This window comes from Strigops habroptila, chromosome 18 (genome assembly GCF_004027225.2).
Source record: "Strigops habroptila isolate Jane chromosome 18, bStrHab1.2.pri, whole genome shotgun sequence".
NCBI lineage: Eukaryota > Metazoa > Chordata > Aves > Psittaciformes > Psittacidae > Strigops > Strigops habroptila.
Window position 1 is genome coordinate 2,880,226 of NC_044294.2, and position 68,770 is coordinate 2,948,995.

At 48.0% G+C, this 68,770-nt stretch overlaps 6 protein-coding genes across 29 annotated transcripts in view; 3 read left to right on the plus strand and 3 right to left on the minus strand.

Moving 5' to 3' along the window:
- Nucleotides 1-1,394, plus strand: part of LOC115602244 — a 6,631-nt gene extending 5,237 nt beyond the window's left edge. The window contains exon 8 of the mRNA XM_030473153.1: nt 1-1,394. This exon is cut by the window's left edge and continues 52 nt beyond it. Within this exon, the coding sequence (XP_030329013.1) occupies nt 1-155 (155 nt within the window). The 3' untranslated portion in view covers nt 156-1,394.
- A 522-nt stretch (nt 1,395-1,916) lies between these two features.
- Nucleotides 1,917-6,397, plus strand: LOC115602463 (triggering receptor expressed on myeloid cells 2-like). The gene is made up of 4 exons (XM_030473636.1): nt 1,917-1,996; nt 3,651-4,180; nt 4,503-4,557; nt 4,973-6,397. The coding sequence occupies exons 1-4, from the start codon at nt 1,917-1,919 to the stop codon at nt 5,175-5,177; spliced, it is 870 nt and encodes a 289-aa protein (XP_030329496.1). The 3' UTR covers nt 5,178-6,397.
- A 6,556-nt stretch (nt 6,398-12,953) lies between these two features.
- On the minus strand, nt 12,954-28,503 carry NFYA (nuclear transcription factor Y subunit alpha). 20 transcript variants are annotated; one of them, XM_030473162.1, is made up of 10 exons: nt 28,342-28,503; nt 25,619-25,740; nt 23,883-23,966; nt 21,459-21,605; nt 20,060-20,191; nt 19,310-19,415; nt 18,714-18,880; nt 17,751-17,924; nt 17,291-17,392; nt 12,954-16,508 (listed from the first exon to the last, which is right to left on the minus strand). In XM_030473162.1, exons 2-10 carry the CDS (start codon nt 25,691-25,693, stop codon nt 16,455-16,457), a joined length of 1,041 nt encoding a protein of 346 aa, XP_030329022.1. In that variant the 5' UTR covers nt 25,694-25,740; nt 28,342-28,503; the 3' UTR covers nt 12,954-16,454. The 20 variants fall into 20 exon arrangements, with proteins under 20 accessions (XP_030329022.1, XP_030329020.1, XP_030329025.1 ...); XM_030473160.1 differs by having other exon boundaries at nt 12,954-13,826; nt 18,714-18,862; nt 23,880-23,966; nt 28,342-28,474; XM_030473165.1 differs by having other exon boundaries at nt 18,714-18,862; nt 23,880-23,966; nt 28,342-28,474.
- A 93-nt stretch (nt 28,504-28,596) lies between these two features.
- Nucleotides 28,597-32,005, plus strand: OARD1 (O-acyl-ADP-ribose deacylase 1). 4 transcript variants are annotated; one of them, XM_030473177.1, is made up of 6 exons: nt 28,597-28,653; nt 29,013-29,080; nt 29,568-29,712; nt 30,312-30,370; nt 30,719-30,831; nt 31,380-32,005. In XM_030473177.1, exons 1-6 carry the CDS (start codon nt 28,626-28,628, stop codon nt 31,480-31,482), a joined length of 516 nt encoding a protein of 171 aa, XP_030329037.1. In that variant the 5' UTR covers nt 28,597-28,625; the 3' UTR covers nt 31,483-32,005. The 4 variants fall into 4 exon arrangements, with proteins under 4 accessions (XP_030329037.1, XP_030329036.1, XP_030329038.1 ...); XM_030473176.1 differs by lacking the exon at nt 28,597-28,653 and adding an exon at nt 28,675-28,808; XM_030473178.1 differs by lacking the exon at nt 28,597-28,653 and adding an exon at nt 28,683-28,837.
- A 1,755-nt stretch (nt 32,006-33,760) lies between these two features.
- APOBEC2 (apolipoprotein B mRNA editing enzyme catalytic subunit 2) lies at nt 33,761-52,653 on the minus strand. The gene is given in 6 exon segments (XM_030473181.1): nt 33,761-33,891; nt 34,422-34,969; nt 40,876-41,036; nt 50,182-50,320; nt 50,735-50,941; nt 52,492-52,653. Coding segments are annotated over 4 exon segments (1,014 nt in total). The 5' UTR covers nt 50,908-50,941; nt 52,492-52,653; the 3' UTR covers nt 33,761-33,891; nt 34,422-34,428.
- A 10,741-nt stretch (nt 52,654-63,394) lies between these two features.
- The window catches only part of BAK1 (BCL2 antagonist/killer 1), a 12,972-nt gene continuing 7,596 nt past the window's right edge, over nt 63,395-68,770 (minus strand). For both annotated transcript variants that reach the window (XM_030473529.1, XM_030473530.1), the window contains exons 3-6: nt 67,256-67,391; nt 66,994-67,137; nt 64,777-64,957; nt 63,395-64,661 (exon numbers count right to left, since the gene is read on the minus strand). In XM_030473529.1, the coding sequence (XP_030329389.1) occupies nt 64,557-64,661; nt 64,777-64,957; nt 66,994-67,137; nt 67,256-67,391 (566 nt within the window). In that variant the 3' untranslated portion in view covers nt 63,395-64,556. The remainder of the gene's footprint in view (nt 64,662-64,776; nt 64,958-66,993; nt 67,138-67,255; nt 67,392-68,770) is intronic.

Genomic DNA, 68,770 nt, shown 5'->3' on the forward strand with positions numbered 1-68,770 from the left:
AATATGTTACCCTGAACTTTAAACCCCGGCTCAGCCCTGAGGATCCTCTCTACTGTAATGTTGAACTAAGTGAGGCTCACAGGAAGCCCAAGGATGAAAACGTGGAATATGCAATCATTGCATTCAAGCAGTTACCAACGAATGACAAGGGATGAAGCACAGAATCCCGAAACGATCCAGAAATGGGAGAAAAGAACTGGAATACAAAGTGGGAATGGGGAGTAGAAGGTGTGTGGATGGACACTGGGGGAAGATGTCAGGTTTTGCTGCCACGTGTATGTTGCCTCTGTGTTTTAAGACCTCCCTCCTATTAGGGAGAAGAGACTGACCCCCCTTTGCTACAACCTCCTCTCAGGGAGTTGTGGAGAGCGAGAAGGTCTCCCCTGAGCCTCCTTTCTGCAGCTGGACGCCCCCGGTTCCCTCAGCTGCTCCTCACAGGCCGGCTTCTGCAGAGCTTTCACCACAGCAAACAAGCTCTCGGGGCTTTTGTGCAGCTTCATGGGCCTTGGAAAGTGATGCTGTTACTTCCCTCTCTCTGCTGGAAATACTCCAAATGACACATTTGCTGCCTTGACTGAGCAGTCATGTGGCGAGCAATGTGCAATGAGTTTGCTGGGGCTCAGCTCCATTGCTCCAAAAGACCACAAACTCTGGCACTTGATTTAGCTGCACCCAGCTCTGCAGGAGCCTGAACCCACTCCTCTTCACAAGCCACTCACATCCAAAAGGCTTCTCTTGCTATGGCTGCAGCAGGGAAGCTGAGGTGTTTCTTGAGATTTTCAGAGTTGAAATGTTTAAAACTTGGAATGACAGCAAGAAAAAGAAAATGGTTCTGGAAACAGTTCCTTCAGCCCAAGATTCCTTCAACTATTTGCTATTCACGCAGTCAGTTACACCGGGTTGAACAGTGGAAGAGTAAGAGTAGAAAACAACTGAGTGGAAGAGAGACATTTTCAGGCAGACAGTTGCTTCTGATCAAAGAGAACCCAAATTTGTGCTCACTGGAGCAAGAACGAACAAAACCTGCAAGCAGCCAGCCTCAGAGAGACTGTCCGGACACTGTGAGGTACCATTTCCTTAAACTGTAATTAGAGGAAAGAAAAAGAAGGCACTTGTGAATGGAGAGGCCTGTGGGTTTATCTGCCTGTGAAGCAGATAACCACACACGTTACCAAGGGTCTACTTGTACTTTCATTTACTCCAAGTAAGTAGGTTCAGAACAGAAAAACCAGCACCACCCACAGCCTACCAGGGTGCTGCCATCACAGGAGGCTCCAGCTGCCATCCTGAGCACTGAGTCAGTGCCCCCATGCCATGATCCTCTGTGCTTTCTGTTCCATACAAAATAAAGATGTCTGTTTTGCTCATGTGAAGCACCTCACAGCTTCACCCAACACCGTCTTCTTGTCTTCTTGCCTTTGGTTAGATGTCAAACAGGAATGCTTCATGTGCAGGCTCTTCTAAACCACCTTTCTCCCCAAAATAACCCAGCAGGTGATGTCCTTGCCTCCTCTCAGCCTCCTGATGCTGACTGAGCTACCTGCAGGGCCTCCCTGAGAGTCACCCCTTTCCCTTGTGGCTTTGCAGGGATTCACTCCATGCAAAGCCTGCTCTGGTGGACAGGCTCCAGGGCTGGGCTGGGAGGAGCTCCCAGCACCATGTTTTCAGGCCATCACATGATGCTCTCTTTCAGGCTGTCTAGACTACACTGTGGGTGTGCATGAGCAGTGCTGATGCCTGAATTTGCAGCCCACGAGTGACATGTCCATCCCTGCTGAATTGCTCAATATGCAGGACAAAAAAGATGCCAAGTTCCTGTGCTCATTCCTTCCGGCAGAGCAAAGCAAGCTGCTCTTGGGCAAGCACCCTTTTCACTTTTCTCCAGATTCCTCTCTTGTCTCCTCTCCTCAGCTGACATGGACAAGCTCATGCACCTCATCTTCCTGGTCTTCTTGTCAGGTAAGAAAGCTACATGGCCTTGGGTTTCAGTTAACAGGTAGGGTGAGGGACTGGTGCAGAGCTTGGTCTAGGGTGCCTTTAGTAGGGTGAAGACTCTTCCTGCCTGCCTGAGCACTGCAAGGGCCAGGGCAATGCAAGCAGAGGGAGCCTGGAGCACTGCAGTGTGTTCTACACCCTATTCCTCCTCCCCACTTACAGTGCAGGGATATCAGACTCCTTCCTCAGAGTTTGTGCTTTTCCCTTCATTTGCCAAAGGGTGCTCCAAGAGCTCAGCTTTTCTCACAGGGATCCTTTTGAGTCAGACAGGAAGCAGTGCTGACAGAGGTCCTGGGTGAAACTGCAAAATCCTGTTCCTTCGTAGGGCTTGGGATGTAACTTGCAGCAGGCAGGGTTTGAGAGGAGGCAGAGAAAGCTCAATGAAGGGCACTTGGGCACTTGACTATGTGCAGCTTGGGAAGCAATGTTCATCTGAAAGAGAAACAAGGCACAGGACCCTTGTTTCTGGGTCCTCTCCCTCCAGCCCCACTTTGGAGATCCCAGGTACTTGCAGCAGTGCACAGAAAGGCATTGGTGAAAGGTTGAGGCTTTGGGAGCCCAGAAACCTGCCTCGAAAATCTGAATGAGTTTGGGAAAGAAGTGCCCTATCCTTTTTTCAGTAGCGCACCACAAGGGAAACGGAACACAAATAGAAAACGATGTCTCAGCAATATTGGTTGAAAAGATGATGACACAGAGAGTTCCACGGGGGCATCAGCAAGTTCGTAAATGCCATGATTTGGATCAAGAGATTTTTTGCAGTGCTGTTTCTATTTAAAACAAAACCAAAGCTCCCAAGTCCTGGTGCCACTCCTGGAACTGGAGGGGCAGAACTGAAGGCGAGGAGGGGGTCACAAGAGGTGTAGGAGAGGGAGTTAAAGTGCTCTGAGGGATTGCACAGGACAGGAGTGGACATGAGAGGGGTAGACCTCAGCTGGCAGAACTGAGGGGGGCAACAGATGAGGATAAAGACTTGTGTGTGTTGGAGAGCACGAATTCATATTTTTGCCTTCTAGTCAAGTTGAAGGATCTTCAACTTGATTTGGTTAGCTTACAATTCACTTAGAATGGTTAAAATGATTTTAAGAAGTGTTATTAAAAGGCTCAGCCAGCACAAAGTCCTGTTTTTTCATTTCCTTCCGTGTTATCATCACTTCTGTTTCACGGAAAGCACCAACATCTGGATTTCTTTACTCAAAATGCAGAGGTTTCCACAAATACCACACTGCACTTCTCTCTGCAAGTATGAATAGCTCAGGCTGCCCCCTCTGCCTTTGCTTACCAGCAAGAGGAATGGAGATTAGGAATAAGGAACTAAGACCAAAAGCAAAGCCAAGCAGCCACAGGCCAATTGTCAACATGATTAAAATTAGCAGGATATTAAAGATAGGGTGAAAAAAGTGCTAAAACCCTGGACTTAGAAGTGGGATTAAGAAGTAACCTTCTAAGCAGTTAGCTGGGCATGGGTTTGGAGGTGTCATGGTGATTTTAGCATTTCCAGGGCTGTGTAAAGAGCCTTAAAATGGGGATAAACTTCATAGACTTTTACTGCAAAGGAGCTTTTCTGCAGCAGAGGGTATTCCAGAGCCAACTCTGCATCCATTAACATGTGGAAGTGCTCAAGGCCAAATCCTGAAGCAGGCTGTTTGCTGCAGCTGGACGTGGCAAAGCAGGGATGTCACAGCCCAACAAGAGGCACACACAGAGCTTGGCAACATCAGCTCGAGCTCTGGGTTCAGGAGCTGCGTTGTAAAAAGAGCTTTTAAAAAGCAAGCCAACTTGTGTGGTGCCACCTCAGTCTACCTGAATGCCCAGCTTCACGCTCCTCCTTGTCTCCTAGCAGCCTGTGCAGCAGAGAACATCACGGTGGTGTACGGAATGGAGGGGGACACCATTTCTGTCAACTGCACCTATAACCCCTGGCAGCAGCGATGGAGAGAAAAGAGTTGGTGCAGGCAGATCCATGAGACCAAGTGCCAACACGTGGTGAGCGCCCGGCGCTTCTGGCTGCCGTTCCTAAAGAACAGGAACGGCACCACCTCCATCAGCGACAACGTCCGCGAAGGGGTCCTGACGGTCACCATAAAGGGACTCAAGAAGCAGGATGCTGGGTTGTACCAGTGCAAAAGTGACTACCTGGGGGAAACAAACAGCTTAAGGAAGGTGCAGGTGGAAGTGCTGACAGGTATGTCCTGGGGCTCTGAGTTCACAAGTTCTGCGCATGCCAAGGCCTCACTTCAGTAAACATCTACTTGTGTCTTACTGTAAGGAGGAACTGTGTTTCATTGCCTCTTTTTAGTTCCTCATTTACAGTAACATCACCTCACTTTTACAGGGCATCTAACATGTCATCCCTTTATGGCTACCCAGATTAACCTTCTAGCAGCCAGCCCAGTGGCCAGTCTCCCCTTGGCTACCTGTCCCTTGCAGGGGTACTGGTGTTGGTAACACCAACGAGCATCAGCCACAAACATCTGCAGGCTAAGCTGTTCTGTTTCTATCATCAGCTGTCCTGGAGACCCAAATGCCAGAGGAGCCCAGGGCTGTGCAGAGCATCTCCAGGTAAGCCATACAACTCCTCGTGCTGTGATCTCTGGTATTCCTAGGACTAAGGCAGATTAGCATTGGCAACCCCATTTGAAGGTGAGAGGAATAGCACCACAGGCGTAGTTTCTACCTCTTCCTAATCCATGACAATTCCTAGAGCTGCTGTGTAGTTTCTAAGCAGCAGTTTTATCCTAATTCAGAAAATGCAGTGCTTAAGTGCCAAGCAAAACAAATCCTGCAGATCGTAATTTATCTGTATGTGAGATAAGCTGTTATCTGTATGTGAGATAACCAGGCTCTGTTGTGCACAGGCAGGGACTGCCTGTTGCATGTGTTACCTTCTTCACATCGTGTACTATAAGAGTTTCTTTAAGGCTGTCTTTAAAGGTTGAACCATCCCCTTCACTGTTGTATTTGTGGTTCTCCATAGCATCCCTGCTGAAGCTGATTTCACTGTCTTCTATACCCTTGCTGGATTACTGGTTACTAAGTTCGTGGTGGCTGTGCTGATCTTTATCATTGGCAACAGCAGGAAGAGCAGAGAAACAGAGCGGAAGAACCCAAGGCTGAGTGAGCAGCAGGTCCTCCCTTTTGCTGGTGATGGAATCAGCCCCTCCTGGCAGAGCACTGCTTAGAGCCACACCAAAGGGAGTGCACACAGAAATGACCATCAAGCGTTTGCAGGCAAAGCTTTGCCACCTGCTGTACGAAAAGCATCGCCTATGAGGGAATGTCACCATCTGCCACCTTTTCTCCACAGCGATGACCAACTTTTTCCAGCACAACTGAACTGAAAAGGTGCTGCCAGTAGCACCCGAACCTAAAGGAAGAGGATGGGATTGAGGGCTGGGGGAAAAGAGGAGTATGAAATCTTTCTGTCCAGAGATCCAGCACAGGCTTATGTATGTGCAGAGATGCCTCCCAGGCACAGGGAGGGTGAGCAGCTCTGCTCGGTTTTCCCCCAGCTCATTGCCAGGCCTGAAGAAACTGCTCTGTACAGCTACCAGCACGTGCTTTCTTATAAATAAAACTACAGATAAGACCAGTGACAAAACCAGAAGTTTAGGTAACACATCTCAACCACAGTGTGTTGAGCAACTCACACACACATCCTCATAATGTAAAAAAGGAAAGAGATGGTTCTGGCTCAGATCTCCAAGAGACTTTCCCTGATTCATGGAAATCAGTGTTAAAGAACTGATCCAGATTTCCCATTTGCCACCCCAGCTTCAGCTCTAATGATCACCCTCCTCACACTGGGGCTGGTTATTTCTTTGTCTTCAGCTTTTTTCAAGGTGTCCTACATGTCTCCACGAAACACTCGAATGCTTCCCCCAAAAGCATGAAATACAACCAGAACTAGATGGTTTCTATTGAAAGCTGAGGTTATTATTTGTCTAGAAATCAGCTTTTTAGCTGAGATTCCACTCTCTAAATCCTTTGGCAACGCAGTGCTCTGCTGTCTTCTCCAGCCATTGCCAGTAGCAGCACCACCACCGGGAAGAGTTGTTCCAGATACTCCTCCCCAGTATCGTTTCACCAGGGTCTGAACTGAGACCCACCAACTTCATGTCATTTCAGAGCAGTGCCAGGTGACAGAGCCTGTCTTTCCTAGCTCCCAGAAACTCAAACGCTAAGTTCTCTTTGCAAGCAAAGAATAAACTGGCTCTCTGTATTTCTCCCTGTATTTTTAATCCCCTCTTAAGAGGATGTTACTAACACGTGATCATTGTTCCTCACTCCCCAAAGTGAAGCTGCATTTAGCTCTCCCAGGAAGCCCCCAAACCCAAGGGCATTCACGTTTCTTTTCCCTGCACTGCTTGCAAAGCTAAATAAAATCAAACTGATTACCTGACTTAGTGTGGATCCATGAGGAAGGGCGGCAGTGCACCAGGTCAAAGCACATCACCCAAAGAAGAGGTGACACTTGGAATGTGCTGGTGTGTTTGTGCTGTGTAGAAATGCTCTGAGCCAGCTGGGCAGGTTGGCACATGCAGCTCCAGTTAGCACCGTGCAGAAGCAGCAGCTCAGATCCCAAAGCAGATGAGGTTCTGCATGGTTGTGCTCTGCCTAAACTCATTTCCAGAGGGTAAATGAGCCCATCCACAGCCACACACCGCTGCAGCTGGAGTAACAAAGCCTGGCTTCGGTATTCCCACATGGCACCGTGGTGCCATGGGATCATGGCAGGATTCCCAAGGGAAAATTCTGGCACATATCTGTATGGGTGGTCTGAAGGATATTCTGCTGCAAAGAATACAGGTAGTGGTTTCACTCGAGGGTGAGCTACAAGGTCAGCAGTGCACCGGGTGCAAGACAGCCAAAATAAATCAAGAGTGATGTGTCACTTCCATTTTTGCTTTACAGCCAAAGATGGGGTATCTAGACATAAAGATCCCACTAGAGGTTATCAAGGACAGGGTAAAACTCTATTATATAGTTCAACACAGAACCACAATATGTACCTGTATGTATCTAGAGGCAGAAGTGGCCAGGAAATTCTTTTTGGCCATATGAAATAAAAATGTCTCAAAGGAAATAAAAAGAAAATAATCCATATTTTATGGATTACCATCAAAACCAATGAATACAATTTTGTAGGATTGTATTAATCAAAACCAAATGGGTTTGGGCCAGCAATATTTCGAGCTGATGAAAACTAAGAAAACAGCTTTTGCTTTTGCACAAATGTTTCCATTCTGTTACAAAGTGTTTTCCAGTCACAGGAACCTTTCACACAGAAAAGCTGTGATAACTTGTGTAGAAGATCTCTGTAACACAGCAGAAATCAGCTGGGCTGTCCCAGGGAATCTGAGAGCAGTGACATTCCCGGAGCCTGACAGCCCCTGCCCAGGAAGGGCAGCAGGAATCCAGGTTTCCCATTTCCCAGCTTCATCTCCAGTGATCACCCTCCTGGGGCTACTTATTTCCTTGTCTTCTGCAAGTTCTCTTTGTGCTAGTGGTAGTTCTGCTCCTTCGTTGAGATGGACACACCATGGAGACTGTTTTTTCCTGTCTTCCCCCTCTCATGAATCACCACTCTGTTTTCTTCAGAACTTGTAAGATGATTTGTTAAAAAAGGGAACCCCCTTTTTCTGCTCCTATTTTGTGACAGCCAACATCAGGCAATGTCAGCATGTGATTTGGTGAAAAATGGTGTCCCAAATTAGATGTCAACATAGTCTCAGAGGTAACTCTGATCCAAGTATCCCTAAAGTAGGAAGGACTGAAGTGATGTATGACTTCTCATGGAAAATTATTAGAGTGGGGCTGAAAAAGCTCCAACTTAATGACTCAGGAGAATTTCATCCCAAGACCCATTTCCAGGAGAGAAACAAACTACTGAATAGGGTCATGCTGGAAGTTTTGGGTAAGTTAATCAAGGAATTAATGAGCTTGTAGCAGTCTTACCACTTGACAAGAAAGATGACAGGTCAGTGTTAAAGAGCTCTCTTCTGAGCCTGGAAATTTCCTGAGACACAGCTAATTCCTGAATTTCTTCTTTTTAAACAAATATTTGGTACATACTAATGGTATAAACAATTGGAGCCAAATGGGGGGGGAGCCTGGCTTGGCTTCATTGGCTGCTGAAACTCTACATTGACTTCAGCAGTCAAACAGACTTGAAGCAATCCGAACCTTTGCCTGACTTTCTACCCAAGTTGAGCTCTTCACCACTGCTCATCAGGAAACGTCTGTGTTTGGTTTAACACTTTAGTTCCTTTTGTGCTTTAAGGTCCCTTCCAAGCCTAACCATTCTATGATTCCATGGAATGTGACAGAAGGCTCCCATCAGTTTCAGCAGCACTAGGTGAGGCTTCTACTGAAGATGCTCCACATGACTGTGTTCTTATTTTCTACCTGGTTAAGAAAGGGACAGCTCTATGGGCTACAATGACTCTGCCGGTTGTACAAGCAGACCAAGCCTAAAACCAGTCTCAGCTTAACAAGATAAGCATGTCAGATGAGACTGACTAAGAGGCCTGATCAAAGGTGACCCTATTAATGATCCTGGTCAAAGACAGACCATGAGAAGGGCTATTGCATCCTGGTGAGGGATGCCTTTGGACTCTGGTAGCACTGCAGACAACTGCAGGAAGAGCATTCAAGCTCCTGAGTATTCTCCAGACTTGCCAATTGCCTATGAAAATACAGCTGGGATGGATCCTGTGTGGCTGTGGATCAGTCCTGACCTCATGGAACCATGCTTGTTTAGAGACAGCAGGGCTAATATTTGCATGCTGAATTTCTCTCCTGGAACCATAATCCATTTTCAAACACACAAACCCCCCTCCCATATTTAACCTGGTCACTTCTGGTGCTGTAAATAGCAATGGAGATATGCTTTTCCCTGCAGCACTGTCTGTGCTCTCACGGTGCTGAGTTCCTTCCTGCCTACAACTGCTCTCATTGCTACTGTTATACTCCTTGTCACAACATACTTCAGAAGGAAAAGGGCAGCTAAAGCTCCCTAATCCTCTTGTCTGGTTTTCCTGCCCCTACAGCTTGTCATCCCACCAGCCTGAATGTGAGGAAGGTCTGTTCATAGCAGTCATTGTCTGGGGAGGCAGTGAGACAGCTGAGAGTGAAACACAAGATGCGAGTTAAACCCCAGGGAAGGGATACTGGGGATAGTCATTTTTAAAATGAAAGGTAAAGGTGAAGTTTTACACTCGAAGGAGGTTCTGTCCTTCACAGCAGGAAGAGAGGTGGGCTTTGGCAGGCACCCTTCTTTCAGACTAGCAGCACTGCAGGTGAGACATCATCAGAAATGCCACATTCCTGGTGCTTTGTTTGGCCTCTGCCATGCAGAGACGTGGCTCCGTGTTCCCAGAGGTTCGGGAGCTCACAGTGCCGTGTGTCCCACAGAGGATGCACAGCAGCAGCTCCAGCCAGCAGCCTCAGGCTCGCTGGCTGTGTTTGTTGATTGTCTGAGATCTTGCTGCAAAGCACACACCACCTCACTTGGTTATTTGAGTAAGTCACAGACCCCATACTTCCGTGTATAGCACTTAGGAAAACAAATCTAATAACAAATATGTAATTTTGATAATTAACTGATCTTGAATCTTCAGTAGCATCATCACCGAAGTGTCTCAGCAAAGGAAAACTCTCCTAGTTGCAGTTGCCCTAAATATTTACTGCTAAGTGTTGCTGCACCTTTCTACCCAGTCCCTTCAATCTTAGGAAGTAGAGTTTTGTGCCAGAGAAGTTTTCTCAACTTCCCTAAGCACACATTCCCTTTTCCCATGCATCCCCTCCCCTCTTTGCTATTTTCATGGTACAAGCAAATGTGTGTGGTGGCAGATGAACTAAGACTTATATTTAGAAGCAAAACATGTTGCATTTCTTTTTAACTTCTCGTTCTTTGTGACTTCTCAGAAGGATGGAATAAACAAATGCCAGGAGGGGAACTGAACGACTGTACAACATACGCTGTCAGAAGACACCAACCTCAGCTGACGCCTGAAGATGTTACATACGTCAACATGAAGCCTTCACCACAAGGTTTCCTACGTGTTCAAGAACCACCAGGCAACTCAGTTTCCTCAGGGCCTGTGGAACATGCTGCTGTTACCTTCAGAGCCACAACTCCACATTCTGGAACTGAAAACAGGTCCCTCTCAGCAAAGCAGCCCAAAGCCTTGGGCTTATTCACAGAGTTTTGCTGACCTTCACTTAGAAACGACCAATTTGTAAGCAGCTGCTGAGGTTGGATGTGTCCCTGGTGTGAGGCAGAACACAGCTGAAAGGATGAGGCACATGGATGCACAAACCTTCCCTGACAAAAATACCTGCACTTTCTAACAGTACAGCATCCCAGCTCAGCTCTTGGGAAGCAAATCTAGTGGGAAGCTGGGGTGCATTTCTTTTGCCAAATGACTCTATTTTTAAACAACAGGCAATTATAAACCCAAATACAGGAAACTACTTCTCTCTGGTAGCAACTGATACAGTGCCAGTCACCAAAGGGCTTGAAATACCCAAGTAATGCACTTGATGTGTTTTAGTAAACAAAGGTCTTGTGGAAAAACATTTGTCTACGTTACAGTATAAACTGTCTTCAGCTTGAACACACGGGTGTGCAACTTACACCCAAAGTTAGTTACTTTTACAAAGAAATAACTTTGTATTTCCTTGCCTCTGGTGCTAGTTAATAATGCCACATCCACGCTGCAGTATAAACCCCTAATAAATTACACACACACACTGCTCAAACTCCCGAATCCTGTTATCATGGTGATATCTGCAAACATTCATTAGGGATTATGGATAAATCCCAAAAGGCATCTGACTGAGATTGTCATCCGAATTCTGTGAGCTGCAGCCTGAGAGTGCCGAATAGGATACAAAAATGGTTTTAATTTTTTGGTATTAAGATTCCAAGAAGACTCCAACCTCAGTACGGGGTGGCATGGGAGGAAGGGAGTGTGAAAAGGCAGAGGATACATCCATGAATCATACAAACTCCACTGCCTGTGTTGTTTGTACAGTTCTGAAGGGGGAAGAGGGGTAGGGAAGAAGGAAATTGTTGGCTGGTCTGATGTGGCTACATGACAGGAGGCTTTTTGCCGTTAATAATAGCTACAGAAACAAATTTCTGGCTCCCTAAATGCACGATTGCATTCCTCACTTCCCGTCCCAGCTTCCCATTTGCTGTTCTTGCATACTGTTATTTTGAATTTTTTTGAGCTTAAACCACAACGGCTGCATTAACCAACTCTGGAAAAATTAATGACTGACACCCGTGTGCTTTGGGTCATTTTTGAGAGGGCAGAAGTGTCGGTGTGGGGACCGGACCATTAAGGTCTGACGTGATGCACAAGAGGAGAGACAAACAGTTAATGTAAGAGGCTGCAGCACACAAATCCAACTCCTCATTTATCCTCCTTGTCTCTTTGAAAGCACCTAAACCTTTGCCTGCTTAGACCCTCATCACAGTGCAATGCATACACAGTGACAGGGCTGGGGGCCTCAGATCCTAAAGTAATACAAGTTAAATAACCAACTTAATAGAGGCTCACTGGTGTACACTTCTTTCTGCCTACAAAGCTGAAGAGGATCTGCTATCACAGGATGAATTCGAGGGTGTTTCTAGGGACAGTTTATCTCTATGATGTTGTCAGTCCCCTGTCACAAAATGTCAAAATGTAACTGCCTGATTTAAAATAAAGACACAAGAAACATTCTCAAATCTTTCTAAGTCTGTAACATCTTACAGGTATTTTCCTTCTGCGCAAACGATGGAGACTTGCTGGTAACCTGAACCGCCTATAATGAAGGAAGAATTATCCTAAGACCCAATTTAGATGGGCATTTTTGGTAGTTAAGTTTGCATCAGCAGCCCACCCAACCCACTGCTGTTATGCTCAGCTGTGGAACCACATTCAGGAATGGTCTAACAGGCACGAGCAGCCTCTGCACACGTGAGACATGACAAACCTGGCTGTGTCTTCTGATAAGCCTGTCAGAGACAGCTGATTAGGGACCTCGTTCTGTTTTGACTGTTGAATAATGGTATAGACATGTACCTGGCTCAAGTCTCACACGTCCTCCCAGCTTCTCTCTCATTTGATGGCAACGGGAAGAGAAGTTGCAGCACTTGAGGAACTGGGTGTATCAGATGGACAGGACACAGGATGTCAAGAGGACAGGAGGTTCTTCTAGGACTGAGGCTATTAGTCAATACCTTCTGTTCCATTGCCTCCAGATGTCTCTTCTGTCCTTCTAGTTAAAACTCACTCCAAATCTAAAATAGCTGCTGAAATAGTTACTTGTTTCTTCTTTGTCTCATTTCAAAAGCAGTAAACACCAAGAGGACTGTTTTAATCTCTAATAGGGAGTAAACAAATATCCATAGGGCTGATGGCTGGGCACCTTCCTCCGTTACCTGCTGAGCAAAGAGCTCTTCCCTAAGTGCACTAAGATCATATAATAAATTATAGTCCCTGGGCTCTGAGTGGAGAGGCAAAGCCTTCTCCTGCCCCTCCTCCTGCCCCTCCTGCAGCCTCTCCTCAGACACAAACCACCCCACGGCCGCCATCTTGAGGCACTGCCTTCCTCAGGCTGTGAGGAAGAGCCCTCCTCACCAGCCAATCAGAGGTGTCCCACAGCGACCCCCAGCCAATGAGCACCCGCGGCGGGACCCCGAGCCCGTCCCCAAGGGCAGGCAGGGCAGGGCAGTGCCTCAGGCAGCAAGATGGCGGATGGGGATGGAGCAGAGCACACCAAGATGGCCAGTGCCCACACCGCAGGGCAGTGGGTGCACCCAGCCGTCCCTCATGGAGGGCAGGAGAGTTCGCCGGCCGCTGGGTGCTCCTCAGCAATGCCAAACCTGCTGCCTGCCCTGCTCCGTGTCACTGCTGCCACTTGGCTCAAGAGCAGAAAGTCTGAGAAAGAGCCAAAGCTTGTTCTCGGTTTATAAACTTTTATTAGCTGGATAGTGTACACAGTACTTACAATTGCATCTATTAAAGACCGAAATACACTTGAAAAAATGCATTATATAAAAAAAATTATAAACTTTTAACTATATACAAACTTTGCCTCACGTTTCGTTAATTTCAGTACCCTCCCACACCCATTCACAAAGAAAGGATTTTTCTCACCCCCTTTTAACATGCAAGGCGTTAAAGCCGTGTAGCATCACCTGGGGACCATTTTCCAAACCCCCTTCTTCACTCTCCCATTAAACTGGTTTTTGATCGGTTCGCCACTCCAGTGCTCTCTGGGTCAACCAGCCACATTTCTTCCCGAGCCTCTTCGTTCATCCTCTCTTTTATGCACTAAGTGGAGGTTTTGCTCAAATGTAGCCAATCCACAAAGAATTCTCATTTAATTACTAGAGAGGTTTGAACTTGATGACGTCTCCGATTTAACACATTTACCCAGGAAAAGAAAGCAGTTTTGGTAACATGGTGTTGACCGATAACTCCAATCTCACCAAGCAAACACTACTTTTAGAAGTGATACATATAACCCAAAGCAAATAAAAAAAAGGACAGTAGCACTCAGGCTTTCACATCACTATTTAAAGTATTAACAATAAGACTTCCTATATAACACAAATCCATAGGTCTTAATACACATTCTACAACAACGGATCAGGAAACCTATATAGAAGGGCTTACTGGGAAAAACATTCTAGCTGCTTTGAAGTTTTACAAGTTCTTTAAAAAGAGAAGCAATTACTCATTAAAAAAAATACCTGTCAGAGCAATAATCTTGCTTCCCTGACTTCCAACTCTCAGAAGGAGTTCTCCAGGACGGAGATCAGCTGTGAACTGAAGAGCAGAAACGTTATGGAGAGGCTGTTTTACTCCAGCACAGAAATAATCCGCCAGCACATGAATACTCCACTGACAAACTGTACAGATGCTCTTAAAAAATATTTACAATAATGCTGCAAATTCAAATAAAGCAGATTTGTTGTTATTCCTTCACTAAGAGAGCTACATGTTTCCTGAAATGGGTGACCTCACAAGAAATGCCAGGTGAGGATTTCATAGTCGCCAACTGAAGAAAAGAAGCACCGTGCTCAAATTGGGCAAGTATTTTAAGGCAGAAGCAACCAAAGGCACCAAAGATGCCATCAATGCAATGGAGGTAAACAAATGCCTTTTAAATCATTAGGAAAAAACCCTTAACGTAAGATTTGTGAGCAGAGTGTTAGATAAATAATGTAAGACAAAATCAAAAGGTTTATTTGCATGTCAAGAACCAGCCACCACTTCCCATAGCTGCAAATGTCAACCATGTGCCAAAGGTTCCTTCTCAGCCTCAGTTCACCAGGTCAGCAGTGGTAAGGGTAGCAACAGGGAACTAAAGATCCTGGAAAATGAACTGAACTCCACTTAGAAAATCCAGCTGCCTACTACAAATGCCAAATCTGCATTTCTTTGTTCTTTCACTGGCTATGTACCTCCATGGGTGGCTGACCTAAGTACTGTCATCCTTAGTATCTCGACATGCTCTTCCTCCAAGATTGCCTGCTGGCAATGCAGAATCTAACGTTTCTCCACATTTCTGCTCCCTCCTCTTGCATTCCTTCCCACCTTCTCACACTCTGAGGTCTAGAATATCTTTTAATCCAAAGTAAATAGAATTTTCAAGGCTCTGTCTTTTTGTATCTTCTCAGTCTTCTACAACTTGCTGATTTGTTCTCTAGTTTGTATTTAGTCATAAGCTTTAAGTAAATGTGAAAAACAAAGGGGAGGAGAAATAATATGGGTTGTATTTTTCAAGTTGCCTTTACTTTTTATGTTAGTTGAAAACAGAGTTCACTGAATTTAAAGCAGTCTCACCCATCCTTGGCTGCTTTCCTCAAAACCATATTGCCCTCCGCAGCTTTACCTGTTCGGTTCATCACCACCTCCTCAGTGACAATGCCTGGCAACACTGCCAATCCCATGCTTAACTCCTGGCAGTTTTACCTTTTAGCTACAGGCCACAAGAATTGGAAGAGATGGGAGTGCAGCATGCAGGTGACACGCAGAGCATCTTAGAACTCATCCATGATGGGAGGAGACGGAAAGATGCAAGTATCACCTGTTAAAATGCTTATGAACCACAGCTTCCATCGCCAAATTTCAAACGGGTAAGAACAGAGCAAGCTTAAAATCCATAATGAGCTGTGGAATTCAAGATATGTTTTGCCAAGATACAAGGCAGAAGCCAGCTACTGGTCATGAAAAAAAATCCTTTTTTTCTTTAATGTAAGTACTCCTCTTTAAGTGCCACTTTGTTTTGTTATTTAAAGAGGGCAGTCTATCAAAAGCCTGAAAGGTTCATCAATATCTGCCTTCCTGTGTTTAACAGCCCCTCAGTTACACCAGGATGAGCTGGGTTAGGTTGCCCTACGCTTCTGCTGTCATAAAATCCCTCACTCCTTGTAGAATGAGAGAATTGTAGAACTGATTTAGAATAGACATCAAGAAACACCATCACGAAGATGGCCAAGTGCTATCACTCAGAGATTGCAGATTTTATGTCTTTTGGAGGAACCATGCACTGGACAGGCAGGTTAGAAGGAATCCTTTGGAAGAGACTCACTCGGAAGTTTTAAACCTTTCTATACTAGTATCCACTTCTCTTCCAAAGCAACAACTACTGGCAATAAACATACCAAAAACCACCCAGAGACTGCTTTTACTAATTAAATCCTTATCCCCGCATCACCCTCTCCCATCTTACTTCTTGGAACGGATACACAATTTATCAAGTCCTGCAGTGATCTTGAAATATCTCTATCATGGTGACTGGATGGCAGAACCTTTCCCAGAGAAGAGCTTGCTTTTTACATATTTTACAAGGTGGAACTTTAAAGAATCCCCCTTCAGTTTCTGCCAGTTCAGAAGTGCAGATGCAACAACAGGGAACAGTCCAGTTGACAGTGAAGTCCAAAGGTGTAAGGAGTGGATGTAAGTAACAATTCTTTGTGGGAAAACAAAGTAGTTTTGTGTGGTGTAGCCACATTGGTGCTGGTTGCTAGAAGCTGGATGAAGTCTCTGTACAGAAGGGCCATAACTCCAAGAAGTCTTTGCTGGCCCTGCTTCAGCATGCCAGAGTTATTGCTGATCACCGAGTCAGCAGCACACTCTCACCTAGGGCCAATCTTAATGCAAGAGATGTTTAAAAGAAGGAGAAAAAGGCATGAGCAGCCAGCCTCTGACACCCCTGTGCTGGATCAGAAGAGCATACCAAGAAAGTCGGTAAGTTTCTATTTGTTGAGTGAACTGCAGTTAAAATCTCAAGCCACATACTGAAAACGTGGTGCTTGTTCTGTAGAAAACGATGGGCTGTGATATGGTGAATGTCCCATTGAAAGACTCGCTTGATACACTGGAAAGAGAGGAGAGACTTGCAGAGGGGACGGGAATTCTACTCAGTTATATGTTTTCTTTAAGCAGCAGTTAGGACACTCTGATCATCTGTGTCATTGCTTCTTCATTGGTCTGAGTTGGATCCTACAGATACAAAATACATACCAGGTTGTAACATCAACATTTTCCTGTAACAGCAGAGAGAATCATGCACAACTATCAAGAGGAGATATTCCTGCCTCTCCTTGATCTCTGAACATGTCATGTTTTTCCTGGGTTTTACAGGCCAGTGTAAGAGAATGGGATATATAAATCTTAGTAGCTCCTAGTAACGTTTGGTTTCTGGTAATAGAGAAGATCTAGTACTGCTTGAGCACTGGGAAGGATTCCACTTCAGAAAAAGAAATATTCTTCTGCTAAAGCCACAGCACTGCTTTAAAGCACTAATCAACAACAGAATTTGCTAATTCTACTCTATTGTGTCCCTTCCTTTGAAAACCTGTCATGCACTTTTTATGTAAATCAATATGCAGCTCGGAATCAGATATTCACATTTTCTCATTTTCCAGCAGACGCAGATAAGGTGTCTCTACCTTTAATTCATGTCCTAAAAAAATACTTCTGGTATGCAACCAGAAAGACTGCAAAGACTCTATTTCTTAGGACAAATACGGCCTTCTCTGATTGTACAACACAGTGAATACATTTCTATCAATACAAGTTAATTACTTGAGGCAAATAGACACTTGCTCTCTACAAGAGGCAGAATATTTCTTTACACTGCCTGAAACATAAATTCAAAGCAGAGAGGGACAAAGGTCAGCAGCCTAGCCCGAAAAAGAACAAACAGAACAGTACAAAGACACTTCCAAAGTGTATTCTGAAGAAGTGGCAGCTGTCTGAAGGACAGACAAAACGCCACTTACCTGCATATGAGGGCTGTCTTTTTCCTTTGGTGAGAAGAAACGTCCACCTTCTCCCCGCTTCCTGGCCATGGCATGACGATGCCGAGATTCATGCAGGTATTTCTGCAACAGTATGAAGCAGGCAATGAGAGACCAGCCCAGTATCTCTAGTTCAGCACGTAGAGCAGGGGAAATTCCTGACTGCTAGAAAAGCCTTCCCAGTCCCCATCCTTCCCCCTTCCCCGAAGATGAAGCATTAACAGTAAATGCCCATTTGCAATGCAGCGACATTCATGTTGAGCAATCAAAAGCCCACTGAGAAAGCACGACTGCCACCAAGTGACTTAAAAAAATTACTCTGATGTAGCTTATGAAGACACAAAAAACAACAACTGAAGATCACTAAGATTCTAGTCCTCGTTTTCCAGCACAAGTGCTTTTCTGTGCCTTCCCCCGTGTTAGATCAGAGTTATAGTCTCACCCTTCTTTCTTTGGGAATTTTTCCCTCTGCTTCAAGCTTAGCACGTGCCTGCCTCCTCTTCAGGATCCGGTGATACTGCTTGGCATTTACATAGAGGGGCTCTTCTTCCAGCATTTCTGCCCCAGGCAAAGGTATTCTCTGGATGGCTGGTACTGATCCAGCTCCAGGTACCATCTGTACAGAGAATATGGGTTTAGCGCTTGTAACTCAGAACAGAAAGTGAATGCAGAAAAAGTAACTAAAAAAGAAAACCCACAAGTGTTAAAATGGAAAGTGTTTGGTTTAGCTAACGCACCTACTTAAATTAAAAGGAGTAATAAAGTTGTTCTTAAACTGTAGAACAAATTTAGAGAAATCAATTATTTATAAGTCATGCTTAGGGACTTTTTCTTTTGCTAATGGTAAAATTTCAACACAATACACAATTTATGACCATGCTACTGCTTCTTGTACAATTAAGCATACAAGACATGCCCATTGCTTCCCTTTCTCTTTGGTTATCACTTAGCTTATATGGTAATTTCTGAAGCAAATATTACTTATAGAGCTGCTGACATCTAGTGGGGACGAACAAGAGAATTCAAGTTAAAAGGCCTCACGCTACAAAGAGAAGGAGTTGGCAGAAAAAGCCCTCTTAGGAATCAAAAAACCAAATACTACGGAATCCTCAAAAAAAGCAAGAGCTAATTGAGGTTTTTTAAACCTTTGCTTATCAGTGAACAACTTATTTTGAGTTTCAGTTTCGAGATTTCTGAACTTAATAATCTGCTGTGCGGCAAAGAAACATGTAGGTCACAACAGGACACCCAACAGGCCATTGAAACTCAGAACTTCTCTTGTTGAAACGCTAAATTAATGCTACTGAGAAGACTGACGATATTGAGGTGACAGACAGACAGTTTGTGTACAGGCACCTTCAAACCTCACACCTTTAAAAAGATCAATGGAAAGTTAAATACATACCATAACCATTCCACCTGAATTGACAACATTTCCAGCAACCGGCAGCGTTACTGTGACAGTCCCTTGTCCACTACTGGTTGTGTTGGTGTTGGCTCCCGTTTGGACAATTTGTGCTCCAGCCAAACTGGCTGCTGGAATGGTGATCATGCCTGTTACAGGGACTGTAACTTTTCAGAAAATAAAAGACAAAAAACACAAAACCAAAACAAACCAAAAACACGCACACAAAAAGAAGGGAACACCATTAGTCCCACTTCTGCTTTTTACTCATTCATCCTTCCACAGCATGCACAAAAATCCAGAAAAGCACTGCGAGTTATTAACTAAATTCCATCACCTGGTCCTCACACTTCCTATTTTTTTGCATTTGTATTTGCTCAGTAACCCCAGTGTCAGGTAAAAGATGTGCACTCCAAGGTGTAAAAGCAAACACGTTTCTATTCTAAGAGCCCTTGCCAAAGAGCAGAGCCTTGTTTGCACTCAGAGCACTCCCAGCACTGCAGCTCAGTGTTTTCTTTGACAATAATGACAAGGCAATAAACACCTGTGCCAGAGAGATTGAGAAGTCTTGACCCTCTTCACACCAAAGCTCATACCTTGTTGGAGAATGGTTCCATCAGCATTTACTGGCTGATAGACTATGGTCTGGCCTTCAGCTGCTTGTGCTACCTGTTGTCCTTGAACTGCTATTTGTTGCTGGGTCTAAACAAAACAAACAACACAGTAACTTTACAAATTGCTCAATTTTCAACTTTTACAATTCCTGAATTAATACATGGTGCTTAAGGTGTTTCAGGCACCTATTTCTTTTGCTTTATTACCAGCATCAAGAAATAGGATGGAGCACAAACCAACTGAAGTGCAGATAAAATACCTCAAGCACACACAACATACTTTTTCTAACGGTGTAGCATTTAATATTGAAAGAAACAAGTTCTAGGTTTCCTGTCTCACTACGAATATGTTACAAGAAGAACTATTAATTTTGGTCCTAAACAGAAGAACCAGCAGAAACCCCACGCATGACTGGACTACTTCACAAATGGCGCAAGTATGACATTAGCAATACTTCACGTTTTCAAATTGTGACAAACAGACAAAACCGACCACGAACCAATAAAGTACAGAAACACAATGGATAAAAACATGCAATCTATTTATTCTGCCCCAGAATTATGTATGGAAACACTACAAAAACATGAAATTTATTCTCGAGTTTTCCTCAATATTAATAATGCCTTTTTTTTTTTGTTTCCCCACTTTTTTTCTTAACCACATCTTAAGTCATTTGCCAAGTTTCTCTTCCTGTTCCTCTCAAGAAAACCCTTTCATGCTGGTGCAGTTACCTGTGTCTGGCCAGCAGTAACTGCAGTCTGTGGCTGCTGTATAATGATCTGCTGGGTCTGGCCCTGCTGCCCCTGTACCTGCACAGCCTGCCCACCTTGAATCTGAATCTGACCTGGCTGGACCAACTGAATCTGTGGAAGAAAGAGTCAGAAAGGAACATTAACTATACCTCTTATTTCTCCCTCCTTGGCCTCAGCATTACCAAATCATCTCTGAGGATGATTTACTGTTGCAAAGGAAAAGAAACCACTGATTCTTCTCTTTTTCCATTTTCAAATGAAGAGTTTTACTTTACTCCTCTGTGACACAGCAGTCACAATCATGCAGAATAGAGGAAACATAACATGCTGGTGTCATTGTGCCCCAGCAGTTCTCCACTGCTCACACAACAGAATGGTCAAAAGAAACAAGTTATTTACATGAAAGTAGTAATAATAATACTCAGGTGAAAGAGGACTAAGATTTCAGAAATCTGCAGAGTGTTATTATCCAGCATCCAGAAATCCTCTTGGATATATATAAAAGTTGCCTTCAGTTTTGCAGAGAAGACTCTCCCGCAAAGTGGAACATTTCTTACTTTAAAAAAGAGGAACTGGAATGTGGTTTGAAGCTCATGCTTCAGTTACGCATTTTCCCCCAACAAGCAGACTGTAAAGAACCTTACACAAAATATATGGGTTTTCAAGAAAAGAGATTTTAAATAAACACTAAATAAACCTTCCAAAACACCGAGACATCAGATGCCTTCCTGGACTGTGCTCAACTCGATTCCTAAATCCCAGTCTCAAATCACTAGAACACTTTCATTAAGCCACTGTTACAGTTCTTCCCTTGGCTTTTGAGGAACACACTGTGAGCACCTGTTTGAATTTAAAAACCATCTTTTAGACAAGTATTACAAAATATCTGCCTCTAATAAAATCCATCTTCTCTATCCTTCTACAGGATTACCTTCTGTGCAATGGGAAAGTTTAAATTCACCTTTGGCCATCGTGTATTAGATGAACTCAAGCACAAGAGTTATTTTTAAGAAGCTTTCTTAAGTCAATCAATTAATCATCTATTGAATAGGCACCAGATCACCAACTACACTGTCAGGGCCAGTTAAAATAGAACAAACACGAGCCCCAAACCAAAAACCCCAAACCACCTCCAGCTGTGTTTTAATGGATCTCATTTAAAAGGTTTGCACCATCCCATAAAATACAAAAATCAAATACACAAAGGATTTCCATCGCATTCTTAGCACACAGCTCACTGCCAAATCCACAGCTGGAGAACAACCGACTTTGCCCAGTTTATTTCTAGAGTGCCGATGCAAACAGAGTATCTGATGAGGTGAGAACATCCCAGCTCATTCTCTGCAGTTTATCTTAAATAAAACGAGGGTTATCTCACCTGCTGCAGCCCCTGTGTTCCAGAAACAGGGACTTGCATGATCGTCTGGCCCTGACCCCCTGGCACGGCCTGCACCATGATGGGCTGGCCCGTTGACGTGATGAGCTGGCCTCCGCTCACTTGTACCATCAGGGGTTGACCCTGGACCTGGGAAAAGAGAGAAAAACCAAACACAACAATGAAAAGTCTGCTGACCTGAAGCCAGAAACTGAGGTGGCTACCACAGGAGGCTGAGCGCTTACCTACTGTAATGTGGTGACCAGAGAAACTGCACAACAGTCACTAACCAGCTTCAGAATCACCATCAAGTATCTTTAGTTTCTACATTCTTTTCCATGATGTGCTACTGGATTTAGTACGTTATCCTTTTCTGTTGCAGTCTACCCCAAACTTCCAAGTCTAATTGCAATGAAGCATGAAAAGCATGGCTAAAATTTCCCAACACAATAACTACTTTCATGCACAGCCCAAGAGCCAAGTGTAATAAAAGAAACTTCATTATTCACATCACTATTGCTAATCTTTAATTGGGGTTCCTAAAGAGAAAGCTCTAAATAAGCTATTCTGACAGAGAGATTCTGAGGTAGCTTCAGCTCTCTCCAATTACATGCTTACAACTTTTCCATTTCCTAACTGATACGTTGCATGGGATGTTCTTAGGGAATCTTTTCATGGGTATTAAGTGAAATTATAAATGTAACAACACAAAGTGTGGCTCAGGAAGGAACAGAGAAAGACAATGAGCAGCTGCCACTTGGCCCAGCAAGGCTTACAGTGGATTTGTAAATTCAGTGTAAGAGTCTCTGGAGACTGAGACCAAGTATGTCTCGGGTCACTAGGAAATAGGCCAATGAAAAGCAAAGGAAGGGGAAAACTTCTCTGTTTAAACACCCTCACCCGCTAAGTCCCCAAAATATCTTTGCCAATACCATATCTCCATGGCTTAAATGTGAAATGAGTCTTATGAAGCAGGTGACCACTCTTGGCCACACTCTCAGTTGTTTAGAAGTGAGAGCAACACGACCTGATAAAACCTCACTGAGTTCTGGGGTTTTCTACCTGCAAACGTCAAGACCAGGCAACAGCGAGTGCTACTCCTCTGCAGTACTCAGCACTGTGGAACACCAGGCTGAACACCAGCACAGATCTCCAGCACACACTTTACTACCCCTAAAATGCTTCACTTTGCACAGTTCAAATACCCAAGTGAATTACATACTAACACATCCACAGCAGCAAGTGCAGTTGTACCTCAGTGATCAACACCCCACACAGCATATTGTGACTTTCCAGGCCACCCAGCACCCTTGTGCCACTGTTCTGTTCCTCAGGCTGTGGCATTCGAATCCCTAACAAACATCAGCAGTGCTTGTTTTGAATTACAACACAGAGAGGAGGAGATAAGCATGCTCATGGCAGCCAGAGAAGCACAGGCAGCAGTGCAATACCCAATAAGCAGAAACAAAAATGATTCATTCCGGGATTCTTGTTAATGTATTAGAGCAAGCAGGGGAAAAAGAGGACAAAAAAGAAAGGGGGCCCATAAGGTCGACCAGGAGGCCACAGTGACCCAAGCAATTCATGGCAGCCAGCTTTATGGATTTGAACTCTGAACATAAAAAATGCTGTGTTCAAGTTTACACCCGGCAAGACCATTCCAGCCTCCTGGAACTCCCCTCCTCTGAAGAATTCAAACCCAACCAAAATCAAAATCCTGAGTGAGAATTGCCCCACTTGTGAAGTGCTACAGCTATCCAGGGTTTCTCAGCGCCTTTAAAGCCTCCAACGTGAGCTCATGAAATGAAGTTTGCAAGACAGAAAATGCTTCACACTGAAACAAACCAGGGTTTGAAATGCCCTTCGCTGTTCTGTTTAGGATAGATACTTCTGGGTTTCCCTGTGTTGGTCACACATAAATAAGAAATCAGATGTCTCAATCTCACAGAGGCCAATATTGTCCCCAGGTGCCCTTTTGAATCACAGGTGAAAGGAGACTTCACTCTCCAAGCTCATGGGTCACCTACCACCTCCCTGTCTGTAGTGGAAACACATAACTACTCGCAGTGGATATCAGAAACCTCACCTCCCTGAAACAACAGGAAATCTTTGGGTTACGTATCTCAACTGGTACTTCCTCATCTTGGTGGGTTTTTCCCTTTTAAGTCCCATTTGAACCACTACTCACTTTCAGAATATGCAGCCAGAATTCCTGAACACATCAGGGTTTCTGGCATGCACCTGAGCCAAGGAAAAGCTCTCCTTGTTCTCCATGGAAAACCCTATGCCTAGCATAAAGCACAGCTATTCCTGCTAGCAAATTCTCCTGTTCCTCTTTCAAACCCTGGAGAAAACACAGCATTAGATATGTGGCAATGGCGAGAGTCATGCAGTGCTCACAAACACAATTAGAGAGATCACCACTACCTGGAGGGTCTGGACTTGCTGGCCTGAGGCGGATGCCACTTGGGCCTCAGTCTGCAGCTGGACAGCAGTGACACCACCCTGCTGCTGGGAATAGGAACAGGAATAGCTTGAAACATGGAAACGCACAGCTCCAACAAGAGACAACGACACTTGGCTGGAAGAGGGGGAATTTAAAATTCATACACACTGCTCTTGGAACATAAGGAACGTGAACATGTTTAGCAAACCTGAGAAAGGAATACCAACAAAACCGCAGACAGGCTTCACTATCCCAAACGGGAACAGCTTACAAAGACATGAGATTATTGTGCAGAATCTAACGTCTCAGCCTCAGTGTTTCAGACTGCTGCCTTCCGGCTTAACTCTTCCTTTCACTGCCCATGTTTCTTACTGTGAAGGGGTTCCAGCTTTTTGTCACAGTTAGTTACAAGAAAGGCCATAAATTCCCTCCTGCACAGAGCAGCAGCACAGACGACTCCAGTCTAAGCTTCAGCTATGTCACCCCCACATCAATGTCTTCCCACCCTGACCTTGAAGGACAATCTTGAGAGGTTGCAAGAGCAGTTAAATCTAAAAGCCTTTTCTATCTTTAGCCTCTTTAGTAAGAGTCCCAAAATATCTGTGTTAAGTGTGTTAGCATTTGGGAGATGAAGGACATCTCTCTACTAAAAGCTGTACTACAACAGGCCTGTTAAACCTTTCATTTTAGAGAAACATTTCAGTCATATACAACCCAGGCTTTAAGAGCATGTACTAAAAGTGAAACAAGCCACAGTATGTATTTACCTCATTATCACCTGCAAAGTGTCAAGAAACCCAAATATATCTTTGGTTATCTGCTGTAGCAGGTATTTTTGATATTTCTTAATGTTTAATTTTTTAATCCTAAATACAATCTTGTTCCGATTGAAAAAGTCAACTTCAACTCAAAGCAATGGAAGAAGCTGGTCCCTGCTATCAAAGAGGCTGGTGACAAAGCAAAGCCCATCTCACTGAAAACATCACCCAGAGGCTCACTCGTTTGCACGACAAACTAAGAAACTCCCCTTGCCTTGAACTAGAGCAAACATAAGATGCAACAAAACTCAGCAGCAGAGCTCACCTGTAAATGTGTTACTGTATCTGAATGGGTGAAGCTTAAGAGGAAACACCTATAAGCCCTTAAAAAATCCTGGTGCTTCTCATCTGCACATTAGAACATGAACTAGAAAGGTCTTTCTGGAGGATGAATTCATCCAAAGCTACATGTTTTTGCTGCAATTCCTGTGCTGTGTGTTCCTTCTGATCTACCTGTAGTTCTAAAACAAAGGATCTCAATAAATACTCCTTTTGAGAAAGCCTCTATGGGGCTTGTACGAAACCTATTTCAAATTTGGGGGGAAATTACACTGTTCCTTGTGGACAATAAGACTGTTTCTATTAATTCTCCACTTCCTCCATTTTCAGAGAGGACTTGTGACTTTCCTCATGTCACCACCAGTTTGCAAACTCCCACCTACATGAAATTTGGTAGCTTGTGCGCCTGTAATTTTATTAACTTAATAAGTAATTTTTACAAACCACATTTACTGTGACTTCAAGTCAGATCAGTGACCACAGCTCAGGTGGCTAAAGCTGAGCAAACACATATCCAGACAGCATCATGAAGCATGTGGCTGGTCCTGTGAAACTCTGAGAGCACAAAGAGATGTGTAACAGCACCGAGCACACCAGCTCGCCCGTTCCACCCTCCATACCTGCTGCTGAATCTGTCCAGCCTGCACAACGATCTGCTCTGTGGAGCTGTTACTGTTTGCTGTGTACTGCTCCATAGTGGGTCAGCTCCAGCACGGTGGAAGGCACACCTCAGCCTGCGTATCTGGCAAGAGAAGTGAACAAAGCCCGTGATTATTGTGCCAAGGTTTGAAGGTTACTGTTACCTGACAGTGCCTGAAAAGTGCCATCTGCTGGCACTGAGGTTAGAACCACAGCAAGAGCCACTCTTTAATCGACGACCCACCTCTTTCAAAGCACCCACTGACAGAACAACTGTCATTTCAAGAGCAACTCGTTTGACCAAGCAGCAGAAAGTACCTCAATCTGAATGCTCTCGTTATCTTCAGTGCATCAAATAGCTATGAGCCTGTTTGTTTTACCCCTCAAATCTGAGTATTCTGGGCTGTAGACTGATGCCTGCACTGCATATTGGTGGAGGAGAGGGACGTGATGGTTAAAACCTCTCACCAAATACAAATTCAGATGTAGAACCAAGCTATGTTTCAAGAACTCAACAAAGTGAAGCAAAACTTTCCTTCCCCAACTACACAGCACCCCCTCCTCATCTTTCTTGCTACTCTTCCTACTTTCCTATATTTGAGAATAGCCAGCAGACTTCTCCCTGCCCCCTGCCTTTTACTGCCTCCCCGCTCCTGGACTCTTGCCTGCACATATGAAGAACACACTGCTGAAATAAAACACTCGGTTCCATTACCTCCTTCTCCCTCACATTTCTTCTCAGTTGATCAACAAGGGACGAATTCTTACTCTTAACGAGGTATTTGATTTATGCTGTGACTGAACAAGTACCTGCTGCATTACTGAAAGGCGACCTGTAACTTTAAACTTGGAATTCTAAAGCTCCAAAACCTCCAGGCTCCTTCAAAGAAACATACAGAAACCCCAGCCACAACTTTAGCTGTAACAGTTGCTGTGGTTACTGCTGCAGTGACACCTCTCACGCTTCCTGCTCTTTAAACCATCCTTTGTACTTCAGTGTCTTGTATTTGTCTTAAGAATGCTTCATTTTTTCCATCAACTGACCCCTCACCGTGGCCTAAGGAAACACAATGATTGTACATTTTCTTGGTTTCTTGCACATTAACACCAAACATAGGCCTGGCAGGAAACAGCTCCCACATTCCACTCTTCAGGGACGTATTTCAACAGCGAGCCCAGGAGGCCACTAAACCCTGTTTGCCAAAAGTTTTCTGGTTTCCTTAACACCACAACCAGCACTCGAACCAGACCCAGCCCGGCTTGGGGATGGTTCTTCACACACCCTGTATCGAGTCGCTGTCTCGCGTACTTGACATATTGGCAGGGTTGAAATCCAACTCCCTGCACCGGCTGCCACCAAAGTTACAAACAGAAGATTTTACAGGCATTTGATCACAGTCCTCCAAGGGATTATTTAGAATCACGGCATGGTTTGGGTTGGAAGGGACCTTAAAGCCCATCCAATTCCAATCCCCTGCCACGGTCAGGGACACCTTCCACTAGAGCAGGTTGCGCCAAGCCCCTGTGTCCAACCTGGCCTTGAACACTGCCAGGGATGGGGCAGCCACAGCTTCTCTGGGCACCCTGTGCCAGCGCCTCAGCACCCTCACAGGGAAGAGCTTCTGCCTCAGAGCTCATCTCAATCTCCCCTCTGGCAGGTTAAAGCCATTCCCCTTGTCCTGTCCCTCCATCCCTTGTCCAAAGCCCCTCTCCAGGTTTCTTGTAGCCCCTTTAGGCACTGGAGCTGCTCTAAGGTCTCCCCTTAAGGAACCTTCTCTTCTCCAGGCTGACCCAGCCCAACCTCCCTTCACTCAAACACAGATCACCGGTGTTACTGCTCTGCTTTTAGGAAGGGGTGATGCACTGCAAGGCCACACTCTGCTCCTGGAGCCCTCGTGGCCCTGGGCTGCCGGACAGTGCCCTCATGTTCTGTCAGCGTGCTTCAGACCCGCTCACACACCCCGACATGAGGCTACAGAAGCCGCTCCCTCAGCAGACAAACCACACTAAGAACAAACCAGCGCGATAACCCGCGCCAGGACCTGTGCTACAGCAGCGGGAACAAACCACGGGGGACCACGTTCTGCCTCCGAGCTCCTCACCCAACACACGGCTCCGGGAGCAACCCGAGGCCTGCCGGGCGGGCGGGGCCGCTCCCGGCGGAGGCAGCGCGGCGGCGGCGGGCTCATCGCCCCGCACCACCGGCGGTTCCTCCTCACGGAGCAGAGCGCGGCCGGCGACATTTGGCGGCCAGCGAAGGCGTGGGGGGGGGGGCAGCAGAGACCTGCCCTCGGCTCACACTCAGCGCTTCCCCGCACCCCGGGGGCACAGCGGGGAGGAGGAGGAGGGTCAACCCGCGCTGCCCGCGGCCCATCTGTCACAGATCGCAGGGGCCCTCCGCCGCTCCGCTCCCCCCAGCCCGGCCGGTGGAGGGCGGGGCGCTGCCGGCTCCCGGTCCCGCGGCGCCGCATGGGGGAGGCCTGTCCCCCGCAGCGGACCAGGCCGCGGCCCCACCGCCGTTCACCTCCCCCCCCCATCCCGCCGCCGTCCGGTCGCGCTCCACCCGCCGCTGCCCCCCCCCCATCCCCTCAGCGCCCCGTCCGGGCCCGGCCCCGCGCGCGGGCTCCTGACTGGCCACTCGGCCCCGCCAATCCCGGCGCTGGGGCCGGCGCTCGGGGGCTCCATATTGGCTGCTCGCGCTCACCGTGCCTCGCTCCCCCGGTTCGGGCCCCGCGCTGATTGGCTCCGCCGCCGGCCCCCGAAACCCAATCAGCGCCTCAACTCGGCCGCCGCGCAAAATGGCGCCCAACCCCGAACAAAAGGCGGAGGGCGGGGGCGGGCGCGGGCGGCGCATGCGCGCAGCGGCGCACGCCCCTGCTGGCCCCGCCCTCCTCTGACATCAGGCACCGCTCACCCGCGGCTACTGCGCCTGCGCGGCCTCGCCCCTTCCTTCGTCTTTATGCAGCCCCCGCCTGTGGCGCGCCGCGCATGCGCGTTAGCGCTTGGAACGTTCTGGGTGAGGACCATAGAGTGGGTGGTCCTCCTGCCCGCCTAGAGCGCCCGGCCGTGGCCGCCGCCATCTTTGCGGTCGCGGAGCGGCGGGGCCGATGTGGGCCGCGCTGGGACGGGCCTTGGCGGCGCCGCGGAGCGCTCTGCTCGGCGTGCCCGCGGGTGCGGCCTGCTGAGGGGTGGCCTCAAGGGTAGGGGTGCTGTGCAGGAGGACGGAGGGCCTGAGGGTGACCCCTGTGTGGTGGCGCCGCGCTGTGCGGCGGTGCCGTCCCCATAGAGGAAGCTTGCTCCCGTTGGCGCAGCCGGTTGTTGCCTAGTTGGGGGCTCCTAATAACGCTTGTTTTTTCTCTCTTGTCGTCTTTCCAGCCGCAGGAGCTGTCACCATAGCCCACGTTACCATGGCCACCCACTTCTCCAAGGAGCAGGAGGAGAGAGTGCGTAGGAAATGGGTTCTGTGGGCTGCTGCTGTGATAGGTGTCGCTGGGAAGAGGCTGGTAGCGTGGCAGCTGCCTATGGCGTGCGCTGTGCTGGAGGAAAGGGGCTGGTAGTGCTCAGCTCCTCATGCTTGGGTGATGCACATGCTGAGCTGAATGTGTGGGGGTCCCCAGCGCTGACACTGGTGGTGTGCTGAAGATGTGCACTAATCCACTTGTGCTCCATAGTATGTAGTTTTCCTTTTTAAGCATTGATTTAGTAAAATTAACCTCCGAGCTGGCATGTTGATCCTATAGGAAAGGTAGTTCCCTGTATGATGGGCTTCTCATTGATGCCAGCTCCTTTACTTGTGAGCTGCATCTTAAAGCTCAAGGCCTTACATTCTTCACTGTGTGGGCTGGTCAGATTCCTTGTTTTAGAGAATTCCATTAGTGGAATCTGCACTCTGGGCTTGCTTTCATTTGCCCTCGTGTTTGTGTTTTGCAGCTGAGGTGTGTGAAGGGGGACCTGTTCTCGTGCCCCCCGCAGGACGCGCTGGCGCACTGCATCAGCGAGGATTGCCGCATGGGTGCCGGCATAGCCCGGCTCTTCAAGGAGAAGTTTGGAGGCGTGCGAGAGCTGTTGGATCAACGTGAGTGGTACACGTGGGGTGGACATGCAGGAGCTGAAGGGAAAACCCTTAATTTAGAATCACCTAGGTTGGAAAAGGGTTTTAAGATCAAGTCCAACCATTACGCCAGGACTGCCAAGACCACCACTAAAGCGTATCACTGAGGGCCTGGGGAAGAGTGGCTGGAAGCTGCTCATGGAACAGGACCTGGGGGTGCTGGTTGATGGAGCTGAACATGAGCAGCTTGTGCCCAGGCAGCCAAGAAGCCACCAGCATCCTGGCCTGGATCGGCACCAGTGTGGCAGCAGGGCCAGGGCAGTGACTGTCCCCCTGCACTGGGCACTGGTGAGGCTGCACCTCGAATCCTGTGTCAGTTCTGGGCCCCTCAGTGCAAGAGAGACATTGAGGTGCTGGAGCGGGGCCAGAGAAGGGCACCGGAGCTGGTGCAGGGCCTGGAGCACAAGTGTGATGGGGAACGGCTGAGGGACCTGGGGGGGTTTAGTCTGGAGAAGGGGGGATCTTATTGCTCTCTAAGGGCATTCCAAGCTATTTGGGGTGCAGGGGAATTCCGTGATGGAATGTAACTGATGTAAAACAACAACTTAATTGTTTCACTTCAGAGAAGAAGACTGGGGAGGTGGCAGTGCTCCAGAGAGACGACCGGTACATTTACTACCTGGTGAGAGTGGGATGTTACTTGGGTACTTCTCTAACTAAACTATATTTGATATGATGAGGGCTTTAATAGTCAAGGGGCGGGGGGTTTGAGTTTGCTTCTCTAAATGGGAGGAGTGAGCTGGCACTTCTTGTGGAGAGGAAGCCAAGCTGGCCTCTGCATGTGTAGTTAAGCTTTACATGGACAGAACTAGCTGCTAAATTACACTGGTTTAAGCTGTGAAACATAAGGGGTTTTCCAAGTCTTTTTCTGGGGGTGGAGTTTCAGAGTGTAGAGGAATATGATATTGTAAAAAAGCAGTTCGCAGTGATCGTGGCCAAGGCACAACTGACTTTTTACATCTGTGCTTAGATTACAAAGAAGAAAGCTTCTCACAAACCGACATACGACAGCATGCGCAAGAGCTTAGAGGCCATGAAAGCTCACTCTCTGAACAACGGAGTCACTGACATCTCCATGCCTAGGTAGGAAAAGGAGTTCCTCTGATCTAAATACCTAAGTGCTGCTTGTGTAGGAGGGTGTCTGAGAGGTTATCCTCTGCTGTGTAATAAGAAGAGTTCAGGAATCCTGGCCACTTGTGCAAATGAAACTTGTATTTCAGAGTGTATTTAAATGATGGCAAATCACACAGGCTTGGTTGCTTCCTTATTTTAAGTGCATTATGTTGATTTAGTTTAGATATTAGGAAGAAATTCTTCACTATGAGGGTGCTGAGGCGCTGGCACAGGGTGCCCAGAGAAGCTGTGGCTGCCCCATCCCTGGCAGCGTTCAAGGCCAGGTTGGACACAGGGGCTTGGAGCAACCTGCTCTAGTGGAAGGTGTCCCTGCCTGTGGCAGGGGGTTGGAACTGGAAGAGCTTTAAGGTCCCTTCCAACCCAAACCAGGCTGGGATTCTGTGGTTTATGGTGAGCTGGGTTAGTGCCACATAAAATTGTAGCTGCTCGAAGGGCTGGTTGTTCCCAGCATGCTCCAAAAGGGGCCGTTACAGCTGATTTCATGTCTTGTTTTCCAGGATTGGATGTGGACTCGATGGCCTGGATTGGAACAAAGTTTCAGCAATACTTGGGGAAGTGTTTGAAGACACTGATATTAAGATCACAGTTTACACTCTGTGAGCAGCAGAGCTTTTGAGCTTTGAGGAGTGGGAACCTGTTAACTGGCGAGGGGGGAAACTGCACGCTGAGCACATCCTTGGAGCGGAGCTCACTCTGGTGGTGTCAGTGGCTTTTAACAACAACCACAAGCAAGTTTGGGATGTGGGGCTGGGCAGCCTGTGAAGAAGGCAGTGGTGGGGCTGTCACCCTCTGGCTCTGTCCCTGGAAGCCACCAGGTGTCACTGGGCCTCCATCGAGCCCCGTTGTTCCTGGAGCCGTGGGCTCCTGTGCAGGGTGAAACTGGAGCTGGCTGTCGCTTGGGTGTTTGTTGGTAATCCAGAGCTGTGGAGCCCTGTCACTTGTTCTGTTTCCCAGTTCTGCAGTGTGGCATATAGTTGATTTTATTCTGTTCATTACAGGATTAACAACCTTAATTTCTACCTTCTGGCCACAAACACTGTTGCTTTGTTAGGAGATTGTACTCGCTGAGAATCATGCTGTCAGTATGAAATAAAGAGCTGTGCAGTACTCTGGTGTCACATCAGTCATCCCTCTGTGTGTGTGTGTGTGTTTTGGCACGTTCTGGAGGAAGGCTGGGTTTGAAGGGAGGTGCTGGAGATGGGTGAAGGTGCTTTGTGGGTGTGTTTTGTATCCTGTAGTTGCTGTTGTGTGAGAACCCACACACGTGAATGCCTGATGGGCTCTGAAAAGCCATAGTGTGGAGTTTTAAGGTTTGCTTCTCATACTTCTCTTTTACTGCATTTTTAGTTCAGCTGTTACGTGCAGTTTGGTGTTTGATGTCACCAGTAGCAAAAGCAAAGCAGCAACAGCAGCTCACTGTAAACACTCCATTTTGGGGAGTTTGGTTCCTTTACTGAAGAACTGTCACTCCGCATCTCCTTTGTGTCTATTTATTTTCCCAGTCTTCCATAATACCAAATCTTTGTGACTTCTTTCCTACTGAATGCCCAGAAAAATGCCAGATGTGTTGAATAAACCTAAAAGATGGGACATAAGCAGCTTGTAGCATAACAGAGGGTTCCTAGTTGGGTTTCAGTGTGAATTGAACGTGTGGAGTGTTCTCTGTCCATGATGTTGTGGTTCATCAGTATTGTGTGTGCGTGTCTGTGCTGATGCAGATCTATGAGTCCCATCTGTTTGTTGGCCATCCTTTCTAAACTTGGTTTTAGTGGATAATTGCTGTAGCTAAATACACAACTGGTAAACTCAGCAAGACAAATAGGAACTTGGGAGTATTGAGCTGGTGAAGAGTGGACATTGCCACTGCTCATTGATTCAGTCCTTCTGCTCATTTATGTTTGCTTTTTAAATCTAGTGGCAAAGAGATGAAGTCCCCAGGGGCTCCACAAAGGCATTCCTGATGCTGCTTGGGTTTCCTGCCTGGAAAATTTATGCCTGAATTTAGTGCAGTTGACTTGAGGTAAGAGAGGGGGGTGGTCTGCAGCAGGGAGAGTGTGTGAGGAGCACTGCTGCAGTGTGTGACAGTGCAGGAAGAACTGATGGGAAGGATAAACCCTGGCTGGGTTTCTGAGCATCCCTGAGACCCTTGTTTGGTCTGTGCCTTGGCTGATATGGGAAGTGATGTGCCCATATTCTGTGTCTCCTGCACTTTTATGTACTCTTGAATGGTTTTTGGCATACAGTAATTCTCCCTTCTCATAACGATGCACTTCAGCTGCGGAATGTTTCCTCTGTGGCTGTCCCAGGATGATGTCACTTGTCAGGTCAGATTTAGGACCTCTTGCAACCGGAGAAGGAACAAACAGTGCTGTAGCTTTTGCAGTGACTTCTAGTTTTATTTCACTTTACTTTTTCCAGTTTCACATCGCACACATCATTGAACAAGGGGAGAAGGTATTTGATGTATTTGCAATTGAGTAATTAGGGCTTTATCATCGTTTTAAAACAGACCCGTTAGCCCTAATTTAAATCACAGCCCTGACTCTGGAGGAGGACAGAGGAAGAAAACCATTTTCTTTCCTCTCTTGAATCTCTTTAACATTCATGAAGGTTGTACTTTCTAAATGCATTGATCTAATTGGCAGCTTTGCTCTAAGACCTGTTCTCATAAAGTAGTCCCAGGATGAGGTCTACAGTCCCTCTGTAGACCCACTGCTCTCCATTGCATCCAAGGCGTTAACCACACGCTATGGTGCTGCCTCGTCTGCTATCAGCAGAGGCAGCATGGGTTGGTTTGGGGTGGGAGGGGGGGAAATGGGGACAAAATAAACCCAGAAAAATCCCAAACCCCGAAGGTTTTTGGTGTGTGTGTGTATTTGTAGTCCCTCGGGGCCTGGTCTTCCACAAGTTGGTGCTCCATCCTGCTGGAATCAAAGCTTTGGGAAGCAGGAGTGTCCCAGGTGTCCAAGTCTGTTGCATCTCTCTTCATAGAGCTTTTCTGGACTGGTCCTGGGGAAGGACAGAAAGACACGTTAGAAGCTTTCAATGCTTTCGTGTTTTATGGCTTAAAAGGGTGACTTCTTAGTACCAGAAGGGAATTGTGCAGTGGTGACTTGTGATTTCCTTTAGTGGTTGCTTTTTCCCCTGGAGAGCTGGAGGGTGGGGAAAATCCCCTTCTCTCCACATTCCCCTCGCTGTTCCCACATTGTCTTTTGGTTATACTTGTGGGGAATAACGAGGTGTTCTTGTTGCACCTAGTGATCCCAGCACCTTTGTATTCTTTATTCCTGGAGGTGTTTAAAAAGAAGAAGCTCTAAATCCCTCATGTGTCTGCTGGGGAGGAGCCCACCGTGGTGGTACTGCCCTTGAGGGGGTAAGTTACTGCCTGGGATCATTTTCAATACTCAAATCCAGCCCAACACATGTGAGAGTAACAGTAACTTGAAGTGGGCTCTGGGTGACACATTGAACCTGGAAAACAAAGGAGCCTGTAATGCTGATACAAGGAGAGAGGTGACCAAGGGGAACCCCTCACTCACGTGAGCTTCAGTGCAAAATCTCAGCCAGCTTTTCCTCATAATAGTTGAAGTTCTCTTGGATGTCCTCCCATGGCACGAAATCCTTCACTTCCTCTCCTTCCTCCTGTTCCACAAAGTTCTGCCACACATACTCAAAGTCTTGCGGCTTCATAATCCTCAGCTTGCAGCCAGCTGACTTCAAGTTTTTCAGGGCCACCTGCATTTCTGGCTCTTCCCACATGAAGAGGCGCCCTACCATGATGGTCAGGCGCAGGTTCTTGTTCTTCTTCAGGGTCTCGATGATCCGCTCGGCGCAGGTCACGCAGGGGCTGGAGGACACGTACCAGGTGATGTTGTAGCGGAGGCTGGAGTCGCACTTGGGGAGGATGGTGTTGAAGAAAGCCATTTCCGCATGGGCAGCCGCGTGCTCGTCCTCCAGGTAACCGCGGGAAGTCACCGACTCTTTGCCTTGGGTCTCCACAACGTAACACAGGAAGGTTTTGTTCCTGCCTGAGCTGTATTCCACGTTCCTGAACTGGAACTTGAAAAATATGGCTGGGAGGCGCTCCCTAGAGAGTGGAGAGGAGGAGAGAAGCATCTCAGAGGCAGCCAGGAAAGGGTTATAGCATTGGCTTAGTTCCTGTGGGTGATCTCAGACAAGTCGCTGCATCTATGGTGGCTCTATTTCCCCATGCATTAAAAGGAGAGGCCTTTTAATAGGAGGGTAAAGGTACATTTAAAATTCTATGATACTCAGCTAGTTTTTGGTGTGATGAGGCTTCTAGGCCCGTACTCTCTATCTAGTCTTTTCCACTTAATTCTAACAAACTTGTGCTGGGAATATCTGGCATCTGTATTGAGGTATTTGAAGAAGAACCTGCTTCTAAAATGTATTTCTTGAGACTCTGGTGTTTACTGTTGGTAAGGAGGGACAGCACTTGGCATTTTCCCAGTCTTGATGTACCTGCAGACTGAGCTTGTTTTCTAGGCCATTCATGTAGTTCTGTCAGTGTTAATCTGCGGGGTCTGTTGTCCTACACTGTTAGGATGATAGCTCTGGCATTGCCGGTTGATGTTCTACCCCCAATGCTGCTGCAGGCTGGATTTCCTCTGAATAGAGGTGAGTATGACTAGTTGCAGCTTTTACGTGTTCTAGTTCTACTCCTTTAGTATCAGCTGAATACTAATGTTCACTACGATTATGTTGTGACTTTGGTTTAATAAAATACCTGAGATCAAATCTAACTTCTCTGTGAAAGTGTTTGTCCCACTGCAGTTTGATGTCTCATGGATGCTGCTGATAAACTTCAGATACTTTTGTGCACCTCCTCTTCCATTCCAGGTTTCTAAATAAGCAGAAGCCAAAGTGAATCATGGCAGTGAGTAATGTGTTTGCAGAACCCTTTCGCTCGAGGGAGTTGTTATTTAGGGAAGTCAGTTAGTCCTTTAAACACTGTGTATAGCCTTTGTGCATTGGTGGCTGAAGAGATAAAAAAGGAAAGCTGCATTGTTTCATGGTCCCTGTTCCTTCCTTGGGGAGTACCAGGCTTTCTGATCACCCCCTGTAGCACCTAACTGTGAAGCACATTGGTACAAGGACGAGTACCTGAAGGTGGAAAGATGAAAAAGCTTGTGCTCACAACATGCCCCATGACCTGCTAAATGCTACAGGGGTGGGAGTGAAGACTGCACAGGGTAGCCAAAGTGAAATAATGAGAAGTAGTAACACAACACTTCATTTATTATACACCAATAATCTTCTGGCATGTTGTATTCCTCTCATCTGAGCTTTAGGTGGACCTATAACCTTGATATTCCCAGTGAGGCAATAACGGATCTTTGTAAAACAGTGTTTTATTCATTCCTGTCTCATCTATAGTCAGATTATAATGTCAGCCCTCTCCAGGGGGTGCACTGAGCAAAGGTCAGGAGAGATCCTCAGACTCCTGGAGTTTTTAATTGGGAGAGCAGTGAAGCTGCAGGAGTCGGTGCCAAAGCGTCGTCCTGCTGAGAGGAAGGAGCGATTTGCTGTTCAGCATCTCCCAAGGTGTCTCCAGAGACAGTGCAAGTGACTGAAAGGAGGATCATTGGTCTTCCAAATGCAACACGATGTTTGAGTCAAAACAATTTTGTTCACGGAATCGCATCTATGCTGGGAATATCCACGGGGCCACTGGAATTCTTTTCACATATCCCTGATTCGTGACTGGAAGTTTAGAGCATGAGTTTGCCTTGAGAAATGTTACTAGAAGCAGGTTTTCAGCTGCTGATTAAACCGTATAATTAAACCTCACACTGCTCAGTTCTACTTAGATGAGATCTGCACGAGATGGGATTTAAACAATAGAGCAGCCTGTTTGGGAGCCTTCCACGCTATTCCTGGTTTAGCTGGCAGTGTATTAATGAGGGATGTGAAGCACTAGTGTGGATACAGACTATTATTTTGATTAATGAGCAAATAAGTTGTGCTCTTTGGATATGATTAGGCCTATGGTTCTCTGGTTTGCATTCAGAGCCTGCACAAGCTTAGATAAGGGAAGCCTGCGCTGGCTTGCACAATTTCTAAACTACCCAGAGGAACTTTAACTTCCTTTTCTTTGCATTTTGACATGTTCCCTTACATTAGATGGCTTAAAGTTGCCTGTTACAATAAGTCTCATTTTCATTAAGATGAATTGCAAGACTTAAACCAAAGAGCATTACCAGACACTAATTTAGCCTAGTGCCTCTTATGCCCTGAACTCCTTTCTCTTGTTCTTTGAGACACAACAATTCACATGCTTTCAAGAAAAGCACTTTTCCTGCTTTATATTCTAGCTAATGAGTGGTTCTTTGGTTAATGATTATTTGATCAATGATTTCTTTGAAGTCCAGCTATGTTGGGTCTGATGTAAGCCACCCGCTGCCGTGTTTCAGAGCTAAGTTTGTAAGGCTACAATAAGTTGTTTTAGAATAAGCTCATGTATTTAAATGCAGCCCAGCAGTCACATGGAAGTTCATTCCAGATTTAACTCTTGACTGCAAAGCGGTTACGTCAGTGGTGAAGCTGAGGGTGGATGTTTTGATGTGCTGTTTGAAGAGCAGTGACCTGTTCCAGATCTGTTCCAGGATGCGTTCACTCAGCGGTGCATTTAGGCATTCCTTCTAAATGCATTTTATCACTTACCATCTCAGTGTCTGTCTAAGATTATCTGGGATGTTCACCTAAATCCGTCCTCCTAGCAACATGGGATGTGCATCAGCTTCATTAATAACTTTCCGATAAAGAATATAAACAAAGCTAAGGGCATTTTCCAACTAGCTGGCTGAGAGCTTGGAAAATTTGCTGATCAGGATACTCAGGGAGCCGGGTGTGCTTGTTAGTGAGAACCTGCTTAATCCCATCTAAACCAGAGCAGGAAGGACACCTCAGGACAGTGAACTGCAAGTGTCCATCCTGGCCGGGCTCAGCTGGGTCCCTGCAGCGTGGCTCTTCCCGGCAGCCCGGGTTCAGACAAGGTGGTGCTACTCCTGGGAGTAACTGGAAAGCCCCGCGGCGAGTGATTCAGCAGTGAAAGACCAGGCAAGAACAAACCACACGTACCACAGGGCTGTGCACATACCGCAGCGCTGTGTAACCAACCCCTGAGGTACAGCTTGGCATAACTTTTGCAAAGTGAAGTATTATGATTATATTGTTTGGGTAGATTAAAACTCTGCAAGCAGTTGAGCCTCAAAATACATCCCTGAAACAGCTGTCTCAGCCACTGCACCAAACTAAGCCAACTTCTTTGGAAACTCAAGTCTAACTTTGAAAGGATGGTTTCTTAGTAATGCTTAATGCTTGGCAAGCCTGTTTTCCCATCTTTGAATGATAGGTGGTGCACAAATGTTAATGTTATCTCTATTTTACCCATTATCGGTTTTGTTCCAGCATTAAGGAAAGGTAATGCGAACAAACTATACCCAGGAGATGAGTTCCACTCTCATATTTTCTTCTGCTGGAAGCTGTACTGCTATAAATGCTGAACATAAAAATTGTCTTGAATGTGACCTCACAACCTATTAAAATACACAAATATCGGCTATTTCAGTGACTGGGCCATTTGCTTTTCTGCTTGTGTGTTTGTTTGGGTTTTTTCTTGCAATCAGTGAAGTTTTCTTGCCATTTCCCTCTCCAGGTCTTAGGTTATTTGAGCTGATAAATCAGTCTCCTCTTGCTTGCTCCTTGACAACTATTCACAAATAAACACATTCATGCTGGGCTCATTGATTATAGGAAGCCCGCAGTGATCAGCCGAGACAGGAACTAAGGTTTATCCCTGCTAGAAGGAGCCTCATTTACACCCCGAGGGAAGCGTAAATAAATGAGTCTACTTAAATGTCAGGAAATGTGCACAGATGGGGCTTATATTTATCTGGGGCTGTGTTGAGCCAAATGTTGACAAAACAGGGGTTAATATTCCTAAACAGAGTAATTGGGTGCCCAGTATTTTTCTTGTAAGCCAGACTCAGCTGTAAGCAACAGCTTGGAAACTTGGCTGCGTGTCATAAGGTGCCCCTAATCCAAAGGCTAGAACTGAAATGCAATGTAACTGAGCTTCAGTGCTTCCACATTTGCAGTTCTGTGTTTTCTCCTATTTGCCTGGCTTTAGTGGCTGAAAATTTGTACAGAATTAAAGAAATCCAACCCATGATGATAACAGGTAAGAACTGCTGGAATATTCTGTCCCTCTTCCAGGGTCCTTCAGGATTTCTGCTGTACTTCCTCACTCTCATCTTTAACAGCCAGCACGTTAGTAATGAGCTAATGATCAGAGGAGACATGGTCATGATTCCTACAGGAATTCACAAGGTATTATAAGCACTGCTGTGACTATCTAACTTCTTTCCTTGCCATTTCCCTCCCCAGTAAAGGCACCACGTCCGGCGTAAGTCTCACAGGTTGAATATTCCCCTTGCTACCCTTTCTGCAGGCACACATCATCCCTCACATTCTTGCTGCCGCCTTTCCAGAGTGGAAGGTCCTGTCAAATCCTGCAACACCCCTGTCATTTCAACAAATAATGTTATTGCAGGATGACACCGAGAAAGGACTTTTCATCCATAACGAGCACACCAGTTCCTATCCAGTCGCTGGGGTTAGCAAGGAAGCTTGAAGCCACTGCCTGATTCCTCAGCATTTCTAATTGCAAGGTGAGTGCTTTAATGTTGAAAAATCAGATTTCCTCATTGAGATTCATTTCAGTGCATGTCTTAAGCGTCTAGAAGTTGTCACGTCCATGTGTCATTGCTCCAATGGCTATATAAACAATTTTTGGTGTCTTCGCTCTGTTCCTAGCAGAGGGATGTGCTTTTCTTATGCAGTGACTTTTATTATCTCTATGACTGTGTGTGACAGACCAAAGGCTGTGAAAACCTCACCCTGAGAAGTGATTTTTGTCAGAGCAGACCCATTTTAGGAAGAAAATGATGTTTTTTCCACCCCTGTGCAGGACTGTAACCTGGTTGTGTGGGATCAGACCCGGGTGCTACCTCCTGCATCGCTTTCAGAAGCGCCACCCAAATTTTATCTGTGGAATCTTTCTTCCCAGTGACCAAGTCACAGGCAGGAGGATTCCAAGTGGGATTTTAGAGCCTGGCCTGAGCTTTTACATTCAAGCAGCTGGAAGAAGCCACGAGTTGGTTTTACATGCTGGGAACGCTCCCTTTGGTGACTGCTGGGGGAGACCAGAGGGAGGAATGACACGGGACATCTTGCTACTACTACAATGAGCATTTTGAAATGCTCAGAGACAGCGGATTACTGAGTTGTTTCTGGTTGCAGCTGTCACTTATATCTGACAGAGTTCAGCTTCCTGGCACATCTCTCAGATCTGCCTTTTTCAAAGGCCAGGCTCCCTGGAGCAAAGGCAGCCACTTGCTGCTTTGCAGTCCTGAAAACTGCCTGTGGTTTTGGGGCTGTTCTGTGAGTTGGGCTTCTCTGAAAGTCAGGATCCAGCTGTGGAGGTGGAGCCCTTGGGAATGTGGGCTTTTATCTCTTAAAAAACCTGTCCCTTAGGTTCATAAAGCAAATCAGCCGTAGCAGGGGTACTTTTCCGAATCCACAGGTAGCAAAGCTTTCAGATCAACCGCTGATCACACCAAGAAATCAATATTCAGCACTCATCAAGGGCCAGTGCCTTCCACCCCAGTATCACCAGGCAAGTCAGCGTGACTGCTTGCAGTATAAGGGGAGCAGTCAGCACTGCAGGAACAGACCTGCTCGTGTAAAACAGATCTGCCTGCCTGGTGTGAATCCATCCTCTGGGAAACTCAGTGAAACTTAGAACCAAATCCCACCACAACAAAAACCATGCTTAATCCCTTTAGGAATATTCAGAAGTGCGCTGGCTGAAGATGTCGTCTTTGACCCAACATAAGAGCTGAGGCAGAGACCTTTGAACATCCCCACTTCCCTCTCTCGCGCCCCCATACATGTATCTCAACCTCTTACCCTGTCACAATCTCAAACGGTGGCAGGTCTTCCCGCCTCAGCTTCTTCTTCTTCTTTTCCTCGCCCTCTTCCGCGTTGTCAGGTTCCCCGTTCTGGGTGTTGCTGGGCTCCTCCTGCTTCTCTGCCATCTTCTTGTGCTGAGGGGTATTAAGTTATGGCCACTGGGAAAAAGAAGGAACGATTTCTGAGAGCTCTAAAGGAGAGGGAGGAGGGAAAAACAGAGCTGGGAGTTTCTGCTCTAGGCACAGTTGTCGGGAGCTAAATATGGAACAAAGCAGCAATGACAGAGGCTGGATGGGGTAGGATGACCCAGGGCTCTCGGGTGTCGCCTCCTTCCCCTGCTTTCTTGAGGTCTTTTTAACAATTCCTCTTGCTCCCCTTTTAATTTCAAATTAAGTGACAACTTCACTGTGGGCGGGTTACATGATGGATGGCAAATCCTGGAAGCAGAAGGGTCTGTTTATCCGTTACTGTGACAGATACCTGGCAAGGCGCAGAGCTGGCAGCTTTCCCATCTACCTTCTTTTGCCAGTTTATTACATTGCTGACCTTGAAGGACTGCTGTTTTGGCTCAGGGAAGACGGGAAAGGGGCAGTCCCCACTTGGTTTGCTGAAAAATCCCTGTTCTTGCTGGATTTGGCCTCTTGGGCCACCGGGAGCATCACGGCAGGAATGCTTGGGGGAGCCTTTGCTCCCACCCCACTCATCCACGCAGGGACACTGAAAGCAGGAGCTGAGCAGGTGAAATCTCCCTTGTGGTGTCAGATCATAGCGGTATAAATGCAAACCAGAACCTTCTCCCAGTTATTTTGAAGTCAGCCTTAGAGCTCACAGCAGGGCGGTATTTGTGGTGTGGGGCAATTCCAAGTGCACGTGCTGAGCATCTGCCCTTTGCTGTGTATGTTCTCACTCTAGTAAGTGCTTAAGCACATGGGGAGCAGTAACGTGGCCATGAGCAGGTGAAAACTGCTGAGAACAGCCATTCTTGCCCAGTTCTTCGTTTCTTTCCCGTCTGCAGGGGATGCAGATGTTGAACCAGCGACTGCGCTGCAGCCAGCGGGTGGCACAGGCAGGAGCCTGCATGGAGGTGCCATGAGTGGAGTGTGGTTGTGCAGCAGGAGACTGGCACCGGTGTCAGCAGTGTGCTGAGGACAGAACACTGGGCACACTCCAGTAAGGTACTTACTGGGATTTGCCTGAACTGGTGTGAGTGTGGAGCCTGCCTTTCATACAGGGAAACGAGGAGGACTGTAAAGATTTTATTGACATGAGTTTGGGATGTTTGGGTTGCTCAGCACTGGATCAAGCAGACTTCTTGAAGAGGCTGAGGTAACCTAGAAGGATGCTCAGGAGTGATGTAGCTTTCGTATGAGCTCTAAAAAGAGGTTTATGTATTTGGGGAGGGGGGAAATGTCTCTTTTCTTCCCTTCAGGATTATGTGAAATTCTTCCAATTTCTCACTCTAAACGTAAATCATTTGAAGTCTGTAGAAGTCCCATGGGAGCCAAGCCTAATGAAAACCTGAGTCAGGTTTTTCTCTGAGACTAATCCTGCTGTGCCATGGGGTTGAACATCGATGGAAGATGTGTGGCTGTGCAGAACTCCTGTTTCAGCCAGAGCATATTGGAAATCAAACCTCAGTATCTTGGGTTCTGCACTTTGTTCAGAACCCACCATCCTCCAGATTTGGGTAAATATGAAATATTAAGCTCTATTTGATTGAGTGCTCGGTCTGTACTTAGTGGAAAACCTGCTCTGAGTTTGAGGAGGATAAATTGTATTCTACGGAAATCAAATAGGTGTGAATACCTGTGTTCAGGCCAAACTGGGTCTTTGTGATACATGTAATCAGCTCTAAAGAGGCTTTAGGGGGATCTGTACTATCATAAAGTGAACTAAATTTATGCCATTGGGCAGATAATTTATTATCATAGATAACAAATAATGTATTCCCATAAAGAATTCATTCTGGCTGCTCTTTTGAGCCCCCCTGCTAACAACAGCCTCTGTGCTACAGCATCCTTTGTGGCTTTGCACTGGTAACAGCTCCAAAGCGCAGACTCCGTGGGACGGAGCATCCCCCTCGCTCCCACCCTGTTTGCTAGAGATGAGAAGTTGTTTGTTTGATGACTGACACAGCCGGTATGGAGAGTATTGTGACAACAGCGCAATCGCGGATCCGACAAGTCCCAAGACATCCTATCCGTGGAACACGGATCTTTCATGCTGCAGGATTTTATTTATTTCTAAGCTTAAAATACTTTCCTGGAGGGCAGGTGTGGTATTTTCCTCTTGCTTGGTAACTGTGCTCGAATTCCAGCTCCCCTGTCCAGCCACTCTCACCTCTGACATTTCAGGCGCTGTTTCTGGGGATGGGAATCCTCTCTTACTGAGTGACAGCTTGTTTCCTTCTTACTCTTATGCTTCAAAGACGCGTTCCAGCCCCTCTTCAGTCCCTCTGACCCACTTTTCTTTATTTTTGGAAGCTCTCGAGGGCTAAGCTCCCATCCTTCTTGCAGCCTTTAGTGTTCTCTGGCCTGGCCTCTCTGCAGGGCTCAGGGCTGAGCTCTAATCTAATCTCAGGAATGTGGCACTGAGGCTCTCCCTCTGCCCAGCCCTTCCCCAGCTGTTCCATGGCTCCATCTAGGGCTGTGCACTAAATAGTCACGATCCACCCTCCTGCCTGTGCCAGAGATATAAAAGGACACCACCAAGTCGCTGTCAATCTGGTGTTTGGTGTGGGAGCCATAGGAATGATGGCAGCTTTGGTCAGTTTTGGTTGGTTTGAAGTGACCCTGGTTCCCCCAAGGTGCACACGTGTGGATGGGAGCACCCATGCACGGGCCTGGTCACTGACAGCACTGATGGAAAGCTTTTTCCATTGGCTTGTCCAGGGATGGGGCTGGGACATGGAGCTGGGAGGTGCCAGGGATGGGACTGGGACATGGAGGGACCTCCCGATGGCACTTGGGTTCACTGCAGTCATTGCACTTGCCAATGTTTTATTGAGTTTTCCCTCCATCCTCCCCCTCTCCCCACTGACTTAATGGTTGATTTGGTTGATGATGAGTTTTGTTCCACACAGTGGAGTCACTGCTTGGCCCCAGAAGAGGCACTGGAGATCCAGCACACATCGGGTCTAGCGCAGGGAGGATGAGGGTCAGCCCATTGCCTCTTCCCATGCACTGCCCCATACCAAGAGCTCATCCCAGCAGAGCCCCGTGGCCTCTCCCCGTGCCCCACACACTGAGTGCAGCCGGTGGGCGCAGGCTCTTCCCTCAGAGGTAATCCTCTTCTGCAGTTGTGTGTGGGGAAACCTCCCAGGGGTGACCACAGGATCAGCCACTGAGCCAGCTCCGTCGCAGTGGCACAAACCCAAGCTGTGGTTCTCCATCCATGACAGATGTGTCCACATCTGGCATCTCCTTCCCTCTCTTTTGAAAGGTCTAGATTCACTGTGTTGGAGCATTGAGGCCAGAATGCCTGAGCAGAGCTGGATGAAGGAATGGGGAGGAGTGGAACTTGGAGGTACCGACTTGTGGTAAGATTTGAGGAGCTGTCTGCATGGGGACACTGCCAGCAAAGGTGGCTAGGTTGGGATAACAGCCTGTTCTGGGAGAAGCTTTCTGGCTTCGCTGGAGCATTGGACATTTATATCTGATCTTGCATCCATCCAAGTCCAGGATAGTTTCTTCACTGACTTTAGAACAATCTGATGACTGTTTTTTTCCCCCATCTTAACTAGGCATCTCACAGAGAGTTCTGTATTCCCTTGACCTGGCAGGTCACCTGCTGTCCCTCTAATTGCAGCAGGGGTTACTTTACAAGTTAGAAGTGGCCCTTTTCCTTTGCTGATCGCTGAGGGGCAGCAGAACAGAGCTGGCTGCAGAAACCCTTGCCAGCAACTGGAGGCTTTTACTGCATTCTTAGGCTGGAGGAACATTTTGGGATGGATGCAGGAATGAAACAAGACCCGGGCTGTGTGAGTCACGGCGCAGACGTGCTCTCTATTCCAAAGGGACAGCTGGTGGCACTAACAAAACATCTCCCCGGATACACTGTCTGGCAGCAATCCCCCTCCTGCTTTTTCCAGCTGTATCTACCGTTACGTGGTAAATAAACAACCACTGACAGTGATGTGCGGAGGCAGCTTTCCCCCCCTGGCCCCTGCAGGCTCACATAGAATCCTATCCCTCTCCTCCCACTGCAGGACCACAATGCCAGGGTTTAAAAGATAGGGCAGGAAACACCACAGTGTCCCATGGGTTTGACCTGGATGGTGCCCGCATCCCTCTGGAAGAGGCACTGGAGCTGAAGTGAACCGTGGTGCAGGCAGAGCGGAGCGATGCTCTCACCTCCTTGCCTGCTAAAGCCTGGTTCCCCCAACCTGTGCCCCCAAACCCCCGCTCAGCCCCTGCCACAGAGCCAGGGCAGTGTCTGGGTTGTTGGCAGGCACCGCCGGCTGCCCAACTGATTCCAATGGAATTAACTCCCGTTCCAATGGGAGTTAATAGCAGCTCTGAGCAGCACAACCCCCTTCCCAATGGGCTTCTGTGGTTCTCCTGGGAGCAGGCTGTGGGGAGGTTGGTCCCAGTGATGCTGTGGGTGATGGGAGCTGCAGGGATTTGTGTTGTGCCTCAGCAGTGCTGATGGAGGGGTGACAGGGAGAGCCTGGCTCCGAGTCAGTGCACACAGCAGCATTTGACTGTATTTTAACATAGCTCCAGACATCAGCAAATCAATTAAAGTTCCTTACTGCTGGAGCCAGAGCGTTCTCTGGAGCAGCTGGTGAATTATTGAATGCGACAAGGCTTAGGAGAGGCTGGGCTGAAAGGCAGGAGGGTTTTGCTTATGCACAAACATTGTGAATCCAGCAGCCGGGGCTGTGCCCTTTGGGCTATGATCAAGCGTAATGAGCAGTTTAGTATCCAATCCATCTTTCTGGAAGCAATGACTGGAGCCTGAAGAGGGGGGATCATCACAGACATGGTGATCTGAGGGGTGGCTCTTCTCTTGAAATGCCACGACCCTGTGAAAGCTGCCGCGAATGCGCGCCCTTTGAGTCACCGCTTGAATCGTGTGGAGCGCGACGTGTCCCGACGTGGGTTATGAATGTTCCTGACGCCGTGGTGTCTGTTCCACCAGCTAACTTGGGGGGCAGACTAACACCTTGGTGCCGCCCGCCTGGTTAGTGCTGGCATAAGCAAAAGCTTCCCGGTGCTCCTCTGGATGCCCGGGGAGAAGGGCCCTTGGGGAGGATCATGTGTGCAGCGAGGAGCGCCTCTCACCTCTTTGGTTTGGGTTTTCCCTTCCCTTGGGACTGTCCATAGCACAGGGACGGATCCAGACAAGGGCTGCATGGCCACGAGCTCCTCCCAGCCATGGTGTGACCACAGCACTGATGGGAAGCCAGAGCCCCACCAGAGCCATGAAGGCAGAGCCTGATTTGGTATAATTAAGTATTTTCTAGATGACTGACTTTGAAATGTCATTAAAGTTATTTTCATGCAAGCGGTTTTAGTGTATCATCTGTTTAAATAGCAAATATACCAAATGATGCTTTAAATATTAATACAACAGGGTGTTTTGCTGAATTTAGCTTTGTAAATTGATTTTAAGCTATTATGTGTATTACATGGAGGAATATTTGCTGGGTTTGCTGCCTGCGAGAAAATGCATGTAGCAAAGAGAAGCTGTTGGTGCACTTATAGGTGGACTGAAAGGAAGAGGAACTGAAATGAAGACAAGACCGAGTCACCCCAGTTGGTAAACAAGGAGGGCAAACACGAAAAGATCAAAAAAATCTATTACTCTTAATTCCAGGTTTTCCTTTACCTGCAGATAAAAGTAGGAGGAAGAGGAAAGAGGACTCATTTAGGAAAGCTGCTCAAATATTCATTCACATATTTAATTTGGAAATGTTATTAAAGGTCTGAAGGTTTCAACTAGATCTAAAGTCACTTAAATGTGATTTCATTAGTACTCTTCCCCTTTCCAAAAGCAGAGGGCACTATAAGGACTTGCTTTGCCCCTCCTGGCTTCACTGGGTAGCTCAGCTCATCCCTGTTCCCGAGGTTTTGCCATCCTGGCTGGGAAAGGACAGGATTGAGCCTCCAGCCCAGCTACCAGCTTCTTTTTAGGAAGAAGTAATTTATGTCTTCCTGTCCTTTGACATGTTGCTTTCTGAAAGACACAGGTCAGGCATCACTGTAAATGAGCTCAGTTATACAAAGCCCTGAAATTCACAGCACTTTTCTCTCTCTTTAAGTAGCTTGTGATCTTCCCAGTGCTCTTTGCAGTGCTCCTGCTTTATAGTCCTGTTCCTGCTTTATAGTCCTGCTCCTGCTTTATAGTCCTGCACACAGCCGCATCCATTCAATGGCCTGTTCTTGTGCAGCTTTTACTCAGGAGATTACAGCAATGTGCTTGCAGCAGCAGCCCTGTGAAAAGGTGTCCTGCAGCCAGGAGGGAGAAATAATAGATGGGCTCAAAATGTCAGGACAAGATGTATGACCACGTTTCAAACAGGTACTACCAATTCCGAGTGCTCCCAGGTCCTGCCGCTGAGCGCCCGGCTCTGCTGCTGGCACGAGCTGGACCTGAGAACATTCAGCAGCTCAGAAATCAGGCTTGATGTGATGCAGGAAGGACCCAAACCCCAAGAATTGGCTTCCTTACCTTGAAGCTGTGTGTGAAGCATATTGGAGGAGCCTGTCATGGGGATGCATCCCCAAGTGAGCGTGTGTGCACTGTACAGGGGCCGAAGGGACTTTGGGCTCAGAACCCACACAACCCATTCACTCCTAACAGGCACCGCGGCTGAGCCTGGCTGCCCATCCCCTTCCCTTTGGAGCCAGAGCACAAGCTGTGGGCTCCAGACAGGATCCCTTGAGCTTTTGGTGCCCAAACAGTAAAGTAAGAACTTGGATTTATTTATTCTCCAAACAAAAGTGGCTTGGTTTTATTAAAAGCAAATACAGTTATTTTACATTCCCAGCTAAGCCCTCTTTCCCCCACCCTCGCAAGTTTACCCAAGCACCCTAATCTACAGTCAGCTGCCAGAAAGAAAACCCACTCACCACCTTTCTTCACATATATTGCTTCTATCAATTAGAAAATAATGGTAAATATTCTCTGTAGGCAGCAACATCTAAGGCTCAGATCCATCAAAGGCAGTGGCTGGAATAAAGGATGGGCAATGGCCAGACCACGAACCTCTCGTGACTGGTTCTGTTGTGGCTTGGTCCCATGGCTCTGGAATGATTTGTGTTTTAACCTTTCTTGATTAATACTATTCAGGAATGGAAAAACTCTGGGATGAGGAACCTATTCTGCTCCTGACAGACTTGGTGTGGGACTGTTTGCCAGTCATGTAATTACAACCTTCAAGGTAGTGTGAGCAAGCTCTTAAATTTTACAAAGGCTTCTGTGTTTCTGTACTTAAAAAAAACAACAACCCCAAAACAGTGTTTTAAGTGATTTTTTTAAAAGGCACTGATGTTGTTTTTTCTTTTCTGGTGAGGGGTAGCACAACGACGTGGAAGAGAGAAATTTCCTCTCGGGAGAAGCATTTGCATTCTAATCATTGCTGCTTTATCTTGGAACATGAAACTTAAGGAGTGTGATACTCCACAAATAGAAGCCAAAATGCCCAGTCTCCTTTCACCAGCAGAACAAGGCAGATTACTGCTTGCTCAGTAGTTGACAGATAAAAGTTAATGGTATAAAGCACAAACATGGAGATACATGAAAATGAAGCAACAGCACAAACTGCAAAATAACAAGTAAGTTCTTTAAAGGTGGGTGTGCAAGAGGGAAGGGTGTTTTCGTTTGGTCCCAGCAGAGGAGATGGGATTTACCACCTGTGTGAACAAGTTCTGCTCTCTGGGGGTTTCGAGGGGTGTCCAGGTGCTGCCCTGGGTTATGCTGGTATCATGAGGTCCTAATTTGGCTAATGGAGTCTGACCTGATAGTGTTAAGGTCACCCAAACCTCAGCAGTGCTGTTCCTGGGTTAAGGATGCACAATTACTTTAAATGAGCACATGGGCGCATGGTGCAGACCTTTCTTTTACACAGCCACAGTGAAGGTGGGAGGAGGAGGAGGCATGTTCTGATGCCCGTCCCAGAATGAACTCCCCAAATGATTAGATCTTGGTTCACACCAGCATAGCGTAGTTCCCCCAAATGCCTTGATCTTGGTTCACACCAGCATAGCGTAGTTCCCCCAAACGCCTTCATTTCTGTCCTGCTCTTATTCGCTCTTCCCTGGTTTCTGCTCGGGGTTGTCCTTCCAAGATGCGGATGGTGAGGCAGGTGGCCATGGCCAGCCAGCCCAGGTACGGCACCAGCAGCAGCGCTGCCACCTTGTTGATGCGGTACCAGGAGCACACGGTGCCTATGGCCAGCGCGTCCAAGCAGAGGATGTCGATCAGCGCCTGGAGCAGAGAGATGAGCATGATGCTGGTGCTCGCCCTGGCCAAAACACAGCCTTCCCCAGCACCCCTACACACCATCCTACCAGAGGTGTGACATGGAATGGGAATGGGGGAGGTTTGGCAGTGAGAAGTCACCCAGAGAAATCCTAAACCCCAGGGCCTTGGCTCTGAACCCTAACCAGTGAGGTTGGAATGTGTCACACCAGGAGCCAAGATGATGGTAATTTTTTGTGTTCATTATCAAGTTCTGTGGATTAATAGACTGTTAATGATGATCAGTGCCCCTCCTGCTGATAATGCTCACACAGGCAGATCAGAAACATCCTTATTTATGTTAATACCAATGTCTGTTATCACTAAAGAAACTTTCCAATGTAGCTTTCATCCACAGAGTGACAAAATTCAGATGGAAACATAAACCCCGTGCTGTGCCTCTGTCACCTCTGGGCCTTGGCACCTGAGGTAAGTGCTTTTTGGCTGTAGCTGTGCCTCACCTTCATGCACATCCTGCTATAGACTGTGCAGTGCACAGAGCATTGTGTTTGCTTGATAAGCTGCTCATTACTAATACACCCCAGGGATGCTGGTGCAGGGTGGGACTCCCTGCAGGACTTATCTCTCGCTCCGAATCCTTAACTAGGGGCTGCTGACTGCTCCCTGTGCCCAGCCGGGTGGGCTATCTGCACCAGCAGGGCGAGGGGTGGAAGGGGCTGATACCATTGTCTAGAAACAGGCACAGCGTGAACCGCATCTGAGCAAAAGCTCTTCTTGCAGCTCTCTTTACAACTGGTTAGAAAACCCTCCCACAACCCACAGCCCTGTGGCAGGGACCCCAGCAGACAAGCCTCCAATGGGTGACCCATACATTACCATCTTCAGGTTACATGCCCCGAAGAAGAAGGGAGGCCAAGCCCAGTTCAAGGCCAGCTGAGCCCCGTAGAGGCCAAGCGGGACGACAGCTTTGCTGCTGTAGCCACCCAGGTCATTCCATATGAGGTAGGAGGCGTAGCTGTGAACAGGGGAACACGTTAGTGGTTTGCAGTGAGGAAATCCCTAATACAGACCAAGTCTTTCCACGTGAGGTTGGTTGGCAGCAGGGATGTGCAGGACAATGGTGTTCACATGCGGCCATCGCCTGGCTCTCACACCTTCCCCAGGGCAGCGCTGCCTTTAGTAGCTGTTTACAAAGCCGAGCACAGGCTGTGTCCCTGCACGCAAGCATTCCCTGTGGTGTGAATTGGAGGAACCCAGACCGGAATTTGGCTCAGGTCACACTTTGACTGCTTGCAATAAGCATAGCTGAGGTGCCCACTCGATTTGGGTGCCAGGGATATCCCAAAGGCAAATGAACTGGTTTGAGATGCCAGCTCCTCTGTGTGTAACCAAGAGCAGGATGGGAGAGGGAGCAGATCACAGAACTTACCCCATGCCGGTGTACAGGACGGTCCAAGCAACTGGGAATATTTTCTGGGAGGGGCACCAGGAAGGTTTTTTCAGTTTCTCATACCAAACTGGTATTTCTTTTCGATTCACAAACCAGCCAAGGAAACCTCCCACATGAGGCAGGACAGTAAACCCGACAGGATAAGCCCACATCCTTCCTTGGTGGCTTGAAGTAGCTTTTTGCCTGCTGTAAGTTAAAAACAATCACTGATTATCACTTTAAAAGGACATTTTTCCCCACTTTGATCTTTCCAGCTTTTTCTCTAATTGTCCATATCCCACTTCAGTCTCTGAGGCAGAAGGTACGTATTGAATATTGCATTCGGCTCTGCTGCTGGCTGCCCTCTGCCCATCTCCTCATCTCTGAGACAGGGTAGTTATTTCTGTCACGGTTACATTTTCCCCCTTGATCTACCCAGCAAAGTGGCTCCCCCCTGCTATACCAGGGCAATATCCGTGTGGCAGGGTTCAGCTATGGTGCTTATATTAGAAGACAAGGCTGCAGATACTTCCATCATTCCTCCTAAGTCAGACATCACACCAACTTTAATGTGTGCTCATGGAGGCTCCTCATCTCAGCAGAGCTGCGTGTATTCTGAATGTGAAATCCCAGACAGATCGTGCACAGAAAACCCCATCCCTTCTGACTTCGTCTCGTTTTCACCATGGGTTTGTACTTTAAATGTAAAGCCTATAACAAGCCAACATCCTTACAGCTCAATAGACCTTGCTTAGTCCTCCCTGCAGCCCTGGCAGGCAGAGAGCGGGTTTTGCCTCTAAAGCAGGTAAGCTGAAGCACAAAAGTAGTTTCTTAATTTGCTCATGGTTTTCCTCTTGCGTAAAAGGAAGGAACATTTACTTCAATAATTACATTATGCTCCCACACAAGGCAGCTGTGATAAGCATTTCATTCTCTGTCCCATATCTTCCCCTGCCATTATTCTCTGCAGGGCTCCGAACCTGCCATTCTTCTGTCCTCCTCCATCTGGTCTCTATAGTCACCTTCCCTTTTGATCCGTTACAGAATTAAACCCAAATTAGCATTCACGGGGGATAACACACAGGATTCACCGGGGGCTTGGCAGTTTTGTGCTATCAGCAGAAGCGCAAAATCCACCTGAGCAAAGGGAAAGGCTGGGTTCAGCAGTGCAAGAAGAGAGGAGCGGGCACAGAAAACCCCTTTGCGCAGGGAAGTGTCCCTGGCACTGGTCAGAGAGATGGGGAGCACCAAGAGAGGGCTGATCTGCACAAGCATCTCTGTTTGGCATTTTAATTCACAATTAACACTTTGCTATATCCCATGCTAATTACTATTATTATCATGCTACAAAGCATCCATCTTTAGAAACACACAACAGCAGCACAAGCCAATTTACACATCAGTAAGGAGCAAATACCCCAGACACCATCTCTAACTAAAAATTCCTTTACCAGACAATTTATAGTGCTATTAAAGTGTCAATGGAACCAGAAAATCAACCCAACACTAAGAAAAATAATAGCTATTAGTCCTGCTCTTAAACTGTAAAATGGCTCCAGCTGAGTTCTGGTTCCTCTATGGTACTTCAGTAAAGTAAAATGGGAAAGTAGATGTTTCCCTCCTCCGAACTCCTTTGCAGTTGCCAAACTGACCCAAGAGGCTGCAGAAGGGTTGAAAATAACACCACACTCTTATAAACGCTCATTTTGCCTCCCAGCCGCTGTAACCTAACAGGGTGGGAGCTGTAAAACCCTTACCGTGCCTTCCTGCCTTCCTTCCCCTTGCAGAGACAGAGGGTTGCACATCCAAGGCCGGTGTCTGCCGCTGCTGCTGCTGCCCAGTGAAGAAACTGTGGCTGAGTTTTACCCAAATAGCAGGAAAAGGGTGTGTTTGTGTGTGTGTGTGCGCGCGGCTCGATCAGATTACACCAGAGAGCCCAATTCGGCAAGAATTAACGGGGACCTGGGGCTGGTTGAGCAGCCGCGGGGGGGCAGGACCTTCTGCACCCAGACATCATCGGGATGGGACATGTGGGGCTCGTGGCTTGGCTGCAGGGACAGAGGAGCACCCTCGTAGATGCCTGGGCATGCAGCAAGTGTGTCACCTACAAATGAATGTGGTAGTGGTGTAATTGTGTGTATGGATCAGGTGCATAGCAGCAGGACTTCTGTGTGTGTCCCATGGATGTGGGCTCTGCTGATCCCCACCTGAGGATCCAGCCCAGAGTGTGTCCATGGAGGATGTCCCTGCCATGCTGGTGCACAACATGGATTAACCAGACGCGGTCAGGTTTTGTCCATACACCAGCCTTTTGGCTAAAATTCACTGGGAATCCAAAATAAAGATGTTACACAAGCGTGTTAAATGAAAAAGAAAAAAGCTAGAAATCAATTTCCATTAGTAAGCTGTCTGCAAGGGATGGGAAATGAAACACTCATTTACTTCAGTTATGGGTCATTACCTGAATTTCACGGCCAGAGGCAGAATTGCTGGTTCCTAACAGAACGCAGTATTACTGTTATAACACAGAACCAATGAGACCTTCTGGTTTATTGGGCTCAGAAGGAAATTATTTTTTTTGTGGGAGGAGAAATAAAGCAAAAAGCGGTGTGAAGGGACAGGTTTTCAGGTAGCACAAATCAAGCCACTGCTACTGCAGAGGTGAGCTTGTGCTGTGTAACTGCCCCTTTGGAATAGCAGCATATGGATCACGTAGCAGCCACCTGCATATTCTAGAGCCTGCTGCTGTTTGTGATGGAAACTTCTGCCATGCAACGATGCAGCTGCTCTGTGTGACTGAATCTTTCCATTGAAGTCAGTCCCTTCTCCACTGCAGTGGTCACCATGCAGCTACCTGCATAGTGCTGCCTTTACCAGTCTTGGGCAGCTCAGTCAGGAAGAGAGCAGGTCAACAGCTTTTAGCTGGTGGTATTTCTTCCTCTTGAGCACAAAGCCATGATTACTGGTTTTCTTGGCATATAGCAGCTGTATTCCCGGGTTATTTTAGAGTCTAATATGCTGGAAGAATAAAAAACTAAGGGTCAAATCACAAGGATCTCAGTAGAACTGTGAGGCTGGGGATGATGCTGCATGACTGGGGAATGGCAAATGTAAAGAGGAAGAAAATAGAGGGACAGTTACAGGCCTAGAAGTCATGTGTCAGTCCTACTCAAGGGAGGAAAGGGATAAGTGGAAACATGAAGGTGCACGTTAAAATGGGATGATATGTAAGAGATTTGCCCTAAGTGGATCACAGCAGGCTGGGTGCCGTTGCCTGGGCAGACGTCTGCTTCCTAGGTGAGGAGATGCTGTACAGCTTGAGTTCCAAATGGCATCTGCCACGGGGCATCTTAGGTAAAGCTGAAGTTGAAGATTCACCAGTGCGGCTGCTGGACGGAGAGGGACAGTGAGAGGGAGCGTGGAAAGATAAGGATCAGGTTTGGGAAGAGGCTTTGGTGGCACCAGCAGGGATCAGTGCTGGGACCCAGGGTGAGTTTAAATCCAGTATGAGCATGTGCACAGAGAGACACACCAGTGCTCTTGGCCAGGCACGTTCTGCCCACGAGCACATGCTATGGGGAACCTGGAGGATTTCCTCCAGCACAGCACTGGTTTTCCTCTGTTACCAGGGTCATGTCTCAATACTTCTGGTTTGAATAATTTTACAGTAACATGAGATGAGGTAATACTACCTCTTAGTAAAATCATTTCTAAACGATGTCTTGGTGTGCTTCTGATTATTAAACTAACACCACTGCTGGGCTTCAGATCCAGTGCATCACTGCACTGTGTTTTCATGAGGGAAAAGACATGGGAGGACCGAGTTACACAACTGTGTTTGTTTTCCTTGTCTTAGCAACCTTTGCACGTTGTCCCAAGAGGTCTCAGCCTATGCAAGATTAATTGCCCAAATATAAAAGCCCTGTTAACCTGAATACATTATTGAAAACCAGCATATTTCAATCTGCCCTAGTTTTGAAAATAGAGGTGCTGGGTCAGCTCCTGGCATAAATCTGCAGAGCTCCTCGGCAGCCAGCGGAGCTGCTCTGATTTACACCGGCCATAACAGCGTCTGGGTTTGGCTGCCGGTGGTGGGAATGGGAACGGGAGTAGGAACAGGAGCAGGATCGTGCTCACCGGGCTGCCCAATGGACTGGTGCTGGCTGGGGAGGAGCCTTCGTGATAATCTCTGTCTTCTGAGCAACTCAGATCTGCAGAGTAAAGCATCTAAATTTTTGACTATGAAAAGCCTGGTTTATTTCTAATGAATCAAAGCCTCTCTTTTAAAGTTTTCAGTTACTTTGAAATAAAATTCCAGGTAATGTGGCATGATGCAGGAGTTTCCAGCTGGTCAATTGGTGCACAAGAGCTCACAGCCCCTCACAGCTTGGATGTGGATCGCTTGGTGAGCGGGACCTTGAAGCTTCAATTTCCACCTCTCTCCACTAGAGGGAATTTAAAAACAGATCTTTTGGGGGATTAAAGTCGAGTTTTCGGTGTGTCACGAAGCGTTGCGGGCAGCACGCTGCTGTGTCTGGATGTGAAGGGCACTGGTGCTTCTGCACGGCACAAGATCCTTTCTCGGTCCTCCCTGATAAGGGTGAATCCCAGGAACAAGCTCTGCTGTGAGATGAACAGCAGAAAATGCCTTAATTTGTTGGGGCTCAGCCTTTAATTCCCCTGTACCACATGGAGGACCTGGGCACACGTTGCTCCCACCGGGACCTTGCATGGCTGGGTCTTTGCATCCCACGGGATGTGTTTGTGGCTGGCTGGGAGCTGAAGAGTCAGGCTGAGTTTTGAGGTATATTCTGGATACCAGGGCTTCTCCCAGCATGGCTTGCTTGTCAGCAGGGCTGGTGTGCAGAGCTGCCTGTGTGTGATAACCGTGAGGGAATGGCTTGGCCTTATCGGCACGCAGAAGTTGCACCTCAGTAGCCAAAAGAATGAATTTTAACGGTCGCAGCTCAACGCCTCCTTTCCTTTTAGGAGTATCTTAGTGTGGGGATAGGCAGATGATTGCAAGGAATTAAGTTATGCAGCTTAATGAATTACCACTCTCTAGCTGAGCTGCTTTAATTAACCATGCACACAGACCCAGCCCAGCACCAGTGTGACATTACATACTTGGCCTTCAACTCCCGTGACCAGTAATTCCTGCTTTGCTGGAGGACTTGGTAGTGCTCGTGTTGACCTGCCCATGGCAGTCACATCAGCCAGAGCACGTAACTGCTGCCCCTGCCCATGCTGGGCCGTGTCATCCACTCGTACTGCACAGTGCATGGCATGATGCTGGGCTCTTGGCACTGTGAGGACGGTACCTGGGGATGTGCAGAGGGATGCAGCTTCATCCCAGAGGATTCAGCTGTTGCCTCAGGAAAAGCAAGCTGCAGAAATGCCACAAAGCCACTGGCGGGGTGTTGTATTGCAGTGGGTTAAGTGTTATCACAACTCAGCTGCTCAGTTATGCACTTGTATGATCATAACCCTTGTATTAATGTCAGACTGGGGTATCAGGTTTAGAGTGAGCCAGAATAATAATTTTCACAAAGGACTTTAAAATGCCTTAATATAGCAGTTTAAAATGCGTTTCAAGGTCTTTCCTACACGCAGAGTTAATTGAGAAAAGCTATTGCAGTTTCAAGTGATGCTCTCACTTAAATCAAGTTCACTTTCATGTGCTGATGTGCCCTAAATTACCCTGGTGCAGACTTCCAGCCTTTGTAGTAACATCCCAACATTCACCAGTTACGAAGAAACTGGGGAGAGGGTTTTCCTGCTGGTACTTCCAGAGGAAAACCATTAACTGAGGGGCAGCACCCACCTCCCTGAGGGCTTAGAGAAGCAGCAGGTAACCTTGGGACCCTTAACTGTGGTTTCTGCTGTAACTATATGAAAAGCTCTTGGATGTTTCCCAACTCCGGTGGTTAGGAGTGAACTGGGAAAGTGAAGACAAGCACCAGCAACAGGCAGTGAATGGTGAACTCCATTAGACCGGATAGCGTAACTCTTCTTGGCCTCCTGAGGGATTTTCCTCTGTCCCTTCCCTCTTGCTAACGCTGGCAGCAAGAGGACATCAGGGTCCTTCCCAAGGGCTCTTCCAGCCTTGAGGGTCTGTCAAGCCCTCAGCTTGCCCAGGGTTCAGGATGCATAAAACCTGGAAACAAGCTTTGTCCAGGAATTAGGGAAGGCATTAGGCAGCCTGTAGGGTTTTGTTGATGGTGATGATGAAGAAGAAAGGGACCAGCATCTTGGATTTTCAATGGAAGGAGATTTCCACCCTAATTTATTAACTCAAGGCTTCCATGAGACCTGGGAAGCACCATTACCTCTAAACCTGCCTGTACATTTCAGCCCAAGACCAGATTGGCCGAGAAACTTACATCAAAGGCTGTTTGTTGTTCTTTTAATGGAAATGTCCTTTTTGCCAGGAGGGAAAACTTCAGTGACTGATTCTTTTTGGTCTAAATATTTTTGCTGAGAATTGTGAGTCTGTCAAAATGCATCAAAACAATGCTCTGAGTAGGTTTTGTTAAGAGAAAAACGATGTTTTTCTTGTGTGTTTCTTCAGCCTTAACAGAAATAGAAAGTGAAAAGGTGAAAGAACACAGGGACCGGAGGGAGTTCCAAGCCGAGGTAAAGATTCTGCAGAGAGCCAAGGTTTTATTAAAGGAAGAGAAACCACAACAGTTGGAAGATGTGACAAATGTGGGTATTTTCATTTATTTGTTCTGAAGTGTGCATCTTTTCCTTAACAGCTCTAACCTTGGTGTTATTCTTATTTAGGGCCTCAGTTTGCTGTTTGTTAGTGAGTCATTACAAGCCTGTCCTTTTGCTGTACTTTTCCCCAGATGTAGAAATGTGTGAGCAAAGTGAATGTGCTGCTTGCAGTGCCCTTGGCAATGGTGGTCACACAACCTTGCCACGGCAGAGGCTTCTGCAGGAGTGTGTTCTCCATCCAGCCACAGAGAAGCTGCCAGCTTCATGGTCCAGAACGGATGGAGCACCACGCTGCTGCTGGGGATGATGCTCGGCTGCATTTTCCCCCAGCAACATCTGCAAAGATGGGGATGCAGCAGGAACAACACTGCTTGTGAATAAAGTGAGCATCTGTGAATTGCTCTGAAGTCTGAACAAGCTGTAGAGTGCCAGAATTTTGCTGTGTTTGTGGGTCTGCCTTTCCCTCACATGTGCCAGCTGCTAAAACTGACTCATTTCTTACCAAGATGCTCTGCTGCTGCCTTGGCAAAGCCCTGCTGCTTGGTGCCGTGGTGGTTGGATTGCTCTGGTTTTAAGGCATTGCGGCTGAGCCGTGGTCATCTCCTGCATTGTCATTGTTCAGCTTTTTGCAGGAAAAGAGGGTTGTGAAACACCTTGGGCTGCTCTCAAAGAGCCAGGTAGACCTCATCCAGTTTCAGTTTTCAGAGTAAAAGTAGAACCAGCCCACCCAAATGAGGGTGTAAATCCCACTGGCGAGCACAAGCAGCACATGGTAAATGCCAGGGCACTTCCCTTGGCTGTGCTGGTGACCGAGCTGATGGGCAGAGACATGGTTCAAGCAAACGTGAGGGAGCTCTGAGCTAGAAATACAACTTGTATAAAGACAGAGTTATGGTTTGGTCTCCTTCACGGACTGGTGTAAATAGAAAACTGGATTTATCACTTGCTTTGTGCTGAATCAGGTCTTCTAACTTTAATAGAAGAGGTTCCTCCTTTACAGCAGAGCTCCAGCCAAGGGCATTGAATTACTGCAGTATTCCCCACAGCCATCTGAGGATAAGGGTATGTCTAAATGCTATATTGAGTGCAGACATGAAATTGCTCTGCCAGAGCTCTTGATATCTGGACCGGCTCCAGCTTTGATCCAGAAAGCTGTATGAGCAGGGAAGCAGAGCAGCGCCCTGCCAGAACAGTCGTGTGTGCTGGAACAAGCTCATCTTACCCCATGGTTGAATGGATAGACATGCTTTCGGGGTTATCTTCTCTTGAATTTGCCCAGACCACCGTGACTCATGGAGATTGTTCAGGCAAAGTCAGGGAGAGCTGGGAATAAGGAATGAACTGGAGAAGACTCAGCATCTGTGGCTGCTGATTCACAGGGTGGAAAGGAGCACTGGTGTAGTGAAGCGTTTGCTGCTTGCTCACAGCACTGCCAGAGGCCCTTCTGCTGGCGCCAGATCATGTCAATGTTGGGTTTTTCTTGCTGCACGTGTTCCCCTTTTGGCCGGGAGAGCAAAGTCTGTTTCCTTCAATTCATTGTGTCAGTGCAGCCGGGTCGAATGTGCAATCCCAGGTATCAGTGGTAGAAATGCTGCGTGAGATGAATGGATGTGAACAGCCCTCGGGATGAGCATGCCCCTGAATCCCAGCCAGAGGCTGAGGATGCTCCAGCACATACTGAGTGAAGGGAATGTGCCTGAGGGTGGAGGGGTTTTAAGAATGGAGATGATGAACGCAAGTGGGATTTCCCAGCTCCTTCCTGCCCACTCTCATTTCACACCCTGGAAATCAACTGGAAAACCTTTATTTGCACAAAACTCAGGGTGCTTCCAAGTCTGACCCAGTTTTAGAGGTCCTTGTCTCAAATACCAGATCTAGATCGCTACCACAACTTGAGTTCTGGTTTAGGGTCGATTCTATTTGAATGGCCAAAGGCAAATACTTCAATAATATTGTGGCCTTAATATTATTTTTTTTTTTTTGGTAATTTAATTAGGAGCTTGATGTGGTTTTGGGGCAGGACACAAAGTGGATTACAGGAGCAGCCGGTGCTGTCATTAAGGACGTTTGTCTTGTGTTAAAGTTTAACCTCTCCTTGCGCAGGGAGGCAGGGACAGAGCCTCAGCAGCCCGTGTCTGTGTGCAGAGCATCAGGCCGGGAACACTCTCGCCTTGCTGGAATCCCACTGCAGTGACCCCAAGTACCAAGTGGCAGCTGTGACACGCGGCTGTTTATAGAGACCAGAGCTGGAGGGTAAATATTGATGTAGATTCCGATGCTTAATCTGCTACTGGCTGATTGTGTGGAAAGCCTGAGCCCCTCTTTCTACAGCAATTTATAACCAGAGCCTTCAGCTCCTCACCTTCTCCACCAAACACCCTCAAACACATTCCCCAGGGCTAATTCTGCAGCATGGCTGGGTTCAAGCCCCCCTGGCACCTTCTGGTCCCAACCATCCCAGCAGCCAGGCTGGAAGTAGAAAGGCACCAGTAAACGTGGCTGCAGGTGATGACTGGGGCCATTAGCACATGGGCTGTGGCAGTGCTCATTATGGGGAGTGTGCTCATTAGCAGGACACAGCCTACCCGTGGTGTTAAAGCATCCTGATCCCTCCCATCACTGCTTCTCCACCCATTGCAGCCGCTGCTGGAGCTTCTGTGGTGCTGGTAGGAACAGAGCTGGTGTCCAGACTGGTCTCACAAGGGATGAGACATCAGGTGAGCAGCAAAGTTTGTCCCTGAGCAAAGGAGAGCAGTGCAGGAGGGGAGGGCAGCGTGGTGCAAGCTCCTGCCCTGTCTTGGTATGTGTGACAAGGGAGTGGCTGGAGGTGGCACAGCCTGAGGAGGATCTGGGCTGGGTTTGGGAGAGGTAGCTCAGGGCAGTGACTGTTCCAGGAGCCCCAGGTTCCCACCTTTGTGCCAGTTTTAGTTGTGCTTGGCAATGCAAGTTCTCCCCACGTGGTGTTGTCAGCTAGCAGGAGGTATTGCTGTCACCCCAGCACAGGACAATGGGAGCACCTCCCTGTCTTGTACGTGTTGGGCTTTTCTGATAAGAATTTGAGTTTCCCTTTCATTTGCTGGAGTGTTTTATGGCAGCTGAGAATCCTCTTGTACTCCTGTAACGGATTTTTCCTTTGCAATTTCCTATCCTCATTGTTTCCCATTAGGCAGGTGTGGACACATCACAGATAAGATTCTTAACTCCTGGCAGGTTGAGCAGCTGATCAGACCGCAGATTACTACAGTCTCTTCTTCGTCTCCACAGCAGCTTCTGTAAAGCATCCCCTGTTTCCCAGGGATGGCAAAAAAAGCTTCAGCAGCAGATTTCTCTCCCTGTCTAGCTCTTTGTGCTGGAAAAAGCATAGGAAGGGCTGGTATCCCTGAGCTAATGGGCAACTGAGACCCAGTAGCTTGTGCAAACTTGCACAGGGGGCTCTATAATACACCCTAGAGCTGCCCAGAGCACCCTGCAAAGGAGCAGAGCCTCTGGAAGAAAGCCCTCAACACAGCCAGGTTTGCACTGCATGTACCATTTTTATTTTCACATATATATATATTACATCATTTAAAACAGAATATTTGTGAAAGAAATGGTTTTAGATAAAAGCAACCCACCACGTTCCTCTTTGCCTGCCATTTAAAGATGACCTGCACTGGGGAAAGGCTGGCCTGCAGACCGAGTGTTCCCCATCTCTCTGCTGCTACTGGGACAACCTGTGCTCTTCCTGTCCTCCTCCTGGGAAGAAAAGGTGTTTTCCAGCCTCTCCCCTCCAGAGTCAGTGCAAAGCTCTATTGCTCCATTATACACCCCATTCCCTTCCTCCAGTGCTGGGAGAGACCTGGGACTTCCTGGAGAGATGGATAAAGGAGCTGGGGAAGGGGCTGTGTGGAACCAAATGACTTGCTGAGCAATCCCCTCCTGGTAAACAGCCATGGCAGAGCCTCCTCCTCACCTTCTGCCTTTGTGTTCCTGTTAAGGGCTTCCCAGCCCTGTTTCCCTTGCTCACCAGGGGAAAAGCCAAAGCCCTGGGGCAGTCACTAGGCTGGAGGGTGCTGTCCCTGCATCCCACGCAACATGTGGCTGGGTTTGTGGTTAAATGAAGTTCATACTGGTTAAAAACATTGTAGTCAATCAGGGCTTTATCCCTGCAGAATAAAGTGGCTGATTCAGCCCTGTAAGGGAAGTCTGGGGTTATCCTAAGAACGTAGTCTTATCTAGAGCTCTTGCTTCCAGATAAAGAAGCACTGCTCCCGGCACTGCCAGTCCCACAGCAGAAGCCTTCTGCATACAGACACGGTGGTACCTGGTACCTGCCAAGCGTTGCTGAGTGGGGCTTCGAGGTAGATGCCTGCTGTGGCTCTGGAGCATCGGCTCCTGGGGAAGGCCAGGCCTCCTATCTTGATCTGCTTTGATCCCAGCAAGCCCAACCTGCTGTAAGCAGCGCCAAGAGCGCTCGGAGAGGCGAGAGCAGAGGGAGACAATACACTGAGATCCTGAGACAATCCTCCCTGCAAATCCCCTGAGAAAACGGATAAAATGGAAACTTTCCTTTGCTACAGCACCTATTTTAAAAGTTCTATTCTCTATCCTGGTACCACAGACTTTGCTAAGGCCCCATCATCTACTATAAAGCTAAAGAATGTTCTTTAAAGTCTGCTGGCCTCACAGCTGAATCGGGCTTGCAAGGTGAAATGCTTTGATCTGGAAGATGAGAATAAATTAGAAGCAGCATGGCTTTCTGTGCAAGCACAAGTTCTCTCCAGTCTGTTAGAGTTCTGGGAGTGTGTCGGTGAAGTAGTGAATAAAAGCTGAGGTACTGTTTTCTATCCTCTGAAAAAGTCCTGCTGGAGACTCAACGAACCAGAGAACTAGCCTAGAGGACAGGACGTGTCAATAATGGGGCTGAGGAAGAGAAAAGGAAACTAACAATTAACAGTTCATTTACATCGTGGCAAAAAGGCTCCATCTGGTGGTGTTTTCCCCCAGAAAAGAAGGTAAGGAGCGGGGATGGGAAGCTGCAGCTGAGAGAAGTTGGTTACACTGGCTACTACCAGAGAAGAGCATTGAGGAAATCTCAAGGTGGGTGAACACGGAATGCGGTGGTAAATGAAGTTGTGTGTGGATAATTGCAAAGGGGACAGTGTGGGCACTCAGCTGCTCCAACAGAGTCAGCACGGCCAGAAAACATGAGCATGGACTGTCCATGGGAGCTGCTCAGCACAGCTGAAACAAATCAACCAAAACAGAGATCTATAGAAAAGGAATATTATAGCAAATATTTTAATGCCTTTCTATTAAGCACAGCCTAGGGAAAAGGGATACTGCAGAAGCAGGGTCCAAATGACAAGCACAGAAAGACCCTGATATGGAAACAAGCTGAAAAGTTTGCTGCTCTGCGAAGGGAGGCAGGAACACGAGGGATGTAAGTGTTATAAGGTTATGGCTGGTCCTGCTAAGCCTCTGCAGCAGCAAGAATGGATGCGAGGGGTCCTGTCTGTGCTTGGACAGGATGTGTAGTAACAAGCTTCAACTGCAGCAAGGCATGGAAGGGAAAACTTACCTAAAGATTAAGGTAGGAAGCAGTGACATGGGGAGGAAATGCTGGAGGGTTTAGGAACAGGTTAGACAGCTGTCTGTCAGGAATGCCTTTGTTATGCGGGCATATGGGCTGCTCTCAAGATCTGACCCCCTTGGGCTCTCTCAGTGTGTCCAGTCTCTGGGGCTCTGACTGCACAGGGAGAGGAGCCCGGGCATAGGACCACAGCTCACCTCCTACCTCCCAAGGTCCCTCCGTCTCCCTCCCTCCCTCCGACCTGCTCTAGGAGATGGGTGATGCTGCTATAGGGTGAGTTTGGCTCAGATGGGGCCAGTCACAGTTTCAAGCCTTAGAGTCACCTGGAGTAAAAAGAACAGAGCTAAACCATGCGGTCCATGCTGAGGTACTCTCCCTATTTTGCAAAAGTCAGAAAGATTTAAGGTGGGAGAGTGGATCCTGCTTCTGTACCACCCCCCCCAAAGTCATGCTTAACCATTAGTCATGAACGGAACAAGGTCAAGGCACTTCCCAAAGATGCTGTGCCCAGAAAAGGCAGCTATAAAGCACCACAGCCCTGGGCTTAACCAGGACATGTCTGCACCATCCTGCCCAGCTGAGCTCAGGAGGTAAAGAGCTGCTCTGGGGGGAGGATGCACCTTCAGGGCTACCATTGAGAACAAGGGAGACCAACTGGTCACAGTTGGGCTGCTCACTTGCCAGCATCTGAAGCTACCAAGTGGAAGCACAATGGGAGAGGAGGCAGGCAGCCTGCCCACACCAACCATCAGCCACCCCACAGCCTTTAGTGTTTGGAAACCTGCTGGTGCTCCCCAGGTCTGAACTCATGGAGGGCTGCACCCAGCACCCATATCAGCCATGGGAGAGCAGCAGGTCTCCAGGGTCAGGCGTTGTCAAGGAAATCCTGCCTGCCAGCACTGCCAGAGGTTGCCATGGATTGTCGGAGCAGGCAAGCAGTGCGATCCCTTAAAAGGGGTAGGGATGCTTGTTGAAAGGGAAGGCTCAAGTACTTGGGCTCAGGAACAGAGGGAAGATGAAAGCAAGCCCCACATGAGCTCATGCTGGCTTGCGTCTCTGGTGCCTTACAGATTGCAGCAACGAAGGCTGCAATCCCTCTTCAAAGGCATGGGCTTGAGGAGAGCCATCAGCAAACAGGGGGCTCCACGCCTGCCTCAAGGAGTAGACGGGGACCCACGCATGGGCATCATCATAACACATTTGTTCCTCCAGACTCCTGACTCCGGAGGAGCCTGCTCTGCCTCACTGCCACACGCTGGGAACGCCACAGCGATGCTCTGTCCACAGCAGCTAAGCGAGGCACGAAACAGCCAACAGAGTTGAACCTTCCCTCCCTCCCTCCACTTCTCTCCATAGCTCCTGGTGGTGTCTGCATGGATGGCAGAGACCCTGGGCCCTGTGGTGGGTCACAGGTCCAAGCTGCTCTCTCTTGGAGGTTCCTCAAATCCCCCCTCTCTTGGGAAACACCAACGCAGAGCAGAGATTTGAGAGAGCTTGGCTGGACCCTCCCAGCCTCTGCCACCACCTCGGTTAGGGCTTGAAGAAGCGTCGTACCACTAAATGTCCCACCATGACCAGGGCCACCACCACCAGCATGTACTTCATGTAAACATTGTCCAGATCGAGTGCAGCCGCCTAAGGGGAAAACAGAGAATAACCAAGGCATGTTAGACCTACTGGGGCCACCCCACAGTCCCTAGGCTGCACCTTTCACTGTCCTCATCCCAAATCCCGCTGGCCCCATCCTCACCCATCCTCCCTGCTGGGCGATCCACTGGGCGATGCGGTTCCGGAGCATGAACTCCACGACGCAGCGGGCGATCCAGCGGAGGAAGCCGGTCCTGCCGTGCTGGTAGACATGGATGGCCATGCGGTAGCCAAAGCCCAGCAGCGCGATCACCCGGCCCCAGTTAATGCCGCTCTCGAACAAGCTGAAACGAAGCCGAAGGTCTGAGTCAGTCCCTGCTGTGGCTCGGACCTTCCTGCTCTCAGCATCCCCAGGCTGAGGGCTCTCATGTGGTGCCACTCGCAGAGCAGGGCTGGGGATGCTGCTCTACCCCTCGAGCTGCATCCCAGCTGCTCACAGTGATTTTGTGGCTAAGCGACACGTGGCCACCCATAACCGAGTTCTACTTTCAGAGCAGAACAATCGCGGCGTTGTTCACGACCACTGTTTGCCTCAGCCAGGCAGGTTGGGGATGTCCTGGGGAAAAGGAGTTTCCAAATCCTGTCTACACAGCTACAGCCCCTGGATTGCTGGAGAGGAAGTTTTGCGATGGCTGTTGCTGACCTGCCACCTTCCTGCCTTTCCCTTGGGTCTCCATCTAAACACAGGGCACTACAGCTGCCTGGATGTCCCCTGTTTCCATGGTCAAGGGTATTAACAAGGTAAGATGAAACTAGTGGTGGTTTAAGCTGTCAGGCTGTAGCTGCGGCAAGCTCAGTAGCTGATACACATGTGGCCAGGAGAAGGAACTACTCCCCATGGGTCCCAAAGCATCCCTGCCTTGTGCAGTCATACCTAGAGGTGAGGAAGTTTAATCATATCTGAGGACAAAGTGTGTTAGAACAAGATTTTCCCTTTTCCTCCACAAACTCCTCCAAGACCAAAGCCTGATTTTTCCTTAGATTGATTATCCCAAGGGCTGGGGGGCTCCAAACTGTGCCTGCTCCTGATCCAGTTTTTCGTTGTGGTGGGCACAGACTGCATTGCTGTGGGCAGGTTGGGCACCGAGTTATCTACACCAGTTTTTGAAGGTGTGTTTCCTGGTTTCCAGCAAGTCAAGCAAGAAGGAAATGGAAAAAAATAAAGAGTAAACTCAGGCCCTGTGTTTCAATGTGGTGCCCTGTCCTGGTGGTCCCTTGTCTGCACAGCCAAAGGGAAACATCTTCTCTGCAGAGCCTTGGTGTGGAGATGCCACCGTGCAGGGCACAGAGAGGGAAGTCGGAGCCCAGAAGGGACAACAGAGAAGCACAGAGAGGGACAGAGGTTAATTCCCAGAGGTTAATTTACCTGTTTGCGGTGCGTTAACCGCCTCAGGCTGGCAAAGCGGTGAGAGCAGCAGCGGCTTCCCAAGGACAGGGAGCAGGAAGAGGACAGAGAGAGGCAGTTAGACACAAACACAAGGGTGCGCAGGGACGGGGCTGTGCCAGAGGACCTGGGAACCCAGAGAGCCCAGCACCAATCCTGGCTCTGGCAGAGGTGGTCTGGTCTGCATGACCCTGGCAAACTGTTCAATGTGCAGTGTCTTGTCTTCCCTACAGAGACAGGAGTGTAGGGAACCCCCTGATGGCCACCTCGGTCCAAGGCTGTACCTCAGGCAATCAGAGCAATAAGTTGTCCAGGTCTTTGCGTGTGCTCTTCACCCTGTTGCTGTGTTTGAGTGAGCTGGGTGAGCATCACCTGTGCAAGGCGGCTGCGGGCTCTGCGAGCCTGTGGAGCATCCCCCATTCCGAGTTAATCCAATCCTGCTCTGTGTGGACCATGCCAAGGGCATAAGTACCTGCCTGTGCCCACAGCTACCTGTGCTCTGTGCCTTGTCAAGCCTGGCCCAGGGCTGCAGCGGAACCAGCAGTGGGTCTGCCTTGGTCCAGGACAGGTCATACCCCTGTGGGGGAAATTCACTTGGCTACTGATGCAAGGGACATGCGTCCCAGGCACATCCCCCAAACTGTCTGACCCTGGTCAGCTTGTGCAAGGACTGTGAGATGACGGTCAGGTGAGGACTGTCCAAATGGTGCACAGGAGGAAAAGCAGACAGGCAGGAACCACGGGAACCCTCACAGTGGGCTTGTTGGGAGCTCAGACCGGGGACAATGGACAAAGCTTCAATGGACAGGGTCTGTGTGCTGGTGCAGAGCACAGCGCAAGGGTCTGACTGACTGCACTGTGCCCATCTGACCTTCCCTTCCTGCTCCTCTCCAGGAGGAGGTGTCCATCCCGCGCCGAGGGAGCCAAGGGCCTTACCTGGAGGCTATTCGGGTGAAGTACTCATAGGCGTTCTCTTTGGTGGGCTGCAGGGACTTCAGCAGGTAGCGGAACTCCGCGTCGTACCGCTCATTGATGTCGTCGCCGATGATGGCCAAGCGCCGTCCCACCAGGCTCCCGGTGCTGCCCGGGGCAACACAGACAGGTCAGAGAGGCCGGGAAGGGGGACTGGGGTGGGTCTGTCATGGAGCTGGCTTGGGATGGGGTTAAAGGACGTGCATATGGTTGGGATCAGTTTTACCTGCCCAGCTCCTGCTGGATCTCCACGATCTCTGGGTCCATGGGCACCTCCTCCCCTCGCTCCTCTCTCTCCTGCTGGTAGCGGTAGAAGGCATAGCTCCGGAACACCTCCTCCGTCTCCTCCGCCACCCGGTCCTCTGAGACAGGCAAGAAGAGAATCATAGAGTCATAGAATAGTTGGGGTTGGAAAGAACCTTAAGATCATCTAGTTCCAACTCCCAAAGAAGTCAAGGGAGAAGCTCGTCTCTCCCCTTTCCCAAATTGGAAATAGACGATTCCCTTATTTTCAGCCTAAACTCATGCTGTTTGTATTAACACTGCCCTTCTGGAGTGACACAAAAAGAATCCAACAAAACTTAGTTCTCAGAAAATCAATTCTGAAGCCAGCCTTCGTTCTTGGGGGCACAAGCCCACCTTTTGAATCCATTACTGGCAGGAAACAGCTACGGAACTGTCACAACACAAACCAGATGTTCAAGTGCTTGTGCTTGGCAGCGTGCTTTTACCTCTTGATAAGGGCATTGCTCAGCACAAACAAGTTCAGAGATCTCAGATCCAAACCCAAACTGGAGGCCAAGCTCAGTCTAGTGCTGCCCATCAGCCCTAGCAAACAATCTTGTTTTTCAGCATCACTGACGATCGAGCCCTTGCATGGCAACAACAGTGATGTGGGGAGCACAGAAAATGGGTCATTTTAGTGTAGTTCCTTGTTGATTCAATCACACATCACCAGTCTCACATTCTCACCAGTTTGGCAGCAGCAATGTCAGGGCAGGGTTTGAACTTCTGCTTGGGCCACTGGCAGGAATAGAAAGGAGAAGAGCTGCTGAATAACCCACAAACTCTTGCCCAGGGACGTGACTCCCCATCCTGCGCTCGAGAGCAAATCAACAGCCAGGTGATAACGCCTGCTCTACCCCTCAAGCTGCATCGCAGCAGTCACTGATACCTTATCACACGCATTGCATTGCTCCTGGGGAAAGTACCCGCTCTGTCACGGGGTGTCTTTGATTAGAGCTCGGTTTCAGCTGACTGGAAGCAATCTGGTTTAGAGCACTGGTTCCCAAACAGCCGGTGGTAGCACTGCTCTTCCCTGGTTCTCTTTTATGATACAAAATTTGCACTGGACAGAAATGGCTTAGGGGGATCAGATCCCTGCTTCTTTGACTGTATCACTGTGGAGATTCACAGACACTAAATGAAGTGCAAAGCCCAGGTACATGAGCTACTTGGGGAACATCAGAAGACCCCTGCCTTTGGGTGATCGCCCCACAAGGTGTGCTGTGGTGACACACAGCGGCATGTCTGTGCCAGTAACACTGTCTGGCAGCAACACGACTCACTGCAGCCCACCCAGCTAAAACCCTGACCCACCATCCCACTATATCCACTCATCAGACTGGCCATGCCATCCTCTGGCCACTGAAAATTGCATCTCCAATGCAGAGGTGCTCCTGCCCGAGCCATGGCTCGGATGTGGGGCTGGGATGTGAGGACCTGGCCTGTGGACACAACT

Coding starts and splice junctions, on each gene's coding strand:
- LOC115602463 (XM_030473636.1), top strand. CDS start 1,917: ATGGACAAGCTCATGCACCTCATCTTCCTGGTCTTCTTGTCAGGTAAG. Junction 1,997..3,650: donor CCTTGGGTTTCAGTTAACAG/GTAGGGTGAGGG, acceptor TGTTTGCTGCAG/CTGGACGTGGCAAAGCAGGG. Junction 4,181..4,502: donor GCAGGTGGAAGTGCTGACAG/GTATGTCCTGGG, acceptor TTCTATCATCAG/CTGTCCTGGAGACCCAAATG.
- NFYA (XM_030473154.1), bottom strand. CDS start 25,693: ATGGAGCAGTACACAGCAAACAGTAACAGCTCCACAGAGCAGATCGTT. Junction 20,192..21,458: donor GAACACAGGGGCTGCAGCAG/GTGAGATAACCC, acceptor TTTCTTCCACAG/ATTCAGTTGGTCCAGCCAGG. Junction 18,881..19,309: donor TGGAACCATTCTCCAACAAG/GTATGAGCTTTG, acceptor TTTTCTGAAAAG/TTACAGTCCCTGTAACAGGC.
- OARD1 (XM_030473176.1), top strand. CDS start 28,745: ATGTGGGCCGCGCTGGGACGGGCCTTGGCGGCGCCGCGGAGCGCTCTG. Junction 28,809..29,012: donor TCTGCTCGGCGTGCCCGCGG/GTGCGGCCTGCT, acceptor TCGTCTTTCCAG/CCGCAGGAGCTGTCACCATA. Junction 30,371..30,718: donor ACCGGTACATTTACTACCTG/GTGAGAGTGGGA, acceptor ATCTGTGCTTAG/ATTACAAAGAAGAAAGCTTC.